At 39.8% G+C, this 72089-nt stretch overlaps 2 protein-coding genes and 3 non-coding genes across 5 annotated transcripts; 3 read left to right on the plus strand and 2 right to left on the minus strand.

The window, feature by feature from the left end:
• Window positions 1-10403: 10403 nt before the first annotated feature.
• Window positions 10404-11618, minus strand: LOC107622139 (uncharacterized). Its single transcript, XM_088491457.1, has 4 exons — window positions 11580-11618; window positions 11391-11498; window positions 10895-11305; window positions 10404-10421 (listed from the first exon to the last, which is right to left on the minus strand). Exons 1-4 carry the CDS (start codon window positions 11616-11618, stop codon window positions 10404-10406), a joined length of 576 nt encoding a protein of 191 aa, XP_088347583.1.
• A 12318-nt stretch (window positions 11619-23936) lies between these two features.
• On the minus strand, window positions 23937-26078 carry LOC107620592 (uncharacterized). Its single transcript, XM_016322726.3, has one exon. The coding sequence runs from the start codon at window positions 26076-26078 to the stop codon at window positions 23937-23939; it is 2142 nt and encodes a 713-aa protein (XP_016178212.3).
• Window positions 26079-42960: 16882 nt separating this feature from the next.
• On the plus strand, window positions 42961-43068 carry LOC148579949 (small nucleolar RNA R71). Its single transcript, XR_015899471.1, has one exon. It is a non-coding gene; the product is annotated as a small nucleolar RNA R71 (small nucleolar RNA).
• A 14920-nt stretch (window positions 43069-57988) lies between these two features.
• Window positions 57989-58096, plus strand: LOC148579950 (small nucleolar RNA R71). Its single transcript, XR_015895710.1, has one exon. It is a non-coding gene; the product is annotated as a small nucleolar RNA R71 (small nucleolar RNA).
• An 11381-nt stretch (window positions 58097-69477) lies between these two features.
• Window positions 69478-69585, plus strand: LOC148579951 (small nucleolar RNA R71). Its single transcript, XR_015899430.1, has one exon. It is a non-coding gene; the product is annotated as a small nucleolar RNA R71 (small nucleolar RNA).
• The last annotated feature ends 2504 nt before the right edge of the window (window positions 69586-72089 follow it).

The following is a 72089-nucleotide window of genomic DNA, read 5'->3' on the forward strand; positions in this document are numbered from 1 at the left end:
TGGAGCTTAAAGGTTGGTTACTGGAATTTTGCGTGATCCAATCTGTGACATAAGAGCTTGCAAAGTAGAGGTGAGACCATTCAGACTGGCATTAATACTATTCATGATGTTACTTTCCATGGTCTGTTGTCTTCGCTCAAAAGATTGTAGTAGCTCTTCATTAGGAGATAAAGAAGAATGAGTAAATTGAGAGGTCTGCTGTTGATTGTTCTGTGGTCCTTCGTTTTGCCTCAGGTGAGGTGCTCTGTAAGGTTGATTCTGCTACCTGTTGTTGTTATTATTCCATCTCTGATTTTCCTGATTATCTCTGCCTCCTCTGTTATTGTTGTCCCTCCAATTCTGGTTAGAATTGTCCTGCCATCCATGGTTATTATTTCCACTTTGATTGTACCCTTGGTTGGGGCGGTCATAGAAGTTATGAGTGGATGCCACCGTGTTGTCTTCTTGTTGGAGTTGTGGGCATTCATCAGTGTAATGGCTATAATCAGCACAGATTCCGCAAATTCTTTGCGGGACCAGTTGTTGGTTTTGTTGTGGTGGAGGAGGTTGAGCTTGCTGAGCTTGTTGTTGATTCAATTGCATTTGCTTCAGCAAGTTGGTCATCTCACATATACTCTGAGCTAGAGCCGCAGTCTCTCTGCTAGAGGATACTTCTGCAACGGCTTTTGAACGGCCTTGCTTTTGTCTGTGGTTCTTAGTAGATTCAGCTAAATCACTGATCAATTGCCAAGCCTCATCAGTGGTCTTGTACTTCTTCATAGACCCATTGCTAGCACTTTCCAATGTGGTCTTATCTTGGGGCCTCATGCCCTATGTGATATAGCTAAGTAACACTATCTTGTCAATCATGTGGTGGGGGCATGCTTCCAGAAGATTATTGAAGCGCTCCCAGTATTCAAAGAGAGTCTCATTGTCATCCTGAACAATTGTGGAAATATCTTTCTTCAGTTTATCAGTAACTTCAGATGGAAAGAATTTCTCCAAAAACTCATTTCTGAGTGTATCCCAGTTGGATACATTTGCTAGAGGTTGAGTGTAGTACCACTCTCTTACTTTTCCCTCAAGAGAAAACAGGAAAGCTTTCAGCAAAATTGAAGTTTCATCAGTACCATCACGCCTGACAGTAGAACAGGCTGCCTGGAAATCTCTCAAGTGCTTGATAAGCTCTTGAGCAGGTAGGCCATGAAACTTGGGCATCAAATTTAGCAGTGCGGTCTTTATTTCAAAATCTGTAGCTACCGCTGTATGATGTGCTTAAAACGGTTGCATTGAAAAATCAGGGGCTCCTTCCTCCTGGATGGTAACTCTCCTAGTTGTCATGTCTTCTGCACGTAAAACAACCGAATCAGTAGAACGGGGGTTGGTTTCTTCCTCAAGTTCACTTTCAGATCCGCCCTCAGAGCGGACTAACTGACGCTGTTCTTGCCTTATTCGTGAAATAGTCCTTTCAATTTCAAGATCGAATATTAGCAAGCGCGGATCAGGAAGTGAACGCGTCATTTGACGAAAGAAACATGCAGCTCATAGTAGCAAAATAAAATAAAATGTAAATAAATAAATTCTAATTAATAACTTTAGCACTCTATTGCAACTCCCCGGCAACGGCGCCAAAAATTGATGAGACACAGAAGTTGGTGAATTAAAAATTATTAAAATAGTTACGTTGCAAGTATAGTTCTTAACTCACCGAAAATCTGCCTATCAATTTAGAAATATGTCACAGAGAGTTTAATTTAAAAATTACTGGGAGTTTAAGTCCCAGGTCGTCTCCCAACGAGTTGCAGAAAGGTGTGCTATTTTATTAATCAGATGTTCCAAGAAGTTGAGTTAAGTAGGTGGAAAATTAAATTGAGAAAATTCAAATAATATTAATAAAAGCCTTGACTGGGAGTTGATTAGTTGGAATCTCTATCATTGATGGGATGATTTCAAGATTAATTTATAATTAATGGTTGTTCTGTTTAGTTATCCTTTACTAGGTAAAGGAAAGTTAAACAAGTTGGAATGCTAGATCTGTTGACGAGTTGCAACCCACCTAGTTCAAAGGGATTGGTGTTAGTGATTAGATAACAATCCAACAGTTAACCCAATTACAAATTTTCTTTCAATCCTTCCAACTCAAGAGTTCCCTTCAATCAACTCCCTATCAAGTGAGGGAACTACTCACTCATTGCAAATAAGAAATCCATAACACATGAAAGGGAATTAAAAGAAGACATGATTATTGGAATGGAAAATAAATTAAAATGGAAGAAATAATCCTTGTACTAAATAATCATGAAAGTATTCAAATGACAAAATTGAACAAAGCAAAGTACATGGAAGAATAAAATCAAGTTAAGAAAACGAACTAGAATGACGAAGTCTTGATGAGGAAATAACTCTTCTCAATGTTCCAATGCTTAGACCAATTGAAAATTAAAATTCTTAAACCTAGAGAAAAAAAACTAAAGGAGTAAAACTAGATCTAAAACTGAAAACTGTGTAGAATGAATGTTGTCTTTTGTTTCTGCATATTCTCTGGCTTTAGTCTGCTGTTCCGGGCCGAAAACTGGGTCAAAATAAGGTCCAAAATCGCCCCCAGCAAATTCTGCAGATTATGCAGATCGCACATGTCACGCGATCGCGTCATCCATGCGGACGCGTCATTCAGATTTTTCCTTGCCACGCGTTTGCGTCGTGCACGCTACCGCGTCGCTTTAGCTTTTCCAATCCGCGCGGCCGCGTGAGCCATGCGGCCGCGTCACTGTGATTTGCTCTCCTTCGCACGGTCGCGTGAGCCATGCGACCGCGTCACTTCTTGCTGGTTATCTCCTTAAATTCTTGTGTTCCTTCCATTTTTGCTAGCTTCCTTTCCAATCTCCAATTCGTTCATGCTCTATAAAGTTTGAAACACTCAACACACAGATCACGACATCGAATGTAATAAAAGAGAATTAAAATTACATAATTAAAGTCTCTAGGAAGCAGTTTTCAAACATGTTATAAATTCAGGAAGGAATTATAATTTCATGCTAATTTAATGAATAAGTGGGTAAGGATCATGATAAAACCACACAATTAAACACAATATAAACCATAAAATAGTGGTTTATCACTAACCTCTCAAGTATCTGGTTGAGTAGTTGGTTTGTTGAAGGTGCTTGTGGTGTGGAAAAAGAAGGAATATCTTCTGCCAGTTCTGTGTTTTGGTTGATAGTTGCTGCTGGAGGTCTGATATACTTCCCGTTAGGGACGTATTGATCCTCTCGTGGAATCACGGCTTTGGTATCCCCAGCTTTATAGGAGACTCTGGCTGCTGAGACGAGATCTGAAACCAAGGCGGGGAAAGGTAAGTTGCCCGCAATTTGTACATGTCCCACAGCATGCCGAATGTGTCTTGGTAAATTGAGGTGCTGGTCTGTAAGGATACACCAGAGTAAAACAGCCATGTCTGCAGTGAAGGAGGACTCGTGAGTGCTCAGAAAGACGTAATGAGACATGATCTATGCCCATACTCGAGCTTCAAAAGTAAGTGCTGAAGTCGATATTCCCTTAGGTTGGGAACGATGGTATCCGTAGATCCATAAACTTCCAGGTTGTGCGATAACTCTGAGAACGGCGTCCCAGTCAAATTGGTATGTCTGGCACTTGAATGTGGCTTCTTAGAATGCGTCCAATCCTTCTGGAGCAGGTGGAAGATCTAATGCTCGTTGAATGGATTCTTCAGTTATGGGAACTTGCTTCTGACGAACATAGATAGACTGCATGGTTGGCATGTGAAAATTGGAGTAGAGTTCTACTACCCATGATAGATTAACCCGCTGTGGCTGTCTCCGTAGGAATTCCCATTATCTTCGCTCAATACGGGGCTCAACAAGTTTAGCAATGTTGGTAGGAAGGATGAGAAGGTGCTCATTGTTATAATCCCTTGCTGCCAAGATGGGGAACATCTGCTCACAGTAGCGGTTAGTAAACCGCGCAGTGTCCTTTGTTGGGAAGGCTTTCTCTTTTTCATCAACCTTGATGATCCTCTTGATTCTTTTTGTTGAGGGTTTAACCGCTATTAAAGAAGGCTCTTTTACTAATGCTCTTTTTGTTCCTCTCCTTGCTGGTGGTTTGGGAGTAGCTTTCTCTTTATCTTTCTTGGTGGCCATCTTGAAAAAGGAAAGAGGTAAGTACATGTAAAGCTAAGGGTTCAAGCAAGGGAGTGAATATTAAGGGTGATAATCAATGCACGGGAAAGAAGGATGTCGTTAACACATGGTCTAGACTACATGTGAAAAGTTCATCTTAGGTAATATAGCAAGTGCATGTGATGGCAATTAAATGAAAGATGTTTATTGGCATGCCGGCAAAGGCATGAGTAGCATAGATCAAGCATTCAATGTCCAAGTTAGATTACCAAGTCATTCAAATTAGCAACCTGTTTGTATTGGCAATTATATTTGATTAATAAAATATACAATGATTTTTGTGAAAAACAGGCATTAAAGTAGCAAAATAGAATAAATTAAATAATGCACAATACCATATGGCCTTTTTCACAAACACTTGGCATGCATGTTGAATATGTCATGGAAAGTAGTAAATTGAACATGCAAGCAACCATTATGAAAAGTGATATATAATTGTCAAACAATTCCACAATAATTCACAAGCAAAATATAAAAGATAATAATCACCTATTTAAATTTTTAACACCAATTAAAGGAATAAAAGAAAAAGAAAAGAAGAGAAAATATAGATAATGAAGGTGGAAAGAAAAAAAAATTAAAACATAAGTAAAATTAATAAAGGAAAAGTAAAAAGTAAAGAAAGAAAGAAAAGGACCTTGATAATGGTTATGAAAAATAAGGGAGGAGAAAGTAAAAAGTGAGAATGAGTAGAGAAAGAAGAAGGGGGAAGAAAGAAATAATAAAGGAAAAGAAAAATTAGGATTTGGGGAAGAAAAGATAAGATATTTTGGCTGATCTGGATATTCTGTGCGCCGCATGTGACGCAGATGCATGGGTCACGCAGTCGCGTGGTGTGTGATGTTTTTCAAGTGACGCGAACGCGTGGGTCACGCGGTCGTGTGACTTGATTTGTGCGAATGGCGCAAGGACAGCGACGCGTTCGCGCAACTCTCTGTCTCAAACTCATTTTGCCAAAATATTTGGGTGACGCGATCGCGTGGATGGCCATTTTTGGAGGACGACGCGACCGTGTGGGGCACGCGGTCGCGTGGTAAGACTGGTGCTTCCAGCACCATTCCAGCCTTACTCCATCATAACTCTCTGCCATATACCTTTTTTACGTGGAATTTTAAGGTCACGCGTTCGCGTGGTTGACGCGGACGCGTGGGAGGCCATTTTCCAAACGACACAGACGCGTCATTGACGCGGTCACGTGGGCATGGGTGTGCCTAAGGCACGCCTCCAGCCACGCTTTCGCATTACTTTCTGTCCCATTCTCTTTTCTTCAAATCGCACTGGTGACGCGGACGCGTCAACAACGCTGCCACGTCGCGTGCGTGCTTTTTTTTTTTTTTTTAAGATATATAGAATGCTAATGCAAACTATATGCAGCCATATGCAGGGGTGATGAGATGAGTCATTAACATCATAAAAAAATAAAATAAGGTAAAAATAAAGCTAAAACTGAAACAGAACGATCATACCATGGTGGGTTGTCTCCCACCTAGCACTTTGCTTTTACGTCCTTAAGTTGGACGCTCTTCAGGCTCATTCTGCTACTATTGGTGGGTCTTCCAAGAGGAAAACCTCGAGTTCTTTGTGATTCTTCATCTTTTCACCATGATAAAGCTTCAGGCGATGTCCATTGACCTTCAGAAATTTGGAGCTAGTAGGATGACGTAGGTGGAAAACTCCGTATGGCTCTACCTTTTCTACTCTGTAGGGTCCTTCCCATCTTGATCTCAGTTTACCTGGCATAAGCCTCAGTCTGGAGTTATAAAGAAGAACTAACTCCCCTGGTCTGAATTCTCTCCTTTTTATATGCTTGTCATGGACAACCTTCATCTTTTCTTTGTATCTCCTGGAGTTGTCATATGCTTCTAGGCGAAGATTCTCCAGTTCTGCTAGTTGTAGTTTTCTTTCAGCACCAGCTTTTTCAAGATTCATGTTGCACTCCTTCATAGCCTAGAAAGCCTTGTGTTCCACCTCTACTGGAAGGTGGCAAGCTTTTCCGTATACCAGGCGGAATGGGCTCATCCCAATGGGTGTCTTGTACGCTGTTCTATATGCCCAGAGTGCATCTTGTAGCCTGGCACTCTAGTCCTTCCTGTGAGGTTTTACTATATTTTCTAGAATATATTTTATCTCTCTGTTAGAGACTTCTGCTTGTCCATTGGTCTGAGGATGATAAGCTATTGCTACTTTGTGAATTATCCCATGCTTCTACAATAATCCTGTTAGTCTCCTGTTACAAAAATGGGTGCCTTGATCGCTCACGATTGCTCGTGGTAATCCAAAGCGACAGATAATATGGTTTCTAACAAAGGAAACAACAGTGTTAGCATCATCAGTACGGGTAGAAATTTCTTCCACCCATTTAGAAACATAATCTACAGCTAACAGTATATATAGGTAACCATTGGAATTTGGAAATAGACCCATGAAGTCAATGCCCCAAACATAAAAAATTTCACAGAAAAGCATAATCTGTTGAGGCATCTCATCCCTCTTGGATATGTTACCAAACCTTTGGCATGAAAAACAAGATTTACAAAATTCAACAGTGTCTTTAAAAAGAGTAGGCCACTAGAATCCACAGTCTAGAATTTTTCTAGCTATTCTTTGAGGGCCAAAATGTCCTCCACTCTCAGATGAGTGGCAAGCCTCTAAAATGGACTGGAATTCTGATTGAGGCACACACCGTCTAATTACCTGATCAGCACCACACCTCCATAAATATGGATCATCCCATATAAAATATTCTGACTCACTTTTCAGCTTGTCTCTTTGATGCTTAGTGAAATTTGGAGGAAAAATATGGCTAACTAGATAATTAGCTACAGGTGCATACTAAGGAACTACTTCAGATACTGCATGTAAGCTATCAAATGGGAAATTATCGTTTATAGGAGTGGATTCATCCTTAATGTGCTCAAGGCGACTCAAGTGGTCTGCTACTAAATTTTGGTTACCACTCCTATCTTTAATTTCTAAATCAAATTCTTGTAGCAGCAGTATCCAACGTATTAGCCTTGGTTTGGATTCCTTTTTAGCTAATAAGTATTTTAGAGCTGCATGATCTGAGTACACTACTACCTTAGTACCAAGTAAATAAGCTCAGAATTTATCCAGAGAAAAAACAATAGCTAAAAGCTCTTTTTCAGTAGTAGTGTAATTAGATTGAGCAGCATCTAAAGTTTTAGATGCATAAGCGATTACAAAAGGATCCTTACCTTCGCGCTGAGCCAGTGCTGCTCCTACTGCATGGTTGGAAGCATCACACATAATTTTGAATGGCTGGCTCCAGTCTGGTCCTCTCACAATTGGGGCTTGAGTCAGAGCGATCTTCAGCTTATCAAATGCCTGCATACATCTCTCACTGAACTCGAACTCAATATCTTTCTGCAGCAATCTGGATAAGGGCAGTGCTACCTTACTGAAGTCCTTAATAAATCTCCTGTAAAAACCTGCGTGGCCAAGGAACGAACGGACTTCCCTCACGGAGGAGGGGTAAGATAAACTAGAAATAACATCCACCTTTGCTAGATCTACAGAAATTCCAGTATTAGACACCACATGTCCTAGTACAATTCCTTGTTTTACCATAAAGTGACATTTTTCAAAATTTAATACAAGGTTTATACTAACACATCTATCTAACACTATAGATAAACTGTCCAAGCAAAGGCTAACTGAATCACCATATACGCTAAAATCATCCATAAAAACTTCCATACAGTTCTCAATAAGATCTGAAAAGACACTCATCATGCATCTTTGGAAAGTAGCAAGTGCATTACACAAGACAAAAGGCATTCTTTTATAAGCATATGTTCCAAAGGGACATGTAAAAGTGGTCTTCTCCTGATCTTCATGAGCTATATGAATTTGAAAGTATCATGTATAACCATCTAAAAAACAATAATGAGATTTACTTGACAGGCGATCAAGCATTTGATCAATAAATGGCAAGGGGTAATGATCCTTGCGAGTGGCTTGGTTGAGACGCCTATAGTCAATGCAAACTCTCCATGAATTCTGCACTCTAGTTGTTAGGAGCTCTTCATGCTCATTTCTTACGGTTGTGACTCCAGACTTCTTGGGTACTACTTGTACTGGGCTGACCTATTCACTGTCTGAGATGGGGTAGATGATATCTGCTTCAAGTAGCCAGGTCACTTCTTTCTTGACAACTTCTAAGATGGTGGGATTCAATCTTTTTTAAGGTTGACGGACAGGCTTTGCTCCCTCTTCTAAGAATATTCTATGCTCACAAATTTGGGAGCTGATGCCTACTATATCCGTCAAGCTCCATCCGATTGCTTTCTTATGTTTTCTTAGCACACTGAGTAGTTGCTCTTCTTGTTGAGAGGTAAGTTCCTTTGCAATGATAACTGAAAACTTCTGCTTGTCCTTAAGGTAAGCATACTTGAGGTGTGGAAGGAGGGGCTTTAATTCTAATTTCTGCTCATAGCTAGGCTCTGAATCACTCGGGGCTAGTGATAATGGTAAAGGGTCTTCATTGTTTTCAGAAAGTGTCCCCACACATGGACCTTGCTCCATGTGCTTCTCTTCCATTTCTTCTTGGTGAACTTCAGCTACAGTTTCATCAATAATGTCGCACTGGAAGATAGAATGATCTTCTGGAGGATGCTTCATAGCTTCATTTAAACTGAAACTCACTGTTCAGCCATCTATCTCAAAGGAGTAAGTTCTTGAGAATGCATCCAGCTTGAACTTTGAAGTCTTCAGAAATGGTCTTCCAAGTAGGATTGATGATGGTCTTCCTGAGTCATTAGGGGGGCATTTCCAGGATGTAGAAATCAATGGGAAATGTGAGCCCCTTAATGCTCATTAATACATCTTCAGCAATTCCAACTACTGTAATAATGCTTTTATCTGCTAACACAAAACGAGCTGCCGACCTTTTTAAGGGAGGGATTCTCAAAGTATCATATATAGACAAAGGCATTATACTAACACATGCTCCTAAATCACACATACAGTCAAAAAATATCACACCTTCGATGGTACAGTTAACCATACATGGACCTGGATCACTACATTTTTCAGGTATACCTCCCATTAAAGCAGATATAGAACTACCTAAAGGAATAGTTTCTAATTCATTAATTTTATCTTTATGTATGCACTAATCTTTTAGAAACTTCGCATATTTAGGTACCTGCTGAATAACATCAAAAAGGGGAACAGTTACCTCGACCTTTTTGAATATTTCTACCATTTTGGGATCAAGTTCCATCTGCTTTCTGGGTTTCCTTGCAAGTTTTGGAAAGGGAATAGGATGGGCGCGATTTGCAGCTTCTGTATCCCTTGGTGCTTCATCACTACAAGAAAAATACCCATTCAGGTACACTTGAAAAGTGTAGCCAAAAGTGAAAAAAATGATGCCTTAGACTACGGCTACGCTTTTTTGGGCTACGGCTACGCTTTTTGGGGTGATTCCTATTCGGTCGTTGCCTATTCTCAAAGGCTACACTTTTCTGCACCAAGGGCTACGCTTTTGGCGTTTGGGAATAGGCTATGCTTTTCAAGTGATGCTGTCCATGACCAAAGGCTACGCTTTTCAGCTTTCGTTCTTCCAGAATAGGCTACGCTTTTCAACGCTACTGCATCACTTGTAAAGCGTAGCCACATTGTATACCATAGCTACTTTTTATAAGCGTAGCCTTAGGTCCCTCTTTTTTTTTTTGTATACTATAGCTACTGTATATAAGTGTAGCCTTAGGTCTCGTTTTTTTTTTCTGTATACTATAGCTACTGTATATAAGTGTAGCCTTAGGTCTCGTTTTTTTTTTGTATACTATAGCTACTGTACATATAAGTGTAGCCTTAGGTCTTTTTTTTTTGTATATATATATATATATTATCTAATAATTATTAATACAACATAATAGTTAATATGATTACATGTATAAATGAATTGAATATTACAAAATAAAAATAAATACATAATTATACTAAATAATTTCTTTATATAATAAAAATTGTCTCTAACCAAAATATATTTATAACATTGATCCAAAAGTACTAGAATGAAGTTAACTGTAAAAATTCATACAACTCAAACTAAAGTAAGCATAGCCATATCAAAACCATAATATCACTTAGCCAATAAAAGTATCTTCTAATAAAAATCATTAGTCAACCATACATGTAAAGATTCTAAATAGCACTCTATCTTAGCCAATAAATCACAATAATAGTCAGCCTAATCTTCATTGCTTAATCTTCATTGTTACCCTGCATAATTATATAGAAAAGTAGTTAAAAAAAATTCATAGTGACATTCGTAATTATAAAAATTAAATGGAACACGTAGTCATAGTAAACCAAGAAAGCATATACTAAAAAAAATAACATGGTCACGGCAGAAGAGGTGAATTCAAGGAATTATGTATTATCTTGTTTCATTCAAACCATAAAAATCTACAGGTGTTTCTTTCTTCCATTTCCTTTAACACAATCCTGATATGTCCCTATAGCATTTTTCATGCACTAATTAACCAGACTTTCACACTTAAATTAGATATAGGGACAAATTCATATGTACCAAGTGCACAAAATCAAAAATACAACCACCAGAATTACACAAACAAATTTCAGCCATAGCAATACAACTTCAGTGTTAATAAAGCCAACAAACATTTTCAGCCATAGCAATTAATGTAAATGCAAGTAAAAAACTATAGAACAAGAAATAGATAAGGACATACCACATCTAAGTTCGGAAAATGTGTTGATCCATGGCCGCTATTCGCATCAATAGGAGACTGTTGGGCGTCTTGTAATAAAGCTTCTAGTTCTTCTGGCCTCATTCCAGGTTTCGATTGCTGCAGTAATAACTTGATCATATTTCGCAACTCATGAATCTCTTCATCTTGTTTTTGCTGTTTGGCCTCTTGTTTTTGCTGTTGGGCCTCCATGTGTCCAAGTTTATCCTTTAGACTGGACACTTCCTCTTTGTGCTGATTCTTGATTTCATTAATTTCAGTATGTTTTTTTAAATCAGTCTTTGTCACAGATCTTCCATACAACCTTACCCGACCTGGTTGTTCTTTCCCGAATAAGGCCTCAAATGCTTCCTCTTCTGTTTCATCAGCAGCTTGGCGGTGTTGGAAGTCTTCCTGCATAGAAGAAACATTTAAAATTGAGTTAGTTACCATATCCTAAATTTGAAATGTAATTATGAATGATTCAATAAACTCTTACAACAGCAGTTTGTGTTTCCTCATCCACTTCTTTCCTCTTCCGACTTCTTCGGGTAGCAATGAACATCTCAAACCTTTTTGTTTCCTCCTTTGTTTCCTTTGTTGCTCGCTGCAAAATAAGATCATACTTCGATTTCTTCCTTCAATTTATGCAAATATAAATTCTAATAAATATAAATCTGCTATTTACCATAGCTACTCGTACTCTTCCGAAATTGATTGGCCCCATGCGATGTGGAAACTTCACATTTTCCTTGTGTTGCTTGTTTCTTTGACTTATTGACTGGAAGTGAATAAAAAGTTAGCATACAGTTACTAAAATGTGCAGCATAATGAGTTAGGAAAATATACTAGCAAGGCTGCATTATTAAGCTAAAGCACTGAACAATACCCAAAAGCAAGCATAAAAGATCTATTTATAATACATTGGAGCACCTGTTCAATTTTTTCACAACTGTAAAAATTCACACTTCACATTATCAAGTAAATTCCAGGGACATATCATCTCGTGTAAAATATGCTTACCCAGACCCCTCATCATTCAATCAATTAATTCCAGTGACCTATGTCGAGTTCAATTTCCCACATAGTAGCATTCTCATTGAACAAGTAAGTATTACCCGGGTATCCCCTAAACCCTGTGAAATTAAAAAAATGAGTGGAGAACTTATAACATATGAATGGAACAAAACTACATAGCTATGAGATCTACAAAGAATAATTATACACATAACACAAGAAACAAAGTATACATGCATATAAGTCAATCCACTAAAAGCAAAATTCAGATGTGGTTTTCATGAGAAAATCTATTACTCAAATTAAATAAAAAAATAATTTGGCAGAAAGTGTTATATCACATTGAAAAATAGAACTTGATAAATGACTATACAAAGGTTTTCAACCACAACTATTTACAGAAGCAACCAAAACCTATGGATAATTCAATTTTTCCAAGTAGTCCACACCACAATTAGTGTTATATCAGTTGCATCCTATACAGAACTGTATCAAATTTATAACTGTTTCCAGATTGAAGGCTTAAAGAATCAGGGTTGAGTTCACAAACTCTTAACTCACTAGAAAGTTCATGAGTATCCAAATTTAGGTCCCCAACTCAAGAAACAGAACAGAACCCCACTTCCAAATCAGAAGCATTAGATGCAGAAAAATTACAAAAGTAAATTCAACGGAAAAAAAAGGAAAAAAGGAGCCATTCACCTTCTCCTCTTCTAAACCATAGATTCAGTATGGTCTAAAAAGCTATTCTGCAATAAGAGATTATGTGTAAGAACTAAAAAGCTAGCTACTCAGATCCTTCATCTGCCAAAATTATTGTATATATTTATATACCAAGAAAAAAAATCATGGGAATTTTGAAAGAAAGAGAAAGAAGCTGTGCATATAACTTTCAGATAAAAAATAATACCTTTGCAATGAGATAAAAAAGTAGCTGGCCAAGTAAAAAGGCATATAGACATCACATATTGCTGAAACACTTAATAAATTTTCTTTTAATAACAATAATTCACATCCAATCAGTAGAGCTGCTTCACATTAATAACTAAATACCATATTGCTCTTTCAATAGTCAAATAGTTTCACATGAAAATTCGATATATATAGTCTTTTACCTGGATTAGAGGATGACTCCAATAATAGATAAATTTTATGAAACCACTTTCTGGTACTTGTGGGGGTCGATTCTTCACCATATCTTCAATAGTATCATAGGGAACGAAGTGCTTTTGCTTAATCTTTCCTTTGAACCGCTTCCAAGCATCTCAAATCGCTTGCATTACCCACTTTTCTCCACTGTCTGGGAGGAGAAACTTGGTCTGCATGATTATAGGTAATTGTTATATGCTCTTGTGCTGAATAAAAAAACTGAAATCAATAATTACCAAGTGTCTTACATTAACATAGTCCTACATGAACTTCTTAGCTTTAGGAGGAACAGCATGCCAACTAGTGTACAAAAGACTAACGAATCTTTTATTTCTACCAATAGTGCCAACAAAACTAGTTAAATTAGAAACACTTTGGTCGGTTGGTCCTACGGGCTGTCCAAGATCAAAAGTGACTTCTTCCCGCTGTTCCATAGTCCTTGCATAAATCTCCTTGCAAGTTATTTTTCCACGGGTTTTCTTTTTCTTTGGCTCTCCTAGTTTCATTCATTGGTCAACATCAGATTATGCTTAATTAACTCGAGCTCAACAAGCATATAAAGCAAACAAGTACACAAATATAAAAATTATAAAAATTATAAATCTGACCTATGTAGTTGATACCATGAAGTGGACAAGTTTTAGCTATTCTAGAAATCGATCAAAGCACACAACTCTTAAGTTCATTCCACATCATGGACTTCACTAAATTACACATTGCAAAACTACATCAATTGCATCCATCAATACACACAAAACTTCAGTTGACTTAACCACTTCAACAAATTCACTAAACTATATTTACCAGCTATATTTACCAACAAATTCAATAAACTATATTTACCAGCTATATTTACCAACTATATTTACCAGCTATACTTAACCACTTCAATCATAGCACACAAACTTTGAATCAACTAACACTATATTTACCAGCTTCAAACAACTAGATCTACCAGTCCAGTTTTTCTATAACAATTTTAAAAAAAAATAAATATTTATCATCAATAGAAACAGAGCAAAACAGTACCTTCTTCATCATCAATGTCCTCCATCACATGTTGATAATAGTCTTTATCAAGTGCCATGCTTTCTTCCCCGTCCTCACTTAGTTCAGTGCTTGGTCCTTCAATTTCCACATCTATCCCATTTTCCTTTAAGAATTCATCAATTATTGTAGCCTTTACTCCTGGCGTCCTCTTACCCTTTTTTAATATTCCTTGCTCCAACATTGCACTTTCATTTTGTGGGGTAGTTTCAGGAGAAGGCAAAGTTGTGTCATCTTGCCCTGTTTTAGTCTCTTCATCTGTGAGTTGAATATTCTGCTGCTGCCCTATGTTGATTGTGAGTTGAGTAGAACTTGAACAACTCCGCTCTTAGCTTAGACTTGTTGACATGTTGACGAGAGGAACTTTTGCATGGTCTAGAAATTTGTGGATAAATCCTCGTTGCAAGTATAGTCTCTAAACCTTCAAAAGTCCTTTCATACAAACGTTTTGGTTATCACAAGTAATAAACCCCTTAAATAAATTGATAATCGAAGTATTCAAACCTCGGGTCGTCTTCTCAAGGAACTGCTGGGAAGTATATTCTTATTATTGGTTATGGAGATTGTAGATTTGGGGTTTCTAGAATGAGGAACGAATATGACAAATAATTTAAATAGCAATTAAAAATAAATAAATAACTGTAAAATAAACTTTTGGCAAGATATGAGAAATTAGAGGTCCTATCCTGGCAATCCTTATCAATGATGATAATAGTTGAATCTTAATTCCACTTCGTTAGCCTTTACTAATATAAAGGAAGGTCAAGAGATTAATTGGGTTGATCTTCGGATCCTATTTGTTTCCTAAGAAAAGATTGGGATTATTGAAGTTAAATTCAATTAACAAAGATAACAATTATCAATCATGTTTGAGTTTGATAACTCCAGAGTTACTGATTTCTTAACCAAAATCAAAAGGAGAAGTAAATCTACTGGAATAAAAATATCTTCAAAGTAAAAATAACAATAGCATAAATAAAAGAAATCAATATTAAACTGAAATACCTCAAATAACATTAATAAAAGAGTAATCCGTAACATGAAAGGATTCATAAAGTAACTTGCAAAAGTAAATAAAAGGAATATTGAACCTGATCAAAAGAGATAATCCTAAAAGCGAATAAAAATCCTAAGTCTAAATCCTAATCCTAAAGAGAGAGGAGAGAGCCTCCCTCAAAACTAATTCTAATACATGGGAAGTAAAAATTGGCGAGAGCTCTTTGAATGGATGCATTCCCACACTTTATAGCCTCTAATATGTGTGTTCTGGGCTGAAAACTGGGTCAAAAGCAGCCCAGAAATCGCCCCTGCAATTTTTGTTACGTCCAGGTCGCGGGCAAGTGACGCGGAGGCGTCGTTCATGCGGCCGCACGGGTTGAGGTTCGCAGATGCGATGCGGATGCGTCATTCACGCATTTGCGTCGCCTAACTTCGGCGCAGCTATAGCAAATTATATATCAAATCGAAGCCCCGGACGTTAGCTTTCCAACACAACTAGAACCGCGTCGTTTGGACCTCTGTAACTAACGTTATATCCGTTTGAGTGCAAAGAGGTCAGGCTGGACAGCTTAGCAGTTTCTCCAACTTCTTGTATTCCTTCCACTTTTGCATGCTTCCTTTCCATCCTCTGAGCCATTCCTGCCCTGTAATCTCCGAAAATACTTAGCACACATATCAAGGCATCTAATGGTAATAAGAGAGGATTAATAATAAGCAAATATAAGATCAAAGAAGCATGTTTTCAATCATATCACAAAACCAGGAAGGAAAATGTAAAACATGCAAATAGTATGAATAAGTGGGTAAAGAGTTGATAAAAACCACTCAATTGAGTCCAAGATAAACCATAAAATAGTAGTTTATCAACCTCCCCACACTTAAACAATAGCATGTCCTCATGCTAAGCTCAAGAGAAGCTATAAAGATGAAGAGGAATAGTAGGATGTATGAAATGCAATCCTATCTATATGAATGCAACTACATGAAAAATGTTTCTACCTACTTGGTTTAAAAGTAAACAAGTTCTCCAAGACAAATACAAACTAATTTCCACTAATTCAAATCGTACAATAAAATGCAAGTAAACTTGTAAGAAGACAGCTCATGAAAGCAGGAAACATAGAATCAAGCCTTGAACCCTCACTGGTAGTGTATATCACTCTAATCTCTCAAGTGTATAGGGTTATTCACTCTACTCTTCTCTAGTCATGCTTTCTAAACCTTGTTCTTCATCTAACCAATCAACAAATATTTAATGTACCAATGCAAACATCATGAGGTCTTTTCAAGGTTGTAATGGGGCTGAGGTAAAGGTAAGGATATATGTATAGCCAAGTGAGGTATAATATGAATCTTTAATTAACCTAAGCTCTCACCTAATATACATATACTCTATATACTTTTAAATTCATGCCTAGCTACCCATAATTCCCACTTTTGTATAATTCCCATACTCATGTACCAAATTTTCTTTAATTTTTATCACATGTGCATTGATCTTTTATTAAACTTAATATTGGGGTAATTTTGTCCCCTTATTTATTTACTTATATTATATATATTTTTTCTTTTTCTCTTTTTTTTTCCTCTCTCTCTCTCTCTCTCTTTAAAGCTGAAAAATAAACATAACTTATCAATGCACATAGATTTTTAATTTTTCTGGTCTCACATGAGTAGGTACCTAAATTCCCAATATTTTTTCAGAGTAAAAACTTAATACATTCCTTTATGAACCCATGTTCCCATAATTTCCCCCCACTTAATTGATACAATCTCTATCTTAAGCTAACCAAAGATTCAATTGGTATATTTAATTATTTTTCTGCTTAAGGCTAGTGATGTGGTTATAAAACAGAATAAATGGGGATAAAAAGGCTCAAGGTGGCTAACAAGGGTGATGCAAAAGGTAGGCTATTTGGGATAAGTGAGCTAATAACAAGTAATGACCTCAATCATATGCAAGCATGTAAATACACTAAATAATGGACATATAGAATGGAAAAAATCAAAGATTGCAATTATAGAGAAGAAAACACACAAGAATAAAAATTTATGGTTAAATAATGTAACCATGTAAATAAGCTCAAAATCTCACAGGTTGTGTGTTTTTTGGCTTAAAAACCATGTTCCAAATACAACTTCAAACAAGTTTTAACATAAAAATTTTTCAATTAGTGAAATACTATAAAAATTTCTTGGAAAAGAAAATATTACTTCAACCAAGTAGTAACTGAATGCATAAAATCAAATAAATATGCAAACAAACATGCAAATGCAACAACTAACAAGGAAAATAAAATATTGGTGTTGATAAGAAAATACTAACCCATGGAGATCGGTATCGACCTCCCCACACTTAAAGATTGTACCGTCCTCGGTGCATGCTGAGATGTGCAGGTGGACGGGTTGTTCCAACTGATGCTTTCCTTCAAGGATTGTGCAGATGGACTTGTTTGTCTCCCCTTTTAGAAGTTTTTCCTTTCCCTTCTTTGGTGGCCATCCTGAAGAAAAGAAAAAGAAGAAAAGTAACCAAAAATTAAAGATAGAAAATAAATAAAATATAGGTGTTAATGCCAGATAATAATGGTCTCAATTACATGGAAGCTTCAACATGTACGTGAGAAAAACAATAGAAGCACATGGCATACCAATGGTGCAAAATTTGCAACAATGGGGAAGAGAGTAAGGAAGGAGAGATAATATAAATTCATGTCAATGCAAAAGTAATACAGATATAAAAAATTGGCATTGATTTAAATAATATTACTCAATCAAAATTAAACAAGTCACTAAGCACCAAGAAAATACCAGAAAAGATGTAACAGTGGAATAGGAACATTTGAACACCAATGGTAAAATAATAAAAATATGCAATGAATGAAAGTATGCAAATAAATTAAATAAAATAGAATGGAAGAGAAAAAAATAAGAAAGGAAGAAGAAAGAAATAAGAAAAGAGAAAAAATAAGGATTTGGAAAAGAAAGATATAAGATATTTTGAATGAGTTGCGCGGCGCGAGCGACGCGGCCGCGTGGGCACGCGGTCGCGCGAATTGCGCTTAAACTGATTGACGCGGTCGCGTCGGTCACGCGGTCACGTGACCTATTTTATGCGACTGGCACGAGGGCAGCCTCGCACTCGCACAACTCTTTGTTCAAAATCATTAATTGCCAAATTTTAAGTGATGCGATCGCGTGGGGCATGTGATCGCATGAGTGGGCTTTAGAAGGATATGACGCGGTCGCGTAGGTCACGTGACCGCATGGGAAGGATTATGCGTTCAGCACCAATCCAGCACCACTCTCGCACAACTTTCGGGTGTACACTACTTTGACGTCGAAATCCTGGTCACGCGGCTGCGTGGGGCACGTGGTCACGTGGGAGGCCATTATTCACATATGACGCGGTCGCGTCAGCGATGCGGTCGCGTGGGACGATTTGTGCCATTGGCACGCCTCCAGCGCTGCTCCTGCGTAACTTTCTGTTCATTATTCTCTCCCAATACCTGCGTTTTTTTTATGTAGAATGCAAAATGCAGTATGCAGAATACAATGCTTAATGTGAATGCTATGCATGATTCCAGGTTCAATAAAATAAAAATAAAATTCAAAAACAAACAAAACTAAATAAAATTAAAATTGCAAAAGGAATGATCATACCATGATGGGTTGTCTCCCACCTAGCACTTTTACTTAAAGTGCTTAAGTTGGACATTAGATGAGCTTCCTGTTATGGTGGCTTGTGTTTAAATTCATCCAGAAATCTCCACCAATGTTTGGAATGCCAACAGCCTCCGGGGTTCTAAACTAGGCATGTGAAGCTTCTGAGCAGCTTCAAACAGATTTTCAGGCTCCCGGGGTGATGAATATGAGAATATTTTCCAGGATCCCAAACTTTGGTTCTAAATCCGCCTTCGTTTTGATCTATACATTTCCATCCGGGCGGTTTGGAAATTAGATTCTCACCAAGATGACCAAACATTTTCCGAGATCCATTCGATTGAACGTGATACCAATCCGTGCGCTTCGAGTTGAAGCGTGGAACCTTATTGAACCTTGTGCACCAGCTCTGAGTGCGAGCCATTTCCCTCTTACTCTTAAAGCCGCAGAGAGCTCTAAGCTGGCCATCTGTTTCAAGCAAACCATATTCAAGTGGAAAAGTAAAGATTAAAGCTAAGGATTGTACCCACTTGAAGCTTGTATTAGGTGGTAATGGCCTTGGGATAGGTGTTTTCGGTGGTTCTGTAAGTTCTACTCCCTTGTGCTCTTCTATGAATTCCTCCACTTCTTTGCAAGAATCTTCAAATGCATCTGTGTCCTGATCAAAGTCTTCTATGTCTTCCTCATCACTTGAGTCATAGACTGGAGGTTGAGAGAAGTCTACCTCCGCATCATCTTCGTATTCACTTGGGGAAGATTCTTCGATCTCAGAGAATTCACTTGCGGATGCAAGTTCATTACTAAGAGAGCTAGACTTGTGACTGTCATCATCAAGAGAATTTGCTTCTTGGATTATTCCGTCTGATTCTTCAGAAACGACTTGCCTTGGGGATTGTGCACTATTCTCCTTAGCATCAACTGTAACGTCCTTGATGGAGTTCTCCTCAGCTTTGGATTTCCATGGAGGTTCAGCATCTCCTAGATCTTCAACCAACTCTTCTTCTTGCATAATGACAGCTTCTTCTACTTGTTCTAGTACAAATTCATTCTCTGTCTTGTCCACTGGAGTTTCTAGTATTTCCTTTATGCTACGCTCTTTGTTAGATTGTCCACATGGGGCTGTGGTTGGTCCTTGAATGTTCGAACATCTAGAAGCTAATTGAATTACTGCTTGCTCCAGTTATCGAATGGTTGTTTGAAGTTTATTTACTGTTTCCTTGAGGCGAACCTCTGATTCTCTGGGTGATGGATTTAGACATGAAACATGGGGAAGTGGTGGTGCTTGGGAGTGAGTGGATTGGAACTGGGGTAGGAAAGGATCATACGGTGGCGAATGGTGAAGAGAAGCTTGTGAGTATGGTGGTTCGAGGTTATGTTGAGAGGTTAGTCTATAGGCACGGGGTGGGGCTTGTTGGTAGTCACAAGGTTGTCCATCATATCTTTCAGCTGGGTATGCATTGTAGAATGGTCGTTGTCCGTGATATCTTGGAGGGTGTTGTTGCCTAAAGGGTTGATTAGATCCTCTTGGCTCCATCCATCCTTGATTGGTCCGGCCTTGATGCATATTCCTGCTGTAACTTCTATTTCCTTCAACAAAGTTAGAATCAAACTCAAAGCGAGAGGGGTGAGAGTTCATAGTAGCAAATAAAATTAAAAAGGAAAAACAGAAATAAATAAACAAGTAAAAGAAAAATATTTACTATAACCAATAATAAGGCACACGTTAGCGGTTCCCCGGCAACGACGCCATTTTGATGAGAGGAACTTTTGCGTGGTCTAGAAATTTGCGGATAAATCCTCGTTGCAAGTATAGTCTCTAAACCTTCAAAAGTCCTTTCATACAAACGTTTTGGTTGTCACAAGTAACAAACACCTTAAATAAATTGATAACCGAAGTATTCAAACCTCGGGTCGTCTTCTCAAGGAACTGCAGGGAAGTATGTTCTTATTATTGGTTATGGAGATTGTAGATTTTGGGTTTCAAGAATGACGAATGAATATGACAAATAATTTAAATGGCAATTAAAAATAAATAAATAACTGTAAAATAAACTTTTGGCAAGGTATGAGAAATTAGAGGTCCTATCCTGGCTATCCTTATCAATGATGATAATAATTGAATCTTAATTCTACTTCGTTAGCTTTTACTAATATAAAGGAAGGTCAAGAGATTAATTGGGTTGATCTTCGGATCCTGTTTGTTTCCTAAGAAAAGATTGGGATTATTGAAGTTCAATTCAATTAACAAAGATAACAATTATCAATCATGTTTGAGTTTGATAACTCCAGAGTTACTAATTTCTTAACCAAAATCAAAAGGAGAAGTAAATCTACTAGAATAAAAATGTCTTCAGAGTAAAAACAACAATAGCATAAATAAAAGAAATCAATATTAAACTGAAATACCTCAAATAACATTGATAAAAGAGTAATCCGTAACATGAAAGGATTCATAAAGTAACTTGAAAAAGTAAATAAAAGGAATATTGAACCTGATCAAAAGAGATAATCCTGAAAGCGAATAAAAATCCTAAGTCTAAATCCTAATCCTAAAGAGAGAGGAGAGAGCCTCCCTCAAAACTAATTCTAATTCGTGGGAAGTAAAAATTGGTGAGAGCTCTTTGAATGGACGCATTCCCACACCTTATAGCCTCTAATCTGTGTGTTCTAGGCTGAAAATTGGGTCAAAAGCAGCCCAGAAATCGCCCCCTGTGATTTCTGTTACCTCCAGGTCGTGGGCAAGTGACGCGGAGGCGTCGTCCATGCGGCCGCGCGGGTTGAGGTTCACAGACGCGTCATTCACGCATTCACGTCGCCTAACTTTGGGGCAGCTATGGAAAATTATATATCAAATCGAAGCCCCGGATGTTATCTTTCCAACACAACTAGAACCGTGTCGTTTGGACCTCTGTAGCTAAAGTTATAGCCGTTTGAGTTCGAAGAGGTCAGGCTGGACAGCTTAGCAGTTTCTCCAACTTCTTGTATTCCTTCCACTTTTGCATGCTTCCTTTCCATCCTCTGAGCCATTCCTGCACTGTAATCTCTGAAAACACTTAACACATATATCAAGGCATCTAATGGTAATAAGAGAGGATTAATAATAAGCAAATATAAGATCAAAGAAGCATGTTTTCAATCATAGCACAAAACCAGGAAGGAAAATGTAAAACATGCAAATAGTATGAATAAGTGGGTAAAGAGTTGATAAAAACCACTCAATTGAGTACAAGATAAACCATAAAATAGTGGTTTATCACACATCCTTGTTCATTTTACGAATTTCTTCGTGGTTCCTTGTAAGTTCATCTACCTCTACGTTTGTAGGCTTAGACTTCTTCAAGCCTTGTGTTGATTTTCCACCCTGCACTCCATTCTTGACTTTCTCAACAGTAGGCATAGTCAATAGCTCTTTTATCTTTTTATTTTCTAGCTGTTGCGGTGGAATGTTTGGCTGTACTTCCAAGGTGGTAGGCGTGGAGTTAGTCCTTTTGCTAATAGAGTCGAATGTGCTTTGCAGATGACTAAAATCCAGCTTCTTTGACGTGGATTTCTTCTGTCCTTTGGTTGCACGCATCTCCAATTGACTTTCTGGTTCATCCACCCTTCGCTCAGATTTCTCCTTGTCATTAGCAGCTGTAGCTTCCATTTCATATTTCTTGCGTTCAGTTACAATCCTTTGTCTCTTAACCTCGAATTGTCTAAGCAAATTCTTACTTGATGTAGCTTTAAGATCAATAAATTCCTTATTCCTACACAAATAAATTAGTTAAGTAGAGTCAATATACCCATCAAAATCAATATAAGAAAAATGTAAGAGACTGACAAATTAACAAAAAAATAAGCATTACTTACAAATAAAAATGTGAAGAAGAAAACTTAAGTATACATATGTACATATTAAGCAATAAATTGCTTAGGATGACCAATCAGAATCAGAATCTCCAATGAAGTCTGCCTCATATTCTTGGGTAGAAGTCACTTGGGGAACCGTTTCAATAACCGTGGGTCGTAAATCAGTCCTCTCCAGAATAAGTTCACCATCATCAGCTGGTATGGCAGGGCTCGTTATACGCTCGTGTTGTTCACTATAGTGTGTTTGACGGGCCTTAGGCTCAGATTCGTCGCTTGTTTTAAATAATCTCTTGGGACAGTTTCCATAACATAATGTTTGTTATGTTCATATGGATCTTGCACATAAAAACATTGATGTGCTTGAGATGCTAGTATAAAAGGTTCATCCTGGAAGCATTTCTTATGGAAGTGAATAAATGTAAGACCATACTTATCTCTCCCAGCATCGTACCACTCACACCGAAATAAGACAACCTTAAAACGCCCAAAATAAGCTAACTCTACTATCTCAAATGACATGCCATAATAAGCTACATTATCTTGGATTGGAGTTTGATCTTTAGCACTTGCAAAGCTTGAAGTTAAAGCAGTTAATGTGACACCACTGTTTTGTGTTTTTCTCCTTGCCTCACATTCCACCGTGCGAAACCTGTATCCATTAATTACATATCCAGAAAATCTTCTTGCAACAGAGCTTGGACCTCGAGATAATTCTTTTAGCCAGAAAGGCACATTTGGATCCCTCGCACGAGTTTCAAACCACTGCGCGAACGTTTTGTTGTGAACTTTTGCTTTTCTCCATTTCGTTCCCCGCTGATTGTTAACCTCTTCCTCATGCTCTCTATAATTAATAATATTTAGGTTTAATCTAAAAAATATGGGTGAACTTGATCGGAGTAAAAAAAAGTTTAATTAAGTTACCTAACATAATCTGCCACTTCTTCACAATTGTTTAATACATACACATGGGCTTGAGCAATTGATTTGTCATCTAGATTAATTGGTTCTCCATTTTCCACACCTAACGAATGACCTTTTTTAGAAAATAACTTTGATGGCACAACTTCGTCTTCGTTAGGATCATCATCATTCCGAGGCCGCTTATTAAGTCTTGTTTGCACACCTCCATGCAAGTATCTTGAGCAGAAAGTTAAGCACTCCTCGGCCAGATATGCCTCAGCAATAGAACCTTCGGGCCGACTTCTGTTGCGAACATATGACTTTAATGTACACATGTACCTTTCCGGAGGATACATCCAACGAAAGTGCACCGGACCTCCCAATCTCACCTCATTTGCTAAATGAATGGGAAGATGAACCATTATGTCAAAAAAACTAGGGAAAAGATCCTCTCAAGCTGGCATAATATTTCCACAATCTCTAACTCCAGTAAATCTATCTCTTCCAGTGTGATGAACTTTTTGCACAAGCGACGAAAAAAGGAACTTAGTCGAATCAACGGAATGGCCACATGATCAGAAAGGATGCTTTTAATCGGTATTGGTAGTAAATAGTGAAGCATAAAGTGAGCATCGTGGGTCTTATACCCAGAAACTTTTCTTTCTCCTAGATGTACATAGTGTGATATATTCGAAGCACTGCCATCGGGTAGCTTTGTTGTCTTCAAAACACCACAAAAAATTGACTTCTCTGCAGCAGTCATAGAAAAGCATGCCTTTGCCAACATTGTTCTTTTGCCATTATTCACCTCCTTTGGTTGAAGATTTTTCCAGATACCCAAATCTTTTAAGTTATATCGAGCATTCAAATGGTCCTTTGTCTTGACTGGGATATCCAAGAGAGTTCCAATTACATTGTCAAGTATATTCTTCTCTATGTGCATGACATCTAAGTTGTGACACAGTGGGTTCTTGTGCCAGTAAGGCAATTCAAAGAAAATTGATCTTTTTTTCCAATTCCATGGGAAACTATTTGATGTACTTTGCTTCTTTCCAAAGACATTCTCAGCATTTTGTAGCATCTCAAAAATTTCGGGTCCTTCTATAACAGGTGGAGGGGGTCTTAAGTCCTGCTTCCCATTAAAAGACCTTGTATTGGTTCTCCATGGATGATCCATGGGTAAAAAGACACGATGGTCCATATAAACTGTCTTCCAACTGTGTTTTAGTTGTAAGCTACTGGTATTTTTGTTGCAACAAAGGCAAGCCAACTTTCCCTTTGTACTCCACCCAGACAACATAGCATAAGCAGAAAAATCGTTGATTGTCCACAAAAGAGCTGCCCGCATTTGAAAGGTCTCATTTTTTGACGCATCATAGGTTTCGACCCCTTTTTCCCACAACAACTTCAAGTCTTCTATCAATGGTTGTAGATACACATCAATGTCTTTACCAGGTGATTGTGGCCCAGGAATAAGCAAAGAAAGCATACAATATTCGGGTTTCATGCACATCCACGAAGGCAAGTTGTATACCATCAGCATCACGGGCCACGTGCTCCATGAAATGTTCATGCTACGAAATGGGTTGAACCCATCACTTGACAAGCCTAGTCTAATATTGCGAGATTCTTTTGCAAATTCTTCATCCATTTCATCAAGATTCTTCCATGCCAAGCCATCAGCAGGATGCTTTAACGTCCCATCTTTTACGCGCTCCTCATAATGCCACCTCAGACTAGCTGCCGTCTTTGAGCACATAAATAATCTCTGAAGTCTTGAAATTATAAGAAAGTATCTCAGAGTCTTTGCAGGAATAGGACGACCTTTCTTGTCAGGTTGGTTCTCGCTATTATCACTAGAATTTTTAGTATATCGAGAAGTTCCACACACACGACATTGTTTTTTATCCTTTAGTTCTTTTCTATACAGGAGGCAATCATTAGGACAAGCATCAATTTTTTTATAATCCAGACCTAAATCTCTTATCATAGACTTTGTCTTATGGAAAGATGAAGGTATGTTAATGTCAGGCATTGCCTCTTTCAATAGCTTAAGAAGTGAAGTAAAGGAGGTATTGCTCCAACCGTGCAAACACTTTAACAAGTACAGACGGATGGTAAAAGATAATGTAGAAAATTTCTTGCAACCCGGGTATAACTCTTGACTTGCCCCATCTATTAAATTGTAAAATTTTTTAGCCTCTTCATTTTGACCTATAGTAACACCCTTAGCATGAGATACATCTCCAAATGCATCATTAAGCAGTCCTTCGATGTCATCATGTGCACCTTCTTCATCATCCGTGTCATCGTCAACCGCCATCCGGATTGCCCATTCGCCATGATTAATCCATGTTCTATATCCCTTAACAAATCCGTCGGCTACTAAATGGTCGAATACCACATCTCTTCTATACCAATTAATGTTACAACACCTCTTACAAGGACATTGAATTTGTCGTCCGTCCGGTTCTCCCTCAGAGTATGCAAAGTCTAAAAAACTAATAACACCATTGATATACTCTTCGCTATACCTCGGTAGATCCATCCAATCCTTTGGCATATCACAAAACCTAATCGATAATTATTAAATTTTTTAGGCGGAAAATTTATAAGGGGTCGCAAAGTGAAGATTAGAAGAATAGAGGAGGCAGGGTGTTATTCGCTACAAAGGGAATGGGCAATGAAAAGGACATTCAAAGCCTTGTAATTAGGTTGGGAAATAGTTCCTAGTCTTACAAGTAATTCTCTAGAAACCCATTGAGGTAAAACAAATAAAGAGAAACATAGAATTTATAGCACACATATAATAAGTTAAATTGCAACTTCAAAACTAACAAATCAAAAGAATTAAAGTATGCATTATACCTTGCCATGACACGATCAACGTTTTGACAAAATCTTCTTGGAAGACCTTAACCAAAAACTTTTGCCTTCAACCTTAACCACGAATAACTGTAACAATTACAGACAAAAAAAATTGTAATTGCCATATCCAACAATTTAACCACGAAATTAGCACAATCATCATTTAGCAAGAATTAAGTTGATATAATCAAACAGATTTGGGACCCAGCAGCAGCAGCAGCAATTAAATCATTCAACAGATAACGGCAAAACAACAAAATTTTAAGTGTATAAATATGGCTATTAATTAAAATTTCATTTAAAGAGAGGAAGTGTCAAGTCAAAGAGTGATCCAGCTGACCCAAGAAAGGAAATGAGCTCAGATTCAATGTAAGGTCCATGCTGATGCACGTGTGGATAAAGATCGCACGAGGCAAAACCTGCATAGCAGTTATATTGGCCGGCTAGCCAAGATTCGCGGAATGGAGCTTGGCTGACAACATAGGATCCAAGAACTAGTTAGTTGGTTAGTATAAATAGGACTCGGTCTCCTCCCACATTCTCGGATTTATGTTTTTGTTTCTATCCTTCTTTTGTTTTTCATTTCAATCTACATATTTAGTATGCTTTTTTTTAAAAAAAAAAAAGAATAGTTTAACAGGATTACGATTTTCTTCTAAGGATTTATGGTGATCATTGCCAAGTTGCTGAGTACCCCTCTTGGCATTAATCATATAGTAAAGGTAATCATGAAGAGTGAGTTTTTTTTGAAATTTAATCAATTCAATTTTAACCAAACAATAGTTATGCACATATATCATCAACCAACCCAGCAAAAAGCAGAATAAAATTGCCACCCTATTTCCACAAAAGTGTAACATACTGTGGTTTGATCCGTGGATTAATAACTTTTTCAAAATAGTAAACACCTACACCAATTTCGTTCCATTGATGTAGAAAACCTTTACCCCATTAGCCAACAATGTTCCTTTAAGTTATAGTTTAGCAAATTTCCCTCCAATTATTAATAATAAGCTATGGGTTTGAAAAAAGCTGAAATGTAGGAATAGACCAGCATTTCAAGAATCATTAGAGCTAACTCAACTCAATGGAGGAAATTAATTAGCCACTTACAACATTCTTACATTGTGCTCCACATGAGGTTTATATTGAACTATCACAATAAAGTTCATGTCTTAACAATTTTTTCAAACCTAGCACAAACCCTCATGCCAATAACTCACAGAACAAACAGAGTTCAGCAAATAAATAAATAAATAACAAATAAAAAAATCAAACACAAATAATTTTAAACCACAGGTTCTAGCAGAAAGCCAATTACCGCACTAACAGTTTAAAAGAAAAAAAAAGTATCAAAGAGAAACATTTAATCAAGTACAAAAACTTTCAAAACAAAAAGCGTTTCAATATTACACACATAATACATTAAATCATTCACCTATTCAAGAAATCAACTTCAGTCTCAGAAAAGAATTACCATAAGAATCAGCAACTGAGGGAAAAATTGTAGTTTTAGTCAAAAGGGGTATAAGTAACTATAATGTCCCCATTTTTATAGATGAATACCTAGATTTCTACAATGGAGATGTCAAACAATCAGATTTCTACAACTGAAGCATCCTAAACCCAATTCATACCTGAAGTAGAAGATCTTGTGCTTGAAAAAGATAAAGAAGTTGCATAAGACAAATTAAACTCTCTTTAGGGTTATTGCTGAGAAGCACCTGAGATAATATTTATTCTGATGAGGACACCATAAAACTAGCAAGGAATCAGAAATTTCCTTAACAAAGTCCACAAACTCTTTGTATCACTTCTGTACAAAACAGGAATTGTTATTATTAATATTATTAATTTCTTATACTATGTTCTGTATTAATTATTAATTTAAAAAAGCTTTTAAATATATTAGTATATCAATATTTTAATAAATTTTAATTATTAATGTTAATTATATATATTATAGCTTAAATAACATAGTCTTTTTATATTTATATTGCCTTTGTTGAAGGCTCACCTGATATGGCTACATAAACAGGATTGTATATGATTGGTTTTCATGTTAATCAGATTTCTTTCTTTCAATTCAATTTACAATTCATCTCACCTTTCTTCTTCCTCTTCTACTTCTTCTCTACTCCTTGTCTTCTTTTTATTCTTTACATTCTTCACACCATTTCTGTTTCTGGCTAACCAAGAAACTATTCAAACTGCAAGAACTCTATTAGAAATAGGAAGCTGAAAAGAGGAAGCTGAAAACAGAGAAACAGAAGCCAACTTATTTATTGAGAAATCACAAAAACAAAAGCTTATTAACGCTACATTTGGATTCAGTCTCAGAAACAAAGATATAGAGAAAATAGACAAGCTGTATATTAAATCACAGTTCACAAACCCTAAAATACCACACATCTTCATCAACAACAGCATGCATGTTATCAAATTACAGTTCACAAACCCATATTTCAGAGATTAAAAGCCCCAAATTAAAACTCCTAAAATAGGAACCCTAAGCCACTGATCAATTTCAGAAGCGAATAGAAATCAATACATACCTATTCGATGATGTGAGCACAGCGAAGACGATGATGAGAAGCACGGAGATGACGATGGTGAGAGCGACGCAACGACGATGGTGAGGGCGGCACAGCGACGATCAGTGCAAGCGATGGCAAAGAGGAGTGATGACGGTCAATGTGGAGAGTAGTGCAGGTGAGTCGTGAGTGGGAGGCGACGACTCTCAATGGCGAGAGTGAGAGGGTTTCCGCTTGCAGTGAGAGGGTCAATGGCGAGAGTGAGAGGGTCAATGGCGAGACCGAGAGTGAGAGGGTCAATGGCGAGAGTGAAGAGAGTGAGTGGGGGGCAACGATGGTGAGCTATCGAGGGTGACTGAGCTATCGAGGGTTTACGAGGATGAAGGTGACTGAACTATCGAAGGTGACTGAGACTCAAGAAGTTTGCTAAGTTTTACTAAGTGTTAAGGTCATCACTCATCAGTTTGCTTTCAGGAAAAACAAGGAAAAAAATTACTAAGTGTTAAGTTTTTGGCTCTAGAGACATTAGGCATCACTTTTAAAATGCACCCAAAACTTAACAAATAGGCTATCCTTTAAAAGCGTCTCCTTTGATATGAAAAGTGAACCTATAGATATCAACTTACGGCTACGCTTTATAAGTGATATCTTTAATACCTAAGGCTACGCTTTTTAAATGATGCCGCATTTGTGTATCCTTTTCTCTTATAAAAAGGCAACACGGAGAAAAGCGTAGCCTATTCTATGAATAGGCTACGCTTTTCAAATGTAGCCTAAAAAAAGTGTGGCTGAATGGGTATTTTTCTTGTAGTGCATTCTGTGGTTGAGCTTCCTCTTCTTCAACTATGTCTTGTACATCCTCTTCCTCTTCAGCATCTTCCACTTCCACCATATCCTCTGCTGGCACGTGTTCTAGTGGGCTTGGCTCCTCATGGTTCCTCTCCTGTAATGTGGTTTCGAACCTCAAAGTAATGGCATTGATGTCACCTTTGGGATTAGGCAGTGGTTGAGAAGGAATTCCACTGGAGCTTGAAGGTTGATGTGTGGAATTAAGTAATGAATCCATCTGGGAGACGAGAGCTTGTAAAGTGGCAGTCAAGCCATTCAGACTAGAGTTCAGCTGTGCCTGCATATCCTGTTGTCCTTGTGCAAGAGAACGGAGCATCTCATCATTTGATGAAGAATTAGAATAAGTGACCTGAGAAACTTGTTGTTGGTTGTGCTGGGTTCCTTGTGATTGTCTTAGGTGAGGTGCTCTGTAAGGTTGGTTCTGATTCTGCTGTCTGTTGCTGTTATTGTTATTCCACATCTGGTTTCCATTATTGTCTCTGCCTCCTCTGTTATAGTTATCCCTCCAGCCATAGTTAGAATTATCTTTCTAACCTTGATTGGAGTTGTCCTGCCATCCATGGTTATAGTTGCCACCTTGTTGATTGTATCCTTGATTCGGGCGGTCATAGAAGTTGTGAGTGGCTACCACAGTGTTGTCTTCCTATTGGAGCTGCAGACATTCATCAGTATAATGACTATAACCAGCACAGATCCTGCATACTCTTTGTGGGACCAACTGTTGGCTTTGCTGTGGTGGGAGAGGCTGAGCTTGTTATGCTTATTATTGATTCAACTGCATTTATTTCAGTAAGTTGGTCATTTCACATATACTCTGTGTGAGAGCAGTAGTTTCAATGCTAGAAGAAATCTCTGCAACAGTGACGAACGGGATTTTTGCCAGTAAAGAATGTCATAAAAACAGTCGCGTTGTAGATATAGTCTCTAAACCGACAGAAATCCCTTTCGTGCAAACGTTTTGGTTGTCACAAGTAACAAACCCCTTAAAATTGAAAACCGAGTATTTAAACCTCGGGTCGTCTTCTCAAGGAACTGCAGGGAAGTATGTTCTTATTATTGGCTATGAAGATTGCAAATTGGGGTTTCAAGAATGAGGAACAAGTAATTTAATGGTGAGTAAATTAAATGGCAATTAAAAGGAATAAATAACTGTAAAGAAAACTTTTGGCAAGGTACGAGAAATTGGAAGTCCAAATTAGTTATCCTTATCAATAGTAATGAAAGTTGAATCTTAATTCCTCTTAGTTAACCTTTGCTAAAGCAAGGGAAGGTCAATGGAAAAATTGGTTTGATCTTCGAATCCTATTTATTTCCTAAGAAAAGATTGGGATTATTGAAGTTCAATTCAATTGGCAAGATAACAATTATCAATTATGCCGTTGAATTGGATAACTCCTGATTTACTAATTTCTTAACCAAAACCAAAAGGGGAAAAGTAAATCTACTGGAATAAAGATGTCTTCAGAGTAAAAGCAATAATAGCATAAATGAGAGAAAGCAATATTAAACTGGAATACCTCAAACAACATTAATTCAAATAATCCGGAATATAGAAGAATTCATAAATCAAATTGCAAAAGTAAATAATCAACTAAAGTAAAGGAACATTAAACCTGGATCGAGAGTTACTCCTAAAACTACGAGAAGTCCTAAATCCTAATCCTAAGAGAGAGAGAGGAGAGAACCTCTCTCAAAACTAGATCTAAAACATGAGAAGTGGAAATTGGCGAGCTCTCTCTGAATGGATGCATTCCCTCACTTCATAACCTCTGGTCTATGCCTTCTGGACTTGGATTTGGGCCAAAAAGGGCTTCAGAATTTGCTATGAGCGTTTTCTGCAATTCCTGGTGCGTGGCCTCTGTCACGCGTCCGCGTGGGTCACGCGGTCACGTCATTCGGAGCTTTTCCTTGCCACGCGGTCGCGTCAGTCATGCGGCCGCGTCATATGCGTTCTGCTTAAGGCGCGCGGTCGCGTCAGTCATGCGACCGCGTTGCTGCTGATTCGCGCTTGGCACGCGATCGCGTTGTCCATGCGATCGCGTGGATACCAGTTTCTTCAAGGACTCCATTTTGCACTTCCCTTCCATTTTTGTATGTTTCCTTTCCATCCTTTAAGTCATTCCTGCCTTAGAAGATCTGAAACTACTCAACACACTAATCACGACATCAAATGGAATTAAAGGTGATTAAAATAGTTAATTTAAAATCATAGGAAACATGTTTTTCACATACATCACATAATAAGGAAGGGAAAGTAAAACCATGCAATTAACATGAACAAGTGGGTGAAGGATTGAATAAATCACTCAAACTAAGCACAAAATATATCATAAAATATGGGTTTATCAACCTCCCCACACTTAAACAACAGCATGTCCTCATGCTAAATCCAAGGTAATAAGTAAGGTTAAAGTGATGGAATGTCATGCAATGCAATCTAATCTAAATGCAACTATCTAAATGAATGATGCATCATGCAATTCTAATTTATTCACTCATATATAAAGCTTACAGGTAGTTAAATTAATTCACATTCTCAAGGAGTCATATATGTATATATAGCCAAGGTTTAGATAATCAATAAGCATTTTTACAATTGAGATGGGAGAAAAAGCATTTTGTGAACTTGCAAGACAATTAGATAATTCAAACAGAGATAAATGTTTAATGAGCTATTGAACCATCATTGGATTTGTGTTTACTCTCTAGTCACTCAGTGTTTATTGGGTTAATCACTCTATTCCTCTTTTTATTCTTCCTTTCTATAACTTTGTTCTTCATCTAACCAATCAACAATTATAGAATACAGTCATACCAAAAATCATGAGGTCTTTAATTAAGGTTGTAATGGGGCCAAGGTAAAGGTAAGGATATATGTATAAGGCTAAGTGAGCTAATAAGCGAATCCTTAATTAGACTAAGATCTCACCTAACATATATACCTAGTAAAACAAAACTTCTTTACCTATTTTCCCATTATTTTTCCCACTTTTGGATGTTACATGCTCATGTTTCAATTTTTATTTTTATCCCATGTGCATTGCTTTCATTTTTGCATTTGGGGAATTCTTTTTGTATCCCCTTATTAAATACAGAAAAATGACTTTTTTTTAATGCACATGGTAATTTAATCACTTTGATTTCTCATGAGCATGCTTCCCAAAAATTTCTTAGTTTGAGTTATTTTATTCTTTTCAACTCTTCTACCTTTTGTTTTTATCATCCATGTTCCCAATAGGTTTCCCGTATTTAAACTATTCATATTTTTTCTATCTTAAGCTAACCAAGGATTCAACTTGGGATTTTATTTTGTTTTCCTGCTTAAGGCTAGTAGTGTGGCTAATAGAATAAAAAAGGGATTTAAAGGCTAAAGGGGGCTAACAAGGGTGATGTGAAGGTAGGTTATTTTGGGATAAGTGAGCTAAAATCAAATGATGGCCTCAATCATTCTTTTGGTATGTATCTGTATTCTATATTCTATATTCTATAATTGGACATATAGATTAAAACAAAGTAAAGAATACCAGAATATAAAAGAAGGGCGGAACACACAGGAATAAAAATTATGGTTTAAATGTAACCATACAATTAAGCTCAAAACTCACAGGCTATGTGTTCTCTAGCTCAAAAATCATTTATCACTTATGTATGTCATGCAGGTTTAGTTAAAAATTCTCATTATTCTCAATGTAAAAATTATATTGAATGGCTTTTAAGTTCTAGTGTTTCTCCTTGATGAAGTGTTGTTAACTTAACTACATGATGTAATGCTATATATACAAGGTTTATGGATTTAAATCTGTTATGTTCAAGTTCCTAGCTTACTTTTTTTTTATATTTTCAATTTAAACTAAGCTATCTTATGATAAAAAGGGTAAACTATACTAAATAATCCACTAATAAGTTAGAATTGCAAACTAAACTAAATAACTAAGATATGAACTAAAGTGCAAGATGCAGAAATAGAGTAAAAATACATAAAAGCAATGTATAAGTACTCAGAAAATAAAAATAAAAATAAAGAGAAAAATACAAAAAAATATCCAAAATAAAAGAAAAAGAGTTTGTAGTGGTTCACCAAGATAATACGCCGGAGATGGCGACCTCCCCACACTTAAAATGAAGCATCGTCCCTGATGCTCACTCAAGCAGGGTGTGAAGGGGTGTCATCACTGGGAGGGATGGTAGCTGGTGTCTCTGTGGTGGCTGGCTGAATGTCCGGCTACTGGAGAGGAGGGACTGTCTGAATGGGGATCTCAGGATCTACAGCCTGGATCTGCTGGGGTGCTGCCCGCTGGGTGTCTGCCTGCTCCGCCTCTCCCTAGGGATGGGTCTCTGCCTCGGGCGCATCCGCCTCCTCCTCAGATGCCTCAGAAGGTGTGTCAGGCTCGTAGGGGATGTCACCGGATCGTATCATCAGCTTCAGGTGCTCGTAGCGTCACTTGTTGCGACGCTCCATCTGGTCAAGTCGTCGAAACAAGTGGTGCACCAGATGATAGACAGGCTCTGTGGCAGGTGGAGGTGCAGTGGTGGTGGCAGGGGTGGATGGTGCAGCAGTGGAGGAAGAGGGACCGGCAGATGGTGTAGCCGTATCATCAGCAGTAGCAGTCAGGAATGGGGGTCTGTAGCCCAAGGCCAGGAAGTTCCTGCTGTGCGGGATAAGCTTCTTGCAGTCTGTAGCAGGTGGCCTCTCATCAACATCCTCCCATGGCACGTCAGCTCGACGGCCCAGCTGTGTAACCAGATAGGAAAAGGGGAGAGTGCCACGGACGTGGACCCTGGCCATGTAGTGCCGGATAAAGCGTGGTAGGTACAGGTCCTTGCCCTCCATCACACACCAAAGGAGGGTGATCATAGCGACTGGTATCTCAGTCTCATTAGTGCTCGACATAATGTAGTTGCTGAATATTTGATGCCATAGCCGAGCCTCATCGTTCAGGTAAATCCGCTTGATCCCTTTCGACATGGTGGTGTTCTGACCCATGACCCAAGGAACTGACGGGTCAAGGGCAATCCGGGCCTTGACTGCATCCCAGTCAAATCGCATATAGCGCATATCCTCTTCAGCTTTCTGATAGCCATCTGTCTGATAAGTCTTAGGCAGAAGCTTTAGAACCTCTTCTATTGCCTCCTCAGTAACCAGAATTTGCTTCCCTCTGAGGTTCACTGCATCTAGGGAAGTTTTGAAGTAGTTGCAGTAGAATTCCCTAACCCAAGATGCATTAACCTCAGTCAGAGGTCTCTCCAGAAAGAACCAGCCTCGTTGTTTGATCTGATCAGAGGTGTATTGCTGGAGTTCTTCTGGGATCTTCAAAGTCTGCCCAGGTATAGGTTCCTGGAGTTTGCAAACACCGGATACTTCAGCTCACAGTATCGGTTTACAAACTTTACTGGGTCAGTGGCGGGAAGTAGCTGGTCGGCCTTATCCTGCGGGGTAAAGGCTTTCTCCCGCAAGGAGGTGAGGTCGATGATAGACACGGAGGCTTCGCCTCTTTTCCTTTTGCCAGTAGTGGCCTTGCCTTTGCCCCTTCTCTGGGAATCTGACATCCTGAAAAACAGAAAACCAGGATATAATAAAAATAGGAAAGCAAATTGGCAAATAATCAAAGAAAACACAAAGTGGCAAAGGAGCAATAGGATAATGAATATGAGTTAAGTAAAATGTGCATTTAGGATTGTATGTGAGTGAAAAGTCTGAAAAGAGAAATCACAATCCAAAATGTAATTGTATGCAAGTTAAATGGAAAAATTAACATCATGCCTTGGTTAGAATGTTAAAAGAAAGTGAAAGAAAAGCAATAAAAGAAGTTTTGAAAAGGTTAGGTTGGTTAGAGTTAAAATTAGTGAGTTAGTGAAAATTGGGTTAAAGTAAGAGGCATAAGAAAAATAGTCTAAGTAATAAGTAATCACAGGTAGAAGCTATAGGTAACTCATATTCAAACAAGTAAAATATTTTGATGATGATTCAAATAGAGATAAAGAAGGCAAAAATAGGAATCAAACATCAAAAGTACAATTTATGAACCAGGAGATCAAAGAAAATAAGAATGCATGCCTAAGCATTCATGAATTGGTTTGGTGAAATTATAGGAAAGCATAGTTGAAAATGCCAAAACCAAGACATGAACAGAAATATTTCACAGAAATTTGGGCAGCATTCCGGCTAAAATAGGACTTTCCCAAAAAATAAACAGCAAACAAGCAGTTCATATGAATCCAAATTAAAGCTTGCAATTACATATACGGAATATAAACATGAAAGTTCAATGTAAAGAGCAGCAAATGCAGGAAAGTATAGCATATGAACAAGATCACAGCAGCAACAGATTTGCAAATTTGATAAAAACAGAAACAAGAACAGTGCAAATAAACAGACCTAAATCCACTAACCACATCCTAGGCTACCTAACAACCTAAAATCCACTACAACATGCATATCTAACTATCCTAACATGAACAAAAATGGAAAAATAAGAATAAACTATGAATGGATAAAAGAGATTGCGCGTTGCGGAACCTGGAAGGCGAAAGAAGGAGGTTGGGGTACAGAGGTGGCTGGGGTGGTAGCGGTGACGTTCGGCACAGTGGTTGGCAGCGGTGGGCACGGCGGTTGCTGCTGTTAGGGGGTAGGGGCTTTGGGAAGGGTAATGGGAGAAATAGGGGAGAGGGTTGGGGGTTGCGGGTGGTGGTGGAAGCGGCGGGTGCGGTTGGCGGCGGTGGGTGGTGGTTCGCGGAGGGTAGTGGCGGAGATGGGGGGAAGGGAGAAAGAAAGAAGAAGAAAGAAGGGGAGGGAGGAAGGGGGGTAGGTGGCGGCGGTGTCTGGGTGGTGGCGCGGTGGTGGCTGGGTGGTGGTGGTTGAGGGTTGGGGAAGAAGAGAGGGAGAAGAGGAATTGGGGGGAGGGGGCTGCGCGAATGTAGGGTTTCGCCTGACTGGGGGGGTTATTGGTGCACGAAATTGTGATCTCTGGTAATGGCTCCAAAAACTTGGTGCTCTAATGTCAATTCATAATTTGTCACAACTTCGATACAACTAACCAGCAAGTGCACTGGGTCGTCCAAGTAATAAACCTTACGTGAGTAAGGGTCGATCCCACGGAGATTGTTGGTATGAAGCAAGCTATGGTCACCTTGTAAATCTCTGTCAGGCGGATATAAAATAATTATGGAGTTTTCGAAAATAATATAGTAAAATAAGGATAGAAATACTTATGTAAATCATTGGTGAGAATTTCAGATAGGCGCATAGAGATGCTTTCATTCCTCTGAACCTCTGCTTTCCTGCTGTCTTCATCCAATCAGTCTTACTCCTTTCTATGGCTGGCTTTTTGTAAGGATGTCACCGGTGCCAATGGCTACTTTCAATCCTCTCGGGAAAATGGTCCAAATGCTCTGTCACAGCACGGCTAATCGTCTGGAGGCATCACCCTTGTCGATGGTTGCATCCTATTCCTCTCTGTGAAAATGGTCCGATGCGCTGTCACTGCATGGCTAATCATCTTTGAGGTTCTCGATCATACTGGAATAGAATTTACTATCCTTTTGCATCTGTAACTACGCCCAGCACTCGCGAGTTTGAAGTTCGTCACAGTCATTCAATCCCAGAGTCCTACTCGGAATACCACGGACATGGTTTAGACTTTCTAGACTCTCATGAGTGCCGCCATCAATCTAGCTTACACCACGAAGATTCTGATTAAGAGATCTAAGAGATACTCATTCAATCGAAGGTAGAACGGAAGTGGTTGTCAGGCATAAAGAAGTAAGTGATTGATGCATAAATCCACTTCCGGGGCCTACTTGGTGTGTGCTTGGGCTGATCTTGAAGTGTACACGTGGAGAGATCATTCTTGGAGTTGAACGCCAGCTTTTGTGCCATTTTGGGCGTTGAACTCCACTTTGCAACTTGTTTCTGGCGCTGGACGCCAGAATTCGGCAGAGAGCTGGCGTTGAACGCCAGTTTGCGTCATCTAAACTTGAGGAAAGTATAGACTGTTATATATTGCTAGAAAGCCCTGGATGTGTACTTTCCAACGCAATTAGAACCGCGCCATTTTGAGTTCTGTAGCTCCAGAAAATCCATTTTGAGTGCAGGGAGGTCAGAATCCAACAGCATCAGCATTCCTTCTTCAACCTCTGAATCTGATTTTTGCTCAAGTCCCTCAATTTCAGCCAGAAAATACCTGAAATCACAGAAAAACACACAAACTCATAGTAAAGTCCAGAAATGTGAATTTAACATAAAAACTAATGAAAACATCCCTAAAAGTAGCCAGATTCTACTAAAAACATACTAAAAACAATGCCAAAAAACGTATAAATTATCCGCTCATCACAACACCAAACTTAAATTGTTGCTTGTCCCAAAGCAACTGAAAATCAAGTAAGATAAAAAGAAGAGAATTTACTATAAATTTCAAACTATCAATGAAACATAGCTCCAATTAAATGAGCAGGACTTGTAGATTTTTGCCTCTTGAATAGTTTTGGCATCTCACTTTAACCTTTGAGGTTCAGAATGATTGGCATCTATAGGAACTCAGAGTTCAGATAGTGTTATTGATTCTCCTAGTTTAGTATGATGATTCTTGAACACAGCTATTTTATGAGTCTTGGCCGTGGCCCTAAGCACTTTGTTTTCCAGTATTACCACCGGATACATAAATGCCACAGACACATAATTGGGTGAACCTTTTCAGATTGTGACTCAGCTTTGCTAAAGTCCCCAATTAGAGGTGTCCAGGGTTCTTAAGCACACTCTTTTTTTTTGCTTTGGACCTTGACTTTAACCGCTCAGTCTCAAGTTTTCACTTGACACCTTCACGCCACAAGCACATGGTTAGGGACAGCTTGGTTTAGCCGCTTAGGCCAGGATTTTATTCCTTTAGGCCCTCCTATCCACTGATGCTCAAAGCCTTGGGATCCTTTTTATTTACCCTTGCCTTTTGGTTTTAAGGGTTATTGGCTTTTTGCTCTTGCCTCTTGGTTTTAAGAGCTTTGGCTTTTTCTGCTTGCTTTTTATTTCCTTTCTTTTTTTTTTGCTATTTTTTTCGCCTATTTTTTCTGCAAGCTTTGTTCTTTGCTGCTTTTTCTTGCTTCAAGAATCATTTTTATGATTTTTCAGATTATAAAATAACATGTCTCCTTGTCATCATTCTTTCAAGAGCCAACATATTTAACATTCTTAAACAACAACTTCAAAACATATGTGCACTATTCAAACATTCATTCAAAAAACAAAAAGTATTGTCACCACATCAATATAATTAAACTAAGTTCAAGGATAAATTCGAAACTCATGTACTTCTTGTTCTTTTGAATTAAAACATTTTTCATTTAAGAGAGGTGATGGATTCATAGGACATTCATAACTTTAAGACAAAGTTACTAACTACTAATGATCGTGTAATGAAGACACAAACATAGATAAGCACTTTAACATAGAGAAAACGAAAACAGAGAATGTAAGAACAAGGAATGAGTCCACCTTAGTGATGGTGGCATTTCCTTCTTGAGGAACCAATGATGTCCTTGAGCTCTTCTATGTCTCTTCCTTGTCTTTGTTGCTCCTCCCTCATTTCTTTTTTATCTTCTCTGATTTCATGAAGGATGATGGAGTGCTCTTGATGTTCCACCCTTAGTTGTCCCATGTTGGAACTTAATTCTCCTAGGGAGGTGTTGATTTGCTCCCAATAGTTTTGTGGAGGAAAATGCATTTGAGGCATCTCCGGGATCTCATGGTGATGAGATTCATGCGCCTCTTGAGCTCCATGAATGGGCTCTCTTGCTTGCTCCATCTTTTTCTTAGTGATGGGCTTCTCTTCCTCAATGTGAATGTCTCCTTCTATGAAAGCTCCAGCTGAGTAACATAGATGGCAAATAAGATGAGAAAAAGCTAGGCTTGCCCTAGGGGAGGGCTTTTCGGCTATTTTGTAGAGTTCAAGGGAGATGACTTCATGAACTTCTACTTCCTCTCCAATCATGATGCTATGAATCATGATGGCCTGATCCACAGTAACTTCAGATCGGTTGCTAGTGGGGATGATGGAGCGTTGGATGAACTCCAACCATCCTCTAGCTACAGGCTTGAGGTCCAGTCTTCTTAATTGAACCGGCTTGCCTTTGGAGTCAATCTTCCATTGAGCTTCTTCCACACATATGTCCATGAGGACTTGGTCCAACCTTTGATTAAAGTTGGCCATTCTAGTGTAGAGGCGTGCATCTCCTTGCATTATAGGCAAGTTAAACGCCAACCTCACATTTTTCGGACTAAAATCTAAGTATTCCCCCGGACCATGGTGAGATAATTCTTTGGGTTCGGGTTCTTACTTTGATCATGGTTCCTAGTGATCCATGCATTGGCATAGAACTCTTGAACCATTAGGATGCCGACTTGTTGGATGGGGTTTGTTAGAACTTCCCAACCTCTTCTTTGGATTTCATGTCGGATCTCCGGATACTCATTTCTTTTGAGCTTGAAAGGGACCTCGGGGATCACCTTCTTCTTGGCCACAACATCATAGAAGTGGTCTTGATGAGCTTTGGAGATGAATCTTTCCATCTCCCATGACTCGGAGGTGGAAGCTTTTGTCTTCCCTTTCCCTTTTCTAGAGGATTCTCCGGTCTTAGGTGCCATCAATGGTAATGAAAAAATAAAAAGCTTATGCTTTTACCACACCAAACATAGAATTTTGCTCGCCCTCGAGCAAGAGAAGAAAGAATAGATGAAGAAGAAGAAGAAATGGAGGCGAGGGAGAAGGGGTTGTGTTTCGGCCAAGAAGAGAAGAGAGGGTTGTGTTGTGTGAAAATGAAGAAGAATGGAGGACTTTATATAGTGGGGGGAGAGGGTGTTAGGTTCGGCCATTTAGGGTGGGTTGGGTGGGAAATTGATTTTAAATTTTGAAGGTAGGTGGAGTTTATGAGGTAGGTTTATGGGGAAGAGTGGATGGATGTGAGTGGTGAAGTGGTGATAGGGAAGAGAGATTGAGGTGATTGGTGAAGGGTTTTGGGGAAGAATGTTTATGGGATTGTGTGAAAGAGGGGTGAGAGAAAGTGAGTGAAGGTAGGTGGGAATCCTGTGGAGTCCACAGATCTTGAGGTGATCCTGTGGGGTCCACAGATCCTGAGGTGTTCAAGGATTTACACCCTTGCACCAAATTAGGTATGCAAAATGCCCTTGCACACAATTCTGGGCGTTCAGTGCCAGATTGGTGCTTGTTCTGGGCGTTCAGCGCCAGCTCTTCTTCAGGGTGCATTTCTGGCGTTCAGCACCAGAACCATGCTCTATTCTAGCGTTGAACGCCCAAAACATGCTTCTTACTGGCGTTTAAACGCCAGTAAGGTCTTCTTCCAGGGTGTGATTTTTCTTCTGCTGTTTTTGATTCCGTGTTTAATTTTTATATTTATTTTGTGACTCCACATGATCATGAACCTATAAAGAAATATAACTAAGAAAAATATAGTTAGATAAATAAAAATTAGGTTGCCTCCTAACAAGCGCTTCTATAATGTCAATAGCTTGACAGTGGGCTCTCATGGAGCCTCACAGATGTTCAGAGCATTGTTGAGACTCTCCAACACCAAACTTAGAGTTTGGATATGGGAGTTCAACACCAAACTTAGAGTTTGACTATGGGGGCTCTGGTTGACTCTGTTTTGAGATAAGCTTTTTATGCTTCCTCTCCATGTTTACAGAAGGATGACCTTGAGTTGTAAACACAAGGGAGTCCCCATTCAATTGAAGGACTAATTTACCTCTGTCAACATCAATCACAGCTCTTGTTGTGGCTAGGAAGGGTCTTCCAAGGATGATGAATTCATCCTCATCTTTCCCAGTATCTAGGACTATGAAATCAGTAGGGATGTAAAGGCCTTCAACCTTTACTAACACGTCCTCTACTTGTCCATAAGCCTGTTTTCTTGAATTGTCTGCCATCTCTAATGAGATTTTAGCAGCTTGCACCCCAAAGATTCCCAGTTTCTCTATTACAGAAAGGGGCATGAGGTTTATTCCTGAACCAAGGTCACACGGAACCTTAAAGATCATGGTGCCTATGGTACAAGGTATTAAGAACTTTCCAGGATCCTGTTTCTTCTGAGGCAATGTCAGTTGATCCAGATCACTTGGTTCATTGGTGAACAAGGGAGGTTCATCTTCCCAAGTCTCAATACCAAATAATTTGGCATTCAGTTTCATGATTGCACCAAGGTACTTGGTAACTTGCTCTTCAGTAACATCCTCATTCTCTTCAGAAGAAGAATAGTCATCAGAGCTCATGAAGGGCATAAGGAGGTTTAATGGAATCTCTATGGTCTCTAGATGAGTCTCAAATTCCTTTGGTTCCTCAGAGGGGAGCTCTTTATTGATCACTGGACGTCCCAGGAGGTCTTCCTCCTTGGATTCACGTCCTCTCCCTCCCTTACTGGTTCGGCCATGGCAATTAATTCAATGGCCTTGCACTCTCCTTTTGGATTTTCTTCTGTATTGCTTGGGAGAGTACTAGGAGGGATTTCAGTGATCCTTTTACTCAGCTGGCCCACTTGTGCTTCCAAATTTCTAATGGAAGACCTTGTTTCATTCATGAAACTTACAGTGGCCTTGGACAGATCAGAGACTAAGTTTGCTAAATTAGAGGTATTTTGTTCAGAGTTCTCTGTCTGTTACTGAGCGGATTATGGAAAAGGTTTACTATTGGTAAACCTGTATCTTCCACCATTATTAAAGCCTTGTTGAGGATTTTGTTGATCCTTCCATGAGAGATTTGGATGATTTCTCCATGATGGATTATAGGTGTTTCCATAAGGTTCACCTAAGTAATTCACCTCTGCTATTGCAGAGTTCTCAGGATCATAAGCTTCTTCTTCAGAAGATTCCTCTTGAGTACTATTGGATGCAGCTTGCATTCCATTCAGACTCTGAGAAATCATATTGACTTGCTGAGTCAATATTTTGTTCTGAGCCAATATGGCATTTAGAGTACCAATTTCAAGAACTCCCTTCTTCATAGGCGTCCCATTACTCACAGGATTCCTCTCAGAAGTGTACATGAACTGGTTATTAGCAACCATATCAATGAGTTCTTGAGCTTCTGCAGGCGTTTTCTTTAGGTGAATGGATCCACCTGCAGAAGTATCCAATGACATCTTTGATAGCTCAGATAAACCATCATAGAATATATCCAGGATGGTCCATTCTGAAAGCATGTGAGAAGGACACTTTTTGGTCAGTTGCTTGTATCTCTCCCAAGCTTCATAGAGGGATTCACCTTCCTTCTGTCTGAAGGTTCGAACATCCACTCTAAGCTTGCTCAGCTTTTGAGGAGGAAAGAACTTGGCTAAGAAAGCTGTGACCAGCTTGTCCCAAGAGTTCAGACTATCTCTGGGTTGAGAATCCAACCACACTCTAGCTCTGTCTCTTACAGCAAAAGGGAAAGGCATGAGCCTGTAGACTTCAGGATCTACTCCATTAGTCTTAACAGTATCACATATCTGTAAGAATTCAGTTAAGAACTGAAAAGGATCTTCAAATGGAAGTCCATGAAACTTGCAGTTCTGCTGCATCAGAGAAACTAATTGAGGTTTCAGCTCAAAGTTGTTTGCTCCAATGGCAGGAATGGAGATGCTTCTTCCATGTAAATTGGAATTAGGTGCAGTAAAGTCACCAAGCATTCTCCTTGCATTATTGTTGTTGGGTTCGGCTGCCATCTCCTTTACTTGTTCGAAATTTTCAATAAGGTTGTCTCTGGATTGTTGTAATTTAGCTTCTCTTAGTTTCCTCTTCAGATTCCTTTCAGGTTTTGGATCAGCTTCAACAAGAATGCCTTTTTCCTTGTTCCTGCTCATAAGAAAGAGAAGAGAACAAGAAAAGAAGAGGAATCCTCTATGTCACAGTAAAGAGGTTCCTTATTTTTAGTAGAAGAAGAAAAGGAATAGGGGTGAAGAAGAATGAAGAATCCAAACACAAAGGTAAGGATAGGAGCAGTGATGTGAGATGAGGGAGGAAAAATTTCGAAAATAATTTTTGAAAAAGAGTTAGTGATTTTCGAAAATAGTTTTTGAAAAAGGTTAGTAATTTTCGAAAATTAAAATCAAAAATGAAAATAATTAGTTAATCAAAAAGAATTTTTGAAAAAGAGGGAAGATATTTTCAAAAATTAGAGAGTGAGAGAGTTAGTTAGGTAGTTTTTAAAAAAGATAAGAAACAAACAAAAAGTTAGTTAGTTAGTTGAAACAAATTTGAAAATTAATTTTGAAGGGAGCTGTATCACTTATTTTGTTGGACGGGAAGAATTAACGACATATATCTTGGCCGGAAACGAAAGAGTGGTGTGATCTATTTATTTTCCTTTGTTCGGTACACGACAAAAGGGGGCGCTCTCAAGGCGATTGCAGAAATGAACCAGTGGAGATTACGGGGAAAGGTAATTACCGTCGGGGAAGCTAAGTATCGAAGATAGTTTCAGATGGGTGGCACAGTGCGGAAGGAAATAACAAGTCCCAATGGCGGTGAAGCAGTGGATTCTTATCAGGGGAATGGGGTGGCTACGGCCAAAGCTATGAAGGAACAGCCAGTGCGAGACCATAAGAATGCCACAGAGGGGAATGGACCTGTGAAAAGAATTGATGTGCCGGTAGTCGAAGCAAATATGGAATGGTTGGCGAGGAGTTTAGTGGGGCACACGTTACACCCAGTGGACCTCAGATCAGTGAAGACGGTGGTGTCTAAAAATCTGCCCAACATTGTGGATGTTAGGGAGATCGGGCCGTGCAAAGTGCTGGTAATATTTGATACTGTGCAGCATGCGGAGGGAGTGTTTTACATTCAAGATGGATAATTTGTTGCAAGTATTCCATAGGATCTCGTGTTGGGAGGAATCGGAACGGTGTATTACTCGACGAGCGTGGCTGGAGTGCTACGGAATTCCTTTACATGCATGGGCGCCGGAAACGTTCAAGAGAATAGGAGGGCAGTGGGGCAACGTGGTCCAGTGTGATGTAATGACGGGGGAAGGAGCATCGTTTGAAGCAGGGAGGATTCAAGTTGAGACGGGGGTATTCGATGTAATCCGAGAATGGATGCAAATTGTTGTTGGGAAGACGGTGTTTGAGATCTTTGTGAAGGAGGTAGAACCACAGGAGGGCGGTGCGGTCAGCATGGGGAGAAGCAGAAGTGTCTATGCGAAGAATGAAGTTTCTGGCACCGCTGGCACGGCCATGAAGAAGGGGGAGGGTAGTTGGGACCCGGCGGCGGAACTGGTTACTGGTAGGCCTACGGAGGCTGAGCACGGTGAGGACAGAATAGTAATCTCTGATGTGTTATTGAATGATGTGGACGTTGCCTTTTTGAAATTCAAAAAGGATACGGTTGTACCGGATTCAGCTAGTACCAAGGACAGTGAAGTAGCGGGTTTGAAGGGATGTGAGATAGTTCATGAGGGGGAGTCGGAGAATACAGTCACGCAAGTATGGGGAGGGGTGGGAGGAGTTCATGCAAAGTGGGCTGCCCATCCGGATTGGGACCAAGCTGGGACACGGTTGGAGTATTGTAATAGTATGGGCTCGCATTCAATTGGCCCAACACCAACTAAGAACGGAGGGGGGAGGCTGACCGTAAGGGACATGAGTATTGAGAAGGAGCCTGTTGTTGGGCTGGGCCAGGATGGCCTCCTAACTGAAACGGCGTATGGTTTTCTTTCCATTGGAGGCCAAGACGGGTCGGGCGGCCTGAGGATCCGGAGGGATCCACGGGAGCTGTTTGAAGCGGCGCCGATGGAAGGTTTGCGAGGGCTGGGGTGCTCACCAGCGGAGAAGGATCCTGAGGCGAGAGGGTTGCCGCTTAAACTCGGGGATCCGTCGGTGGATAAGAACCCGGAACTAGAGGAGATGGTGGGGGGCGGAGGACCGATCGATGGGGTGGGAGTTGAGCTTGATGGGGGAAGGGTTGCGCAGGAGGGGACGGGAATCAGGGCGGCAGTCCACCGGCAGGAGCAAGGGGCGCAGGATGGGATAAGTGAGGCCGGCTTGCACGATGAGGGATCCCAAGCGGGATTGAGCTGCCTAATGGGGAAGGATGGTACCTCGGGAGCACAGGGAAACGCAGTGAGGGACGTCCCGGAGGTGGCTGCCTGTGGCAATGCCCGGGGGGCAGGAGCAGGGGCTAGGCTGGGCACAGTTAGCCATTTAGAAGGCGAGGGGACACAGGAAGAGCAGCGCCAGGAGAATCAAGCAACCTGGGCATTGGCTGTGGAATCAGGAGCGGTTTTATGCGATGAGGAAGAAGATATTATGGCGATTTTGCAAGCACAAAATGAAGAAATAGCAGCTAAGAGAAAACTAGCGAAGCAAAAGGAAAAGGCGAGAAGGAGTCGACCAAAAAATAAAAATAAGGTGAGCAAATCTTTATTTAAATGATTGTGAGCTGTTGGAATATTAGGGGGTGGAGGGGGGACGGTAAATTAAGCATGCTGAAATCTTTGAAAAATAAATATAATTTGAACATGTTGGGATTGCTTGAAACAAAAAAAGAAGTGATTACTAAATATGAGGTCGCAAGGCTTTGGGGATCTAGTACTGCTGGTTGGGAGTTTGTGGAATCTGCAAGAATGGCGGGGGGGTCTGCTATTAATTTGGGATGAAGGAGTGTTTCAAGTAGATCAAAGGTATAAAGGTGAGAGGTGGCTGTGTGTTGAAGGCGTTTTAACAAAGACCAACTTCCGATGTGCTTTCTGTTTGGTGTACGGGGCGCATGGGAGGGAGGCAAAGAGGGGGGTGTGGGAGGAACTGAGCTATGTGGCGGGGTTGTGTCAGATTCCTTTCTGTTTTCTCGGAGACTTTAATGAAATTTTACAAGTAGAGGATCGTAAAGGAGCTACTAGCTTGATGGCGTCATCGGAGGAATTTAAGGAATGGGTGCGAGACATGCAGTTGATAGATTTGCCTCTTACTGATAGGAAGTATACATGGTTTAGGGGGCGTTCCTGTAGTCGGATTGATAGGGTGATGGTTAATGTTGAATGGACTGAGGTGTTTCCGGATATTAGGATTAAGGGTGGCCCAAGGGGGTTGTCTGATCACTGCCCAGTGATCATGGAACTAACAAGAGTAACGGGGCCCCCTAGACCATTCAGAAGTTTAGATGCTTGGTTTACGCATGAGGGATTTCTGAGAATGGTGAAGGATGAGTGGCGAAGCCTCGGAGAAACGCAGTTCCCGTGCAAGCTGATGGCTCTAGCAATACAACTACGGCAATGGCACAAGGATAACTTCCGGGACATGGATAAGAGACTCATGAGGTTTGAGGAGGAGCTCACCAAGCTGGACAATTCAGTCAGTGATGGAGTTTATGATGGTACAACGGAGGCTAGAAGGAAGGCGCTTGTGAGCTTTTGTTCAAAATGGTATATTAGAAAGGAAATGCACTGGAAACAGATGTCTCGGTCTAAGCATGCTGCAAACATGGATAGGAATACCAGATACTTTCATAACATTGCTTCGGCCAGAAGACGGAATAACAGGATTGATGCTCTGATGTTACATGGAAGACTTGTGCGGAATCAAGCGAGAATAAAAGGTGCGATTAGAGGGTTCTACAAGGATTTATATCGACAGGAATATGTTCCGAGGATTGGAATCAGAGATGGGTTAGTAAAGTGTATCCATAGGGATGAGGCTGAAGCTTTAGAAGTGATGCCGACGGATGAGGAAATTAAGGAGGCTGTGTGGGACTGCGAATCTTCCAAGGCCCCAGGGAGTGATGGGTTTAACATGAACTTCATAAAGAAATGCTGGGATGACATTGGGCCGGAATTCACTGCTGCGGTAATGGGGTTCTTTCAAAGTGCGAAATTGCCAAAGGATGTCAATGTAACGTGGGTGACACTAGCTCCAAAGTTTGAAGGTGCAAAGGAGGTGAAGGATTTTAGGCCGATTAGTATGGTGGGGTGTGTGTACAAAGTGATTTCGAAAGTGTTGGTGCACAGGATGCGATCTGTGATGTCGGGACTGGTTGGAGAGACTCAGACTGCATTTGTAAAGGGAAGAAAAATTCATGATGGTGCACTCATAGCCTGTGAGACGGTTCATTGGCTGAAGACTCGGAAAAAGTCAGCAGTCATTATCAAACTGGATTTTCAGAAGGCCTATGACAGAGTGAGATGGGATTTTGTTGACATTGTGCTACAGAAAATGGGCTTCGGCCAAAAATGGAGGAGCTGGGTGAAGGAGTGTGTTACTACGGCCACCATGGCAGTCTTGGTAAACGGGACACCTTCCAAGCCATTCAAGATTGAGAGGGGACTAAGACAAGGGGACCCACTTTCTCCATTGCTATTCGTATTAGTTGTAGATGTGTTGCATAGGATGTTGGGGGAGGCTATGAGGAATGGCCGCATTGCTCCACTGCTGGTAGGGGGAGATCTTATTGAACTGTCACACCTACAATTTGCAGATGACACTATTTTATTCTGCCCGCCGGAGACTGAAACAATTGTAAACTATAAGAGACTGTTACGGTGCTTTGAGTTGGTGTCTGAGCTGAGCATTAACTTTGATAAATCGAATCTGATATCGGTGAACTGTGAGCAAGGATGGATTGATCAGGCATGTGGACTGCTGGGATGCCAACAAGCTTCTCTACCGGTTAGATACTTGGGAGTTTCTCTAGGTGCGAATCCGCGCTTGGTGAAGACTTGGAAACCAATCATTGATAAGGTGGAACAGAAGCTGAGTTTGTGGAAAGCCAAGGTTTTGAATAAATCAGGTAAGCTGGTCCTTATCAAATCGGTGCTGAATAGTCTCCCCATCTACTACCTTAGTCTATACAAGATGCCGAAGGCGGTAGCGGACAAGCTGATTGCTTTACAACGGAACTTTATGTGGTGCAGGGAGAACGGGAACTATGGTATACCTATGGTAAAGTGGGAGATAGTTCAGGCTCCAAAAAAGGTTGGGGGATTGGGGGTTGGTGATGCAGTGCTGAGAAACACAGCGCTTCTGTTTAAGTGGTGGTGGAGGTTTTCAAAGGAGGATTGCCCGCTGTGGAAGAAGATTGTGTGTTCGTGTAATAAGTTGAACCCGGATGTCATGTTAGCAACTCAGCCTTTACCAGTAAAGGGTGGCCCTTGGAAGGACATATGTCAGCTGAATATAAAAGAACCGCGGATTCGTGATAAAGTGGTAAGTGGACTGGCAATGGAAGTAGGCAATGGTATGCAGACTCGATTTTGGGAAGATAACTGGGTTCAAGGTGGTACTCTGAAAGGAAGTCATCCGAGACTCTACTCTATTTCCAGTCAGCAAGGACTTGTCATCGGGGAGTGTGGTTTTTGGGATGGGCTTGATTGGATTTGGAATTTTCAATGGAGGAGGGCACTGTTCCAATGGGAGTTGGAGCTTGTCAATCAACTGCATGAGAGGTTAAGGCCAGTGAGGTTGTCATCAGGTAGGGAGGACAATGTGGTGTGGAAGTTTGAAAATAAAGGTATTTTCTCTACTAGTTCTGTGATCCAGGCTATACAAGCGGAGACATTATCAGCTGAGATAACGAGTTATAGCTTCACGAGTTCCATTTGGAAAGGTTTCGTTCCTCCGAGAATTGAGCTCTTTGGGTGGTTTGTGCTAGTGGGTAGAGTTAACACCAAGGAGCGGCTGACTAAACTAGGAGTCAACATTCTGGGGGATAGTATGTGTGTACTGTGTACCAAGGAATTAGAATCTGTTGAGCATTTATTCCTTAGGTGTGAGGTAACATGGCAGGTGTGGTGCAAGTGGCTGAGGTTACTAGGAAGGGAGTGGGTGATTCCCGGAACTGTTAAAGAAATGTTTGAGAGTTGGCATGGAATGCATAATAGACAACAGGGGAAGAAGATGTGGATGTCAGTGTTCTTTGCAGTGATTTGGAACATCTGGTTGGAACGGAATGCACGAATCTTCAAGAATGCAAGAGCAAGCCTGGAGGTCATACACACAAGGACGTTGATGAGCTACACGGAATGGAGTGGTGGTGATCCTGGGGGAGGATGAGAGTACTGGGGATAGTAGGGGTTGGTTTTTTTGTTGGTAGCTAGTTATGTGTCTTCTTTTTTCTTTTATTTGCTCCACTTTAATGTGTTGAGCTTCCTTTGTTTCAAAAAAAAAAAGAAGATATTTTTGAAAAGATATGATTGAAATTAGTTTTTGAAAAAGATTTGATTTTTAAAATCACAATTAATGACTTGATTCACAAGAAATCACAGTATATGATTCTAGAACTCAAAGTTTGAATCTTTCTTAACAAGCAAGTAACAAACTTGAAATTTTTGAATCAAAACATTAATTGATGATGTTATTTTCGAAAATTATGAGATAAAGATAAGAAAAAGATTTTTGAAAAATATTTTTAAAATTTTCGAAAGTAATTAAGAAAAATGAAAAAAGATTTGGTTTTTGAAAAAGAATTTGAAAAAGATAAGATTTTTAAATTGAAAATTTGATTTGACTCATAAGAAATAATTGAATTTTAAAAATTTTTGAAAAAGTCAAATCTAATTTTCGAAATTTTGAGAGAGAAAAAGGGAAAGATTTTTTTTTTGAATTTTTAATGATGAGGGAGAAAAACACTAAAATGATGCAATGCATGAAGTTTTTAGATCAAAACAATGAATGCATGCAAGAATGCTATGAATGTCAAGATGAACACCAAGAACACTTTGAATGTCAAGATGAACACCAAGAACATATTTTTGAAAAATTTTTAATGCAAGGAAAACATGCAAGACACCAAACTTAGAAATCTTTCATGTTTAGACTCTATGGATGCAAAAATGCACATGTAAAACAAGAAAAGATGCAAAACAAGAAAACATCAAGATCAAACAAGAAGAATTACCAAGAACAACTTGAAGATCATGAAGAACACTATGAATGCATGAATTTTTTCGAAAAATGCAAGATGAATATGCAATTGACACCAAACTTATAACATGACACATGACTCAAACAAGAAACATGAAAAATATTTTTGATTTTTATGATTTTATGATTTTTTTGTATTTTCTTTTAATTAATTAAATTTTTTTTTTGAAAATCATTTTGAAAAAAAGAAAAATAAGGATTCCAAAATTTTTAATATGAATTCCAGGAATCTTATGCTCTTTAGTCTAAAGCTCCAATCAAAGGGTCAGGCATGGCTTAATAGCCAGCCAAGCTTTAGTATGTAACTCAAACATGACACGCCTAACATGCCCTATCCAGAAGAATTGGACATGGCTTTACAGCCAGCCATGCTTCAACATGCTTCATGAAACGTTAGAATTCATTCTTAAAAATTCTGAAGAAAAAATATATTTTTTTTGAAAACATTTTTATTTTAAAATTTTTTTTTCGAAAACAAAGGAGAAATTTTTGAAATATTTCTGAAAAATTTTTGAAAACAAAACAAAAAGAAAATTACCTAATCTGAGCAACAAGATGAACCGTCAGTTGTCCAAACTCGAACAATCCCCGGCAACGGCGCCAAAAACTTGGTGTTGTTGCCGGATCAAAACTTGGCACTGATGTTACCGGACCAAAAGCTTGCCGAAAACTCAAACAATCCCCGGCAACGGCGCCAAAAACTTGGTGCACGAAATTGTGATCTCTGGTAATGGCTCCAAAAACTTGGTGCTCTAATGTCAATTCATAATTTGTCACAACTTCGATACAACTAACCAGCAAGTGCACTGGGTCGTCCAAGTAATAAACCTTACGTGAGTAAGGGTCGATCCCACGGAGATTGTTGGTATGAAGCAAGCTATGGTCACCTTGTAAATCTCAGTCAGGCGGATATAAAATAATTATGGAGTTTTTGAAAATAATATAGTAAAATAAGGATAGAAATACTTATGTAAATCATTGGTGAGAATTTCAGATAGGCGCATAGAGATGCTTTCGTTCCTCTGAACCTCTGCTTTCCTGCTGTCTTCATCCAATCAGTCTTACTCCTTTCTATGGCTGGCTTTTTGTAAGGATGTCACCGGTGCCAATGGCTACTTTCAATCCTCTCGGGAAAATGGTCCAAATGCTCTGTCACAGCACGGCTAATCATCTGGAGGCATCACCCTTGTCGATAGTTGCATCCTATTCCTCTCTGTGAAAATGGTCCGATGCGCTGTCACTGCATGGCTAATCATCTTTGAGGTTCTCGATCATACTGGAAGAGAATTTACTATCCTTTTGCGTCTGTCACTACGCCCAGCACTCGCGAGTTTGAAGTTCGTCACAGTCATTCAATCCCAGAGTCCTACTCGGAATACCACGGACAAGGTTTAGACTTTCCGGACTCTCATGAGTGCCGCCATCAATCTAGCTTACACCACAAAGATTCTGATTAAGAGATCTAAGAGATACTCATTCAATCGAAGGTAGAACGGAAGTGGTTGTCAGGCACGCGTTCATAGGGAATGATGATGATTGTCACGTTCATCACATTTAGGTTGAAGTGCAAACGAATATCTTAGAAGCAGTAGTACTTTGCATTAATCTTTGAGGAACAGCAGAGCTCCACACCTTAATCTATGGAGTATAGAAACTCTACCGTTTGAAAATACATAAGTGAATAGAGGGTAAGCATGGCCTAGTGGCCAGCCTCCCATGGAGGTCTAGAGATCTAAAAATGATCAAAAGATGTTCCAAGATGTTCCAAGATGTCTAATACAATAGTAAAAAGTCCTATTTATAATAAACTAGCTACTAGGGTTTACAGAAGTAAGTAATTGATGCATAAATCCACTTCCGGGGCCCACTTGGTGTGTGCTTGGGCTGAGCTTGAAGTCTACACGTGGAGAGATCATTCTTGGAGTTGAATGCCAGCTTTTGTGCCATTTTGGGCGTTGAACTCCACTTTGCAACTTGTTTCTGGCGCTGGACGCCAGAATTGGGCAGAGAGCTGGCGTTGAACGCCAGTTTGCGTCATCTAAACTTGGGCAAAGTATGGACTAATATATATTGCTGGAAAGCCCAGGATGTCTACTTTCCAACGCAATTAGAAGCGCGCCATTTTGAGTTCTGTAGCTCCAGAAAATCCATTTTGAGTGCAGAGAGGTCAGAATCCAACAGCATCAGCAGTCCTTCTTCAACCTCTGAATCTGATTTTTGCTCAAGTCCCTCACTTTCAGCCAGAAAATACCTGAAATCACAGAAAAAAATACAAACTCATAGTAAAGTCCAGAAATTTGAATTTAACATAAAAACTAATAAAAACATCCCTAAAAGTAGCCAGATTCTACTAAAAACATACTAAAAACAATGCCAAAAAGCGTATAAATTATCCGCTCATCACAACACCAAACTTAAATTGTTGCTTGTCCCCAAGCAACAGAAAATCAAGTAGGATAAAAAAGAAGAGAATATACTATAAATTTCAAACTATCAATGAAACATAGCTCCAATTAGATGAGCGGGACTTGTAGATTTTTGCCTCTTGAATAGTTTTGGCATCTCACTTTATCCATTGAGGTTCAGAATGATTGGCATCTATAGGAACTCAGAGTTCAGATAGTGTTATTGATTCTCCTAGTTCAGTATGATGATTCTTGAACACAGCTATTTTATGAGTCTTGGCCGTGGCCCTAAACACTTTGTTTTCCAGTATTACCACCGGATACATAAATGCCACAGACACATAATTGGGTGAACCTTTTCAAATTGTGACTCAGCTTTGCTAAAGTCCCCAATTAGAGGTGTCCAGGGTTCTTAAGCACACTCTTTTTTTTGCTTTGGACCTTGACTTTAACCGCTCAGTCTCAAGTTTTCACTTGACACCTTCACGCCACAAGCACATGGTTAGGGACAGCTTGGTTTAGCCGCTTAGGCCAGGATTTTATTCCTTTTAGGCCCTCCTATCCACTGATGCTCAAAGCCTTGGGATCCTTTTTATTTAACCTTGCCTTTTGGTTTTAAGGGTTATTGGCTTTTTGCTCTTGCCTCTTGGTTTTAAGAGCTTTGGCTTTTTCTGCTTGCTTTTTATTTCCTTTCTTTTTTTTTTTTGCTATTTTTTTTCGCCTATTTTTTCTGCAAGCTTTGTTCTTTGCTGCTTTTTCTTGCTTCAAGAATCATTTTTATGATTTTTCAGATTATCAAATAACATGTCTCCTTGTCATCATTCTTTCAAGAGCCAACATATTTAACATTCTTAAACAACAACTTCAAAACATATATGCACTGTTCATGCATTCATTCAGAAAACAAAAAGTATTGTCACCACATCAATATAATTAAACTAAGTTCAAGGATAAATTCGAAACTCATGTACTTCTTGTTCTTTTGAATTAAAACATTTTTCATTTAAGAGAGGTGATGGATTCATAGGACATTCATAACTTTAAGACAAAGTTACTAACTACTAATGATCATGAAATGAAGACACAAACATAGATAAGCACTTTAACATAGAGAAAACGAAAACAGAGAATGTAAGAACAAGGAATGAGTCCACCTTAGTGATGGTGGCGTTTCCTTCTTGAGGAACCAATGATGTCCTTGAGCTCTTCTATGTCTCTTCCTTGTCTTTGTTGCTCCTCCCTCATTGCTTTTTGATCTTCTCTAATTTCATGAAGGATGATGGAGTGCTCTTGATGTTCCACCCTTAGTTGTCCCATGTTGGAACTTAATTCTCCTAGGGAGGTGCTGATTTGCTCCCAATAGTTTTGTGGAGGAAAATGCATTTGAGGCATCTCCGGGATCTCATGGTGATGAGATTCATGCGCCTCTTGAGCTCCATGAATGGGCTCTCTTGCTTGCTCCATCTTTTTCTTAGTGATGGGCTTCTCTTCCTCAATGTGAATGTCTCCTTCTATGAAAGCTCCAGCTGAGTAACATAGATGGCAAATAAGATGAGGAAAAGCTAGGCTTGCCCCAGGGGAGGGCTTTTCGGCTATTTTGTAGAGTTCAAGGGAGATGACTTCATGAACTTCTACTTCCTCTCCAATCATGATGCTATGAATCATGATGGCCTGATCCACAGTAACTTCAGATCGGTTGCCAGTGGGGATGATGGAGCGTTGGATGAACTCCAACCATCCACTAGCTACAGGCTTGAGGTCCAGTCTTCTTAATTGAACCGGCTTGCCTTTGGAGTCAATCTTTCATTGAGCTCCTTCCACACATATGTCCATGAGGACTTGGTCCAACCTTTGATTAAAGTTGGCCCTTCTAGTGTAGGGGCGTGCATCTCCTTGCATTATAGGCAAGTTAAACGCCAACCTCACATTTTCCGGACTAAAATCTAAGCATTCCCCCGGACCATGGTGAGATAATTCTTTGGGTTCGGGTTCTTACTTTGATCATGGTTCCTAGTGATCCATGCATTGGCATAGAACTCTTGAACCATTAGGATGCCGACTTGTTGGATGGGGTTTGTTAGAACTTCCCAACCTCTTCTTTGGATTTCATGTCGGATCTCTGGATACTCATTTCTTTTGAGCTTGAAAGGGACCTCGGGGATCACCTTCTTCTTGGCCACAACATCATAGAAGTGGTCTTGATGAGCTTTGGAGATGAATCTTTCCATCTTCCATGACTCGGAGGTGGAAGCTTTTGTCTTCCCTTTCCCTTTTCTAGAGGATTCTCCGGTCTTAGGTGCCATCAATGGTAATGAAAAAATAAAAAGCTTATGCTTTTACCACACCAAACATAGAATTTTGCTAGCCCTCAAGCAAGAGAAGAAAAAATAGATGAAGAAGAAGAAGAAATGGAGGCGAGGGAGAAGGGGTTGTGTTTCGGCCAAGAAGAGAAGAGAGGGTTGTGTTGTGTGAAAATGAAGAAGAATGGAGGACTTTATATAGTGGGGGGAGAGGGTGTTAGGTTCGGCCATTTAGGGTGGGTTGGGTGGGAAATTGATTTTGAATTTTGAAGGTAGGTGGAGTTTATGAGGTAGGTTTATGGGGAAGAGTGGATGGATGTGAGTGGTGAAGTGGTGATAGGGAAGAGAGATTGAGGTGATTGGTGAAGGGTTTTGGGGAAGAATGTTTATGGGATTGTGTGAAAGAGGGGTGAGAGAAAGTGAGTGGAGGTAGGTGGGAATCCTGTGGGATCCACAGATCTTGAGGTGATCCTGTGGGGTCCACAGATCCTGAGGTGTTCAAGGATTTACACCCTTGCACCAAATTAGGCATGCAAAATGCCCTTGCACACAATTCTAGGCGTTCAGTGCCAGATTGGTGCTTTTTCTGGGCGTTCAGCGCCAGCACTTCTTCAGGGTGCATTTCTGGCGTTCAAACGCCCAGATGCTGCCCATTTCTGGCATTCAGCACCAGAACCATGCTCTATTCTGGCGTTGAACGCCCAAAACATGCTTCTTACTGGCGTTTAAACGCCAGTAAGGTCTTCCTCCAGGGTGTGATTTTTCTTCTGCTGTTTTTGATTCCGTTTTTAATTTTTATATTTATTTTGTGACTCCACATGATCATGAACCTATAAAGAAATATAACTAAGAAAAATATAGTTAGATAAATAAAAATTAGGTTGCCTCCCAACAAGCGCTTCTATAATGTCAATAGCTTGACAGTGGGCTCTCATGGAGCCTCACAGATGTTCAGAGCATTGTTGAGACTCTCCAACACCAAACTTAGAGTTTGGATATGGGAGTTCAACACCAAACTTAGAGTTTGGTTGTGGCCTCCCGACACCAAACTTAGAGTTTGACTGTGGGGGCTCTGGTTGACTCTGTTTTGAGAGAAGCTTTTTATGCTTCCTCTCCATGTTTACAGAATGATGACCTTGAGTTGTAAACACAAGGGAGTCCCCATTCAATTGAAGGACTAATTCACCTCTGTCAACATCAATCACAGCTCATGCTGTGGCTAGGAAGGGTCTTCCAAGGATGATGAATTCATCCTCATCTTTCCCAGTATCTAGGACTATGAAATCAGCAGGGATGTAAAGGCCTTCAACCTTTACTAACACGTCCTCTACTTGTCCATAAGCCTGTTTTCTTGAATTGTCTGCCATCTCTAATGAGATTTTAGCAGCTTGCACCCCAAAGATTCCCAGTTTCTCTATTACAGAAAGGGGGCATGAGGTTTATTCCTGAACCAAGGTCACACAGAACCTTAAAGATCATGGTGCCTATGGTACAAGGTATTAAGAACTTTCCAGGATCCTGTTTCTTCTGAGGCAATGTCAGTTGATCCAGATCACTTAGTTCATTGGTGAACAAGGGAGGTTCATCTTCCCAAGTCTCAATACCAAATAATTTGGCATTCAGTTTCATGATTGCACCAAGGTACTTGGTAACTTGCTCTTCAGTAACATCCTCATTCTCTTCAGAAGAAGAATACTCATCAGAGCTCATGAAGGGCATAAGGAGGTTTAATGGAATCTCTATGGTCTCTAGATGAGTCTCAAATTCCTTTGGTTCCTCAGAGGGGAGCTCCTTATTGATCACTGGACGTCCCAGGAGGTCTTCCTCCTTGGGATTCACGTCCTCTCCCTCCCTTACTGGTTCGGCCATGGCAATTAATTCAATGGCCTTGCACTCTCCTTTTGGATTTTCTTCTGTATTGCTTGGGAGAGTACTAGGAGGGATTTCAGTGATCCTTTTACTCAGCTGGCCGACTTGTGCTTCCAAATTTCTAATGGAAGACCTTGTTTCATTCATGAAACTTACAGTGGCCTTGGACAAATCAGAGACTAAGTTTGCTAAATTAGAGGTATTTTGTTCAGAGTTCTCTGTCTGTTACTGAGCGGATGATGGAAAAGGTTTACTATTGGTAAACCTGTATCTTCCACCATTATTAAAGCCTTGTTGAGGCTTTTGTTGATCCTTCCATGAGAGATTTGGATGATTTCTCCATGATGGATTATAGGTGTTTCCATAAGGTTCACCTAAGTAATTCACCTCTGCTATTGCAGGGTTCTCAGGATCATAAGCTTCTTCTTCAGAAGATGCCTCTTGAGTACTGTTGGATGCAGCTTGCATTCCATTCAGACTCTGAGAAATCATATTGACTTGCTGAGTTAATATTTTATTCTGAGCCAATATGGCATTCAGAGTACCAATTTCAAGAACTCCCTTCTTCATAGGCGTCCCATTACTCACAGGATTCCTCTTAAAAGTGTACATGAACTGGTTATTAGCAACCATGTCAATGAGTTCTTGAGCTTCTGTAGGCATTTTCTATAGGTGAATGGATCCACCTACAGAAGTATCCAATGACATCTTTGATAGCTCAGATAAACCATCATAGAATATATCCAGGATGGTCCATTCTGAAAGCATGTCAGAAGGACACTTTTTGGTCAGTTGCTTGTATCTCTCCCAAGCTTCATAGAGGGATTCACCTTCCTTCTGTCTGAAGGTTTGAACATCCACTCTAAGCTTGCTCAGCTTTTGAGGAGGAAAGAACTTGGCTAAGAAAGCCGTGACTAGCTTGTCCCAAGAGTTCAGGCTATCTGTGGGTTGAGAATCCAACCACACTCTAGCTCTGTCTCTTACAGCAAAAGGGAAAAGCATGAGCCTGTAGACTTCAGGATCTACTCCATTAGTCTTAACAGTATCACATATCTGTAAGAATTCAGTTAAGAACTGAAAAGGATCTTCAGATGGAAGTCCATGAAACTTGCAGTTCTGCTGCATCAGAGAAACTAATTGAGGTTTCAGCTCAAAGTTGTTTGCTCCAATGGCAGGAATGGAGATGCTTCTTCCATGTAAATTGGAATTAGGTGCAGTAAAGTCACCAAGCATTCTCCTTGCATTATTGTTGTTGGGTTCGGCTGCCATCTCCTTTACTTGTTCGAAATTTTCAATAAGGTTGTCTCTGGATTGTTGTAATTTAGCTTCTCTTAGTTTCCTCTTCAGAGTCCTTTCAGGTTCTAGATCAGCTTCAACAAGAATGCCTTTTTCCTTGTTCCTGCTCATAAGAAAGAGAAGAGAACAAGAAAAGAAGAGGAATCCTCTATGTCACAGTAAAGAGGTTCCTTATTGTTAGTAGAAGAAGAAAAGGAATAGGGGTGAAGAAGAACGAAGAATCCAAACAAAAAGGTAAGGATAGGAGCAGTGATGTGAGATGAGGGAGGAAAAATTTCGAAAATAATTTTTGAAAAAGAGTTAGTGATTTTCGAAAATAGTTTTTGAAAAAGGTTAGTAATTTTTGAAAATTAAAATCAAAAATTAAAATAATTAGTTAATCAAAAAGAATTTTTGAAAAAGAGGGAAGATATTTTCGAAAATTAGAGAGTGAGAGAGTTAGTTAGGTAGTTTTTAAAAAAGATAAGAAACAAACAAAAAGTTAGTTAGTTAGTTGAAACAAATTTGAAAAATAATTTTGAAAAGATAAGAAGATAAGAAGTTAGAAAAGATATTTTGAAATCAAATTTTGAAAAAGATGGGATAAGAAGATATTTTTGAAAAGATATGATTGAAATTAGTTTTTGAAAAAATTTGATTTTTAAAATCACAATTAATGACTTGATTCACAAGAAATCACAGTATATGATTCTAGAACTCAAAGTTTGAATCTTTCTTAACAAGCAAGTAACAAACTTGAAATTTTTGAATCAAAACATTAATTGATGATGTTATTTTCGAAAATTATGAGATAAAGATAAGAAAAAGATTTTTGAAAAATATTTTTAAAATTTTCGAAAATAACTAAGAAAAATGAAAAAGATTTGGTTTTTGAAAAAGAATTTGATAAAGATAAGATTTTTAAATTGAAAATTTGATTTGACTCATAAGAAATAATTGAATTTTAAAAATTTTTGTAAAAGTCAAATCTAATTTTCGAAATTTTGAGAGAGAAAAAGGGAAAGATTTTTTTTTTTTGAATTTTTAATGATGAGGGAGAAAAACACTAAAATGATGCAATGCATGAAGTTTTTAGATCAAAACAATGAATGCATGCAAGAATGCAATGAATGTCAAGATGAACACCAAGAACACTTTGAAAACATTTTTATTTTAAAAGTTTTTTTTTCGAAAACAAAGGAGAAATTTTTGAAATATTTCTGAAAAATTTTTGAAAACAAAACAAAAAGAAAATTACCTAATCTGAGCAACAAGATGAACCATCAGTTGTCCAAACTCGAACAATCCCCGGCAACGGCGCCAAAAACTTGGTGTTGTTGCCGGATCAAAACTTGGCACTGATGTTACCGGACCAAAAGCTTGCCGAAAACTCAAACAATCCCTGGCAACGGCTCCAAAAACTTGGTGCACGAAATTGTGATCTCTAGTAATGGCTCCAAAAACTTGGTGCTCTAATGTCAATTCATAATTTGTCACAACTTCGATACAACTAACCAGCAAGTGCACTGGGTCGTCCAAGTAATAAACCTTACGTGAGTAAGGGTCGATCCCATGGAGATTGTTGGTATGAAGCAAGCTATGGTCACCTTGTAAATCTCAGTCAGGCGGATATAAAATAATTATGGAGTTTTCGAAAATAATATAGTAAAATAAGGATAGAAATACTTATGTAAATCATTGGTGAGAATTTCAGATAGGCGCATAGAGATGCTTTTGTTCCTCTGAACCTCTGCTTTCCTGCTGTCTTCATCCAATCAGTCTTACTCCTTTCTATGGCTGGCTTTTTGTAAGGATGTCACCGGTGCCAATGGCTACTTTCAATCCTCTCGGGAAAATTGTCCAAATGCTCTGTCACAGCACAGCTAATCGTCTGGAGGCATCACCCTTGTCGATGGTTGCATCCTATTCCTCTCTGTGAAAATGGTCCGATGCGCTGTCACTGCATGGCTAATCATCTTTGAGGTTCTCGAGCATACTATAATAGAATTTACTATCCTTTTGCGTCTGTCACTACGCCCAGCACTCGCGAGTTTGAAGTTCGTCACAGTCATTCAATCCCAGAGTCCTACTCGGAATACCACAGACAAGGTTTAGACTTTCCGGACTCTCATGAGTGCCGCCATCAATCTAGCTTACACCATGAAGATATTTTGAACTCCACTTTGCAACTTGTTTCTGGCGCTGGACGCCAGAATTGGGCAGAGAGCTGGCGTTAAACGCCAGTTTGCATCATCTAAACTTGGGCAAAGTATAGACTATTATATATTGCTGGAAATCCCTGGATGTCTACTTTCCAACGCAATTAGAAGCGCGCCATTTTGAGTTCTGTAGCTCCAGAAAATACATTTTGAGTGCAGGGAGGTCAGAATCCAACAGCATCAGCAGTCCTTCTTCAACCTCTGAATCTGATTTTTGCTCAAGTCCCTCAATTTCAGCCAGAAAATACCTGAAATCACAGAAAAACACACAAACTCATAGTAAAGTCCAGAAATGTGAATTTAACATAAAAACTAATGAAAACATCCCTAAAAGTAGCCAGATTCTACTAAAAACATACTAAAAACAATGCCAAAAAGCGTATAAATTATCCGCTCATCACAACACCAAACTTAAATTGTTGCTTGTCCCCAAGCAACTGAAAATCAAGTAGGATAAAAAGAAGAGAATATACTATAAATTTCAAACTATCAATGAAACATAGCTCCAATTAGATGAGCGGGACTTGTAGATTTTTTCCTCTTGAATAGTTTTGGCATCTCACTTTATCCATTGAGGTTCAGAATGAATGTCATCTATAGGAACTCAGAGTTCAGATAGTGTTATTGATTCTCCTAGTTCAGTATGATGATTCTTGAACACAGCTATTTTATGAGTCTTGGCCGTGGCCCTAAGCACTTTGTTTTCCAGTATTACCACCGAATACATAAATGTCACAGACACATAATTGGGTGAACCTTTTCAGATTGTGACTTAGCTTTGCTAAAGTCCCCAATTAGAGGTGTCCAAGGTTCTTAAGCACACTCTTTTTTTGCTTTGGACCTTAACTTTAACCGCTCAGTCTCAAGTTTTCACTTGACACCTTCACACCACAAGCACATGGTTAGGGACAGCTTGGTTTAGCCGCTTAGGCTAGGATTTTATTCCTTTAGGCCCTCCTATCCACTGATGCTCAAAGCCTTGGGATCCTTTTTATTTACCCTTGCCTTTTGGTTTTAAGGGTTATTGGCTTTTTGCTCTTGCCTCTTGGTTTTAAGAGCTTTGGCTTTTTCTGCTTGCTTTTTATTTCCTTTCTTTTGTTTTTTTTTGCTATATTTTTTCGCCTATTTTTTCTGCAAGCTTTGTTCTTTGCTGCTTTTTCTTGCTTCAAGAATCATTTTTATGATTTTTCAGATTATCAAATAACATGTCTCCTTGTCATCATTCTTTCAAGAGCCAACATATTTAACATTCTTAAACAACAACTTCAAAACATATATGCACTGTTCAAGTATTCATTCAGAAAACAAAAAGTATTGTCACCGCATCAATATAATTAAACTAAGTTCAAGGATAAATTCGAAACTCATGTACTTCTTGTTCTTTTGAATTAAAACATTTTTCATTTAAGAGCGGTGATGGATTCATAGGACATTCATAACTTTAAGACAAAGTTACTAACTACTAATGATCATGTAATGAAGACACAAACATAGATAAGCACTTTAACATAGAGAAAACGAAAACAGAGAATCTAAGAACAAGGAATGAGTCCACCTTAGTGATGGTGGCGTTTCCTTCTTGAGGAACCAATGATGTCCTTGAGCTCTTCTATGTCTCTTCCTTGTCTTTGTTGCTCCTCCCTCATTGCTTTTTGATCTTCTCTAATTTCATGAAGGATGATGGAGTGCTCTTGATGTTCCACCCTTAGTTGTCCCACGTTGGAACTTAATTATCCTAGGGAGGTGTTGATTTGCACCCAATAGTTTTATGGAGAAAAATGCATTTGAGGCATCTCCGGGATCTCATGGTGATGAGATTCATGCGCCTCTTGAGCTCCATGAATGGGCTCTCTTGCTTGCTCCATCTTTTTCTTAGTGATGGGCTTCTCTTCCTCAATGTGAATATCTCCTTCTATGAAAGCTCCAGCTGAGTAACATAGATGGCAAATAAGATGAGGAAAAGCTAGCCTTGCCCCAGGGGAGGGCATTTCGGCTATTTTGTAGAGTTCAAGGGAGTTGACTTCATGAACTTCTACTTCCTCTCCAATCATGATGCTATGAATCATGATGGCCCGATCCACAGTAACTTCAGATCGGTTGCTAGTGGGGATGATGGAGCGTTGGATGAACTCCAACTATCCCCTAGCTACAGGCTTGAGGTCCAGTCTTCTTAATTGAACCGGCTTGCCTTTGGAGTCAATCTTCCATTGAGCTCCTTCCACACATATGTCCATGAGGACTTGGTCCAACCTTTGATTAAATTTGGCCCTTCTAGTGTAGGGGCGTGCATCTCCTTGCATTATAGGCAAGTTAAACGCCAACCTCACATTTTCCGGACTAAAATCTAAGTATTTCCCCCGGACCATGGTGAGATAATTCTTTGGGTTCGGGTTCTTACTTTGATTATGGTTCCTAGTGATCCATGCATTGGCATAGAACTCTTGAACCATTAGGATGCCGACTTGTTGGATGGGGTTTGTTAGAACTTCCCAACCTCTTCTTTGGATTTCATGTCGGATCTCCGGATACTCATTTCTTTTCAGCTTGAAAGGGACCTCGGGGATCACCTTCTTCTTGGCCACAACATCATAGAAGTGGTCTTGATGAGTTTTGGAGATGAATCTTTCCATCTTCCATGACTCGGAGGTGGAAGCTTTTGTCTTCCCTTTCCCTTTTCTAGAGGATTCTCCGGTCTTAGGTGCCATCAATGGTAATGGAAAAACAAAAAGCTTATGATTTTACCACACCAAACATAGAATTTTGCTCGCCCTCGAGCAAGAGAAGAAAGAATAGATGAAGAAGAAGAAGAAATGGAGGCGAGGGAGAAGGGGTTGTGTTTCGGCCAAGAAGAGAAGAGTGGGTTGTGTTGTGTGAAAATGAAGAAGAATGGAGGACTTTATATAGTGGGGGGAGAGGGTGTTAGGTTCGGCCATTTAGGGTGGGTTGGGTGGGAAATTGATTTTGAATTTTGAAGGTAGGTGGAGTTTATGAGGTAGGTTTATGGGGAAGAGTGGATGGATGTGAGTGGTGAAGTGGTGATAGGGAAGAGAGATTGAGGTGATTGGTGAAGGGTTTTAGGGAAGAGTGTTTATGGGATTGTGTGAAAGAGGGGTGAGAGAAAGCGAGTGTAGGTAGGTGGGAATCCTGTGGGGTCCACAGATCCTGAGGTGTTCAAGGATTTACACCCTTGCACCAAATTAGGCATGCAAAATGCCCTTGCACACAATTCTAGGCGTTCAGTGCCAGATTGGTGCTTGTTCTGGGTGTTCAGCGCCAGCTCTTCTTCAGGGTGCATTTCTGGCATTCAAACGCCCAGATGCTGCCCATTTCTGGCATTCAGCGCCAGAACCATGCTCTGTTCTGGCGTTGAACGCCCAAAACATGCTTCTTACTGGCGTTTAAATGCCAGTAAGGTCTTCCTCCAGGGTGTGATTTTTCTTCTGCTGTTTTTGATTCCGTTTTCAATTTTTATATTTATTTTGTGACTCCACATGATCATGAACCTATAAAGACATATAACTAAGAAAAATATAGTTAGATAAATAAAAATTAGGTTGCCTCCCAACAAGCGCTTCTATAATGTCAATAGCTTGACAGTGGGCTCTCATGGAGCCTCACAGATGTTCAGAGCATTGTTGAGACTCTCCAACACCAAACTTAGAGTTTGGATATGGGAGTTCAACACCAAACTTAGAGTTTGGATATGGGAGTTCAACACCAAACTTAGAGTTTGGTTGTGGCCTCCCAACACCAAACTTAGAGTTTGACTGTGGGGGCTCTGGTTGACTCTGTTTTGAGAGAAGCTTTTTATGCTTCCTCTCCATGTTTACAGAAGGATGACCTTGAGTTGTAAACACAAGGGAGTCCCCATTCAATTGAAGGACTAATTCACCTCTGTCAACATCAATCACAGCTCTTGCTGTGGCTAGGAAGGGTCTTCCAAGGATGATGAATTCATCCTCATCCTTCCCAGTATCTAGGACTATGAAATCAGCAGGGATGTAAAGGCCTTCAACCTTTACTAACACGTCCTCTACTTGTCCACAAGCCTGTTTTCTTGAATTGTCTGCCATCTCTAATGAGATTTTAGCAGCTTGCACCCCAAAGATTCCCAGTTTCTCTATTACAGAAAGGGACATGAGGTTTATTCCTGAACCAAGGTCACACAGAACCTTAAAGATCATGGTGCCTATGGTACAGGGTATTAAGAACTTTTCAGGATCCTGTTTCTTCTGAGGCAATGTCAGTTGATCCAGATCACTTAGTTCATTGGTGAACAAGGGAGGTTCATCTTCCCAAGTCTCAATACCAAATAATTTGGCATTCAGCTTCATGATTGAACGCCAGTTTGCATCGTCTAAACTTGGGCAAAGTATGTACTATAATATATTGCTGGAAAGCCCTGGATGTCTACTTTCCAACGCAATTGGAAGCGCGCCATTTTGAGTTATGTATCTCTAGAAAATCCATTTTGAGTGCAGAGAGGTTAGAATCCAACAGCATCAGCAGTCCTTCTTCAACCTCTGAATCTGATTTTTGCTCAAGTCCCTCAATTTCAGCCAGAAAATACCTGAAATCACAGAAAAACACAAAAACTCATAGTAAAGTCCAGAAATGTGAGTTTAACATAAAAACTAATGAAAACATCCCTAAAAGTAGCCAGATTCTACTAAAAACATACTAAAAACAATGCCAAAAAGCATATAAATTATCCGCTCATCAGTTATATTTTTGAATCCACGCAGCCGCGTGGAGCACCCAGTCGCGTGGTTGGGGTGAAAATGGAAGTGACGCGATCGCGTGGGGCGCGCGATCGCATGGAAGGGGTAAAATGCGATCGCGTCGCTGAAAATTGTGCTAAACGCACGAATCTAGCGTCGTTCCAGCGCAACTCTCTGTCTCCTATTGGAAATTGTGCAATCCATGCGACGCGATCGCGTCACTCACGTGGTCGCGTGGGATTGGTTGTGTGCATGTGACGCGATCGCATGGGACATGCGATCGCGTGGGCCATTTTGTGCTAGACGCACAACGGCCGCACGATTCCAGCCTAACTTTCTCGACATTGGATGTTTATGCCGATCTCCAGGTCACGCGGCCGCGTGGATGATGCGGTCGCGTGGGAAGTGTAGTTCGCCTTCGACGCGATCGCATGGGGCATGCGGTCGCGTCGCGCACCCTTTTTTTTATATGCAGAATGCGGAATGCAATATGCAGAATGCAGTGCTTGATGTGAATGCTGTTCATGATTCTAGGTTCAATAAAATAAAATAAAATTCAAAAACAAACAAAACTAAATAAAATTAAAATTACAAAAGGAACGATCATACCACGGTGGGTTGTCTCCCACCTAGCACATTTAGTTAAAGTCATTAAGTTGGACATTTGAAGAGCTTTGTGTTATGGTGGCTTGTGTTTAAATTCATCCAGAAATCTCCCCCAGTGCTTGGAATGCCAATAGCCTCCGGGGTCCCAAACTAGGCTTGTAAAGCGTCTGAGCAGCTTCAAACAGATTTTTAGGCTCCCAAGGTGACGAATGTCAGAATAGATTCCAGGATCCCAAGCCTTGTTTTTAAATCTGCCTCCGTCTTGATCTCCAGGTTTCCATCCGGGCGGTTTAAAAAGTAAATTCTCACCATGGTAACCAAACGTTTTCCGAGATCCATTCGATTGATTTTGATGCCAATCCGTGCACTTCGAGTTGAAGCGTGGAACCTTATTGAACCTTGTGCACCAGCTTTGAGCACGAGCCATTTCCCTCTTACTCTTAAAGCCGCACAGATCTCTAAGCTAGCCATCTGTTTCAAGTAAACCATATTCAAGTGAATAAGTAAAGTTAAAAGTTAAGGATTGTACCCACTTGAAGCTTGTATTGGGTGGTAATGGCCTTGGGGAAGGTGTTTCTGGTGGTTCTGTAAGTTCTGCTCCCTGGTAATCTTCTGTGAATTCCTCCACTTCTTTGCAGGGATCTTCAAACGCATCATCACCCCGGTCAAAGTCTTCTATGTCTTCCTCATCACTTGAGTCATAGATGGAAGGTTGAGAGAAATCTACCTCTGCATCACCTTCGTATTCATTTGGGGAAGATTCTTCGATCTCAGAGAATTCACTTGCGGATGCAAGTTTATCACTAAGAAAACTTGACTTGTGACTATCATCATCAAGGGAATTTGTGTCCTGGGTTATTCCGTCTAGTTCTTCATAAACGACTTGCCTTGGGGAATGTGCAATATCCTCCTTAGCGTTAACTGTAAGGTCCTTGGCGGAGTTCTCCTCAGCTTTGGATTCCCATGGAGGTTCAGTGTCTCCTAGATCTTCAACCAACTCTTCTTCTTGTACAATGACAGCTTCTTCTACTTGTTCGAGTACGAATTCATGCTCTGTCTTGTCCACTGGAGTTTCTAATATCTCCTTCATGCCATGCTCTTCATTAGATTGTCCACATGGGGCTGTGGTTGGTCCTTGAATGTTCGCGCGTCTAGAAACTAATTGAATTACTGCTTGCTCCAGTTGTCGAATAGTTGCTTGAAGTTTATTTACTGTTACCTTGAGGCGAACCTCTGATTCTCTGGGTGATGGAATTGGAAATGAAACATGGGGAAGTGGTGGTGCTTGGGAGTGATTGGATTGGAACTGGGGTATGAAAGGATCATACGGTGGCGAATGGTGAAAAGAAGCTTGTGAGTGTGGTGGTTCGAGGTTATGTTGAGAGGATGGTCTATAAGCACGGGGTGGGGCTTGTTGGTAGTCACAAGATTGTCCACCATATCTATCAGCTGGGTATGCATTGTAGAATGGTCGTTGTCCATGATATCTTGGAGGGTGTTGTTGCCTAAAGGGTTGATTAGATCCTCTTGGCTCCATCCATCCTTAATTGGTCTGACCTTGATGCATATTCCTGCTGTAACTTCTATTTCCTTCAATAAAGTTAGAACCAAACTCAAAGCGAGAGGGGTGAGAGTTCATAGTAGCAAATAAAATTAAAAAGTAAAAACAAAAATAAATAAACAAGTAAAAGAAAAATATGTACAATAACCAATAATAAGGCACACGTTAGCAGTTCCCCGACAACGGCGCCATTTTGACGAACGGGATTTTTTCCAGTAAAGAATGTCATAAAAATATTCGCGTTGTAGATATAGTCTCTAAACCGACAGAAATCCCTTTCGTGCAAACGTTTTGGTTGTCACAAGTAACAAAACCCTTAAAATTGATAACCGAGTATATAAACCTCGGGTCGTCTTCTCAAGGAACTGCAGGGAAGTATGTTCTTATTATTGGCTATGGAGATTGCAAATTGGGGTTTCAAGAATGAGGAACTAGTAATTTAATGGTGAGTAAATTAAATGGCAATTAAAAGGAATAAATAACTGTAAAGCAAACTTTTGGCAAGGTACGAGAAATCGGAAGTCCAAATTAGTTATCCTTATCAATAGTAATGAAAGCTGAATCTTAATTCCTCTTAGTTAACCTTTGCTAAGGCAAGGGAAGGTCAAGGGACAAATTGGTTTGATCTTCGAATCCTATTTATTTCCTAAGAAAAGATTGGGATTATTGAAGTTCAATTCAATTGGCAAGATAACAATTATCAATTATGCTGTTGAATTGGATAACTCCTGAGTTACTGATTTCTTAACCAAAACCAAAAGGGAAAAAGTAAATCTACTGGAATAAAGATGTCTTCAGAGTAAAAGCAATAATAGCATAAATGAGAGAAAGCAATATTAAACTGGAATACCTCAAATAACATTAATTCAAATAATCCAGAACATAGAAGAATTCATAAATCAAATTGCAAAAGTAAATTATCTACTAAAGTAAAGGAACATTAAACCTGGATCGAGAGTTACTCCTAAAACTAAGAGAAGTCCTAAATCCTAATCCTAAGAGAGAGAGAGAGGAGAGAACGTCTCTCAAAACTAGATCTAAAACATGAGAAGTGGAAATTGGCAAGCTCTCTCTGAATGGATGCATTCCCTCACTTCATAACCTCTGGTCTATGCCTTCTGAACTTGGATTTGGGCCAAAAAGGGCTTCAGAATTTGCTATGAGCGTTTTCTGCAATTCCTGGTGCGTGGCCTCTGTCACGTGTCCGCGTGGGTCATGCAGTCGCGTCATTCGGAGCTTTTCCTTGCCACGCGGTCGCGTCAGTCATGTGGCCGCGTCATATGCGTTCTGCTTAAGGCGCGCGGTCGCGTCAGTCATGCAACCGCGTCGCTGCTGATTCGCGCTTGGCACGCGATTGCGTCGTCCATGCGATCGCGTGGATACCAGTTTCTTCAGGGACTCCATTTTGCACTTCCCTTCCATTTTTATATGTTTTCTTTCCATCCTTCAAGTCATTCCTGCCTTAGAAGATCTGAAACTACTCAATACTCTAATCACGGCATCGAATGGAATTAAAGGTGATTAAAATAATTAATTTAAAAGCATAGGAAACATGTATTTCACATACATCACATAATAAGGAAGGGAAAGTAAAACCATGCAATTAACATGAACAAGTGGTTGAAGGATTGAATAAATCACTCAAACTAAGCACAAAATATATCATAAAATATGGGTTTATCAAACAGCTTTTGAGTGGCTACGCCTCGGCCTATGATTCTTAGTGGACTCAGCTAAGTTGTTGATCAGCTGCCATGCTTCATCTGCGATTTTGTACTTTTTCATGGAACCATTACTAGCACCATCTAGTGTGGTCCTATCTTGGGGATTCATTCCTTGAGTGAAGTAGCTGATCAATACTAGTCTATCAATCATGTGATGGGGGCATGCGTCTAGAAGGTCCTTAAAACGCTCCCAGTATTCATAGAGAGTCTCTGAGTCACCTTGAACAATGCATGAGATCTCTTTTCTCAGTCTATCTGTGACTTCAGCTGGGAAGTGTTCATACCCAGGGTCGAGCTATCCGACCCGGAATGATTAGCAACAAAGCGACCGACCTCTTCAGGTCAGATCATCCGACCTCTTCTCAAAGAGCTCGGCCAAATCGATAGGAAAGCCCAAAAGGGGCCCAACTCAAGGAACACGACCCAGACCATAAGACGGCCCAAGCCTATAGGGATAATGGCGGTTCCCTTGAAGATAAGCTGACCTCACCCAAAGGATAAGATAAAGATAAGATAACTAACTTATCTTATCTAAAAAAGTCACTCTATACCATTATAAATACACTAGAGCACCCAGGTATAACTCATACTCTGATTCTACACAAAAAACCTGCTAATACCCTTGCTAACTTAAGCATCGGAGTCCCTTGCAGGTACCCCCACCCTCCGGTGACGAAGGATGAGCAGTGCAGCTAGTCCCTCAAGTCGGACACGATAGCTCCGGCCACCACCCACCAGCCGGACACGTCATCTCCGACCAGCACAGAAGATCTCGTCTGAGATCGACCTACAGTTTCAGGTAACCCCCGGAACATTGGCGCCATTGTCGGGGATTCGAAAGTCATCCCGTCACCATGGTGGACGACCATGACAACGATCACAACTCAGATCTGGAAGATAGAACGCCGCACAATAACACGGACACCACAGCAAAAGATACTCCTCAACCTAACAAAAACGGCAATTCACCAACTATGGAAGCCATTGAGGCACTCCAGGATCACTTGAAGCAACTCGAAAAAGGGGCGGAGCATCAACGGGAAGCTGAGAAAAACCTACAAAGGGAAATAAGACGACGCTGGGAATTGGAGGACAAACTCCTAAAAATCGAAGCCGATCTCAAGGCCAAAGATAATCAATCCTCTCATAAGGATAGCTCCCGCAAGGATCAAGATCCATTCACCAAGGAAATCATGAAGACCAAAATCCTGAAGGACTTTAAGCTCCCGGATATGACTTTGTACGATGGCACTACAGATCCCAACCATCACCTCAGCAATTTCAGAAGTAGAATGTACCTCACCGACGCCTCAGATGCAGTTCACTGCAAAGCCTTTCCAACAACTCTAACAAAGACAGCGATTAGATGGTTCGACAATCTACCTCCTAGGTCCATCTCGAGCTTCAACGACTTAGCCAAAATGTTCTTGGCCAGATTCTCCATCCAAAAAGATAAGGCTAAATACGCCCCCAGTCTATTGGGAATCAAGCAAGGAGATCGGGAAAGTCTTCGCAACTACATGGAAAGATTCAACAAAACATGCCTAGAGATACAAAGCCTACCAACAGAGGCCGCCATCATGGGCCTCATCAATAGCCTATGAGAGGGACCTTTTAGCAAATCTATATCAAAAAAATACCCCACATCTCTGAACAAAGTGCAAGAACGAGCGGAGAAATACATCAACATGGAGGAAAATTCTCGACTAGGAGAAACCTCAAAATCCGGATTCCTCTATCCCCCCCGGGTCAAGGATAAAGAATCTAAAAGGAAGGAAGATCGACATGGGGAAAAAATTAAAAATACCATAATTACACCCCGCTTCGGATGTCCCTTCTGGATGTCTACAAAGAAGTCCATCACACAGAAAAAATACCCCCAGCTCGACCACTCAAAGGCAAAACAGGAGGAGGAAATCGGACCGAATATTGTGAATACCATCGAATCCGTGGGCATTCCACCAACGAATGTTTTGACTTAAAAAATGTCATAGAAAAATTAGTAAGAGAAGGAAAATTAGATTGGTATCTGGCCACCCGGGACGACGAGCAAAGAAAATGAAGAAGGGACAAGGATGTCAGACGAACCGAGCGATCACCTCGTACGCTAGAAAGGCATGTCCATATGATACATGGAGGGTTTGCAGGAGGAGGAATCTCCAAATCATCTCGCAAAAGATATCTCAAAGAAGTATATCATGTCCAGGGGAAGGAGGAAGCACTCGACATCCCCGCCATTACCTTCACTAAAGAAGACGCATCCAGTGTCATCTCAGGACATGACGATCCCATGGTCATCACCATTATACTGGCAAATGCAAATCTCCACCACACACTGATAGACCAAGGGAGCTCCGCCGACATCTTGTTCAAAACTGCCTTCGATAAGCTCGGCCTAGAAGAAAAAGAACTTAGAGCATATCCGAACAGTTTGTTCGGACTGGGAGACACCCCAGTGCAACCATTCGGATACATCTTATTACATAAAACCTTCAGGAAGGGAAACCAATAAAAAATGCTCAAAACAGACTACATCGTGGTCGACGTAAGCTCTACCTACAACGCCCTAATAGGTCGGACAACATTGAATCAGCTCGGCGCAATAGTCTCGACTCCACATCTGTGCATGAAATTTCCAACTACAGAAGGGATAGCTACAATAAAAGCAGACCAGAAGATGGCACGCCACTGTTACAATGAAAGTCTAAATCTCAGAGGTAGAGGAGAAGAATTCCACACAATTGAACTCGGTGAAGT

This window comes from Arachis ipaensis, chromosome B10 (assembly GCF_059453495.1).
Source record: "Arachis ipaensis isolate K30076 ecotype BB chromosome B10, ASM5945349v1, whole genome shotgun sequence".
NCBI classification, from domain to species: domain Eukaryota; kingdom Viridiplantae; phylum Streptophyta; class Magnoliopsida; order Fabales; family Fabaceae; genus Arachis; species Arachis ipaensis.

Bases quoted from the DNA above. Each gene is read 5' to 3' on its own strand.
- LOC107622139 (XM_088491457.1), bottom strand. From the start codon at position 11,618: ATGGGGCCAATCAATTTCGGAAGAGTACGAGTAGCTATG. The intron at 11,499-11,579 runs GTAAATAGCAGA...CTTATTTTGCAG, and splicing joins GAAGAGTACGAGTAGCTATG to CGAGCAACAAAGGAAACAAA. The intron at 11,306-11,390 runs GTAAGAGTTTAT...TCTTCTATGCAG, and splicing joins AGGAAACACAAACTGCTGTT to GAAGACTTCCAACACCGCCA.
- LOC107620592 (XM_016322726.3), bottom strand. From the start codon at position 26,078: ATGCCAAAGGATTGGATGGATCTACCGAGGTATAGCGAAGAGTATATC.